This window comes from Silene latifolia, chromosome 11 (assembly GCF_048544455.1).
Source record: "Silene latifolia isolate original U9 population chromosome 11, ASM4854445v1, whole genome shotgun sequence".
Classification (NCBI taxonomy): Eukaryota; Viridiplantae; Streptophyta; class Magnoliopsida; order Caryophyllales; family Caryophyllaceae; genus Silene; species Silene latifolia.
This window is the reverse complement of record NC_133536.1, coordinates 107,172,604-107,244,692: the sequence shown is the minus strand read 5'-3', so window position 1 is coordinate 107,244,692 and position 72,089 is coordinate 107,172,604. Positions and strand designations below refer to the sequence as shown.

Genomic DNA, 72,089 nt, shown 5'->3' with positions numbered 1-72,089 from the left:
ATCTTTTGCTTTGTCACATGCTTTGGTTAACGCTTTATTTTAGCCACGGTTAGCAGCCGTTCTTTCTTATTAAGCCCTTGATTTGATTGCAGATGGATACTAGTTCTCTGCCTTCTACTAGTACCACTTCCAGTCCATCCGTGAGCGCGCGCGATGGTCCCTGTTTGTTGCCACTAGCTCCGCCTTAGTCACCACTGCAGCACCATTCTCCTTGTTTCAGCTGCAGGGACGGTTTACACCTCGGCTAGCTCGGTAGGGAGCTCGGTTCGAGCTACACCAGCCACCACTCCCGCCAGGCCCTTCTCCATGCCGGGACGAGGACTCACTCCTCGCTTCCCGGGGCCGGTATGGTGCCACCTAGGCCGAACCAAAGAGGCTAGCCGATTAGCCATCACTTCCCGGCCCTTCGAGGTGATGTTACGGGAGAGGCACTCTCACCCCTTTACCGCGGATGCCCACGGTACGTTTTACTTCAGCGGACCACCGGACTCGGTTAGCCGCTTTACTTTGTTGCCCCCTCTCCTCCACCCGTTTCCTTGCACGGACTGACCTAGAGACCTTAGGAATTTATGAGGAGGTCTGTAGTTTGTTGAACGGGACGGGTATGTCGGGTCTGATCACCATGCAGGAAGCTGCTATTCGTACCCCTACATACGAGTTTTTCAGCTCCTATTCTTTTGACACCGACTCTTACGATGCTGACCACTCCAGTTCTTGCATTCACTTTCGACTCCGCAATGAGTCGCACCACTGGACTTTGGCCAGGTTTGGGCAGGTTTTAGGCCTAGTTAGTGACGGCCCCGTAGACCCACCTTGGGATCTCCTTCAGCCACTTTGGGCTGCACTTTCTCACACCCCCTTCCCCTCACGGAAGGGAGCTCGCATTCACTTACCTGCCCCCCGTTACTACTTGCGTCTGATAGGAGAGACCATCTTTGGGCGACCTGAGCCCAATAACGTGACTAACACTGAGCTAGCGATTCTCGCGGGGTACCTCAACATTGACTACGGTACCCCATTTGTTCTAAACATTGCCTATCTAGTAGCTCAACATTGGAACGGAATTGGGACTCGGGTCAAGACCGCTGTTGTCTGCGGCGGGCTAGTGACTAGGATTGCCCGCCATCTTTACCCCACTGAGCCTGGACTTACTGCACCTGATAGGATGGCTTACCTAGACCTGGGTGCCATGGCCGACTTCGCCTGGTTCCCAAAGACGAAGGGGAGCGCGAGGACGTGGAAGATTTGTGGTTCCACGTCTGTTACCTTGCCGTGCCCTACCCTTCCTCCACTCTTACCGCTCCCGTCTGTTGCTGAGGGAGCGAGGCCACCTCCACCCACCTACCACCTTACTTTCACCCCTACTTCTTCTTCTAGGAAGAGGAAGCGGGAGGCCGGAGCGACTTCTAGCTCTCAGGCTCAGACTCCAGCCCAGACTCAGACTCCGACTGGACCCACACAGACTCCCACACCTACACCTTCACTCACTCCACCTCCTTCTGATCCGGCCTTTCCGGCCAATTTTGTCTGCCCTCTTGTTTTAGGGGCGCCCGAGGTCATGGACCAAGGGCGTCGTGATGCCTTGCTTTTGGATATGTGCAGGTACATTACTGAGATGAGACGGGATATGGCTTTGGCTGTATTCCCGCTCTACGAGTTCCATATCCGAGCCCGGCGACCGATTCCAGAGGGGTGGCCGCATCCCTCCTTATATCGATACCCAGCGGACGGATACCCTCCACTTCCTTCTGACACAGAGGAGGAGGCGGAGGAGACACCGGTAGCACGAGAGGTGCGGTTGCGGGTTGAGCAGCAAAGACAAAGAGCCGCCAGAGAGAGGCGGCCGACCCTCCGTTCACACCCGGTCCGGAGGATCGGCTGAGAGGACGACTGAGTTTCCACCTTGTTTGTTGCTGGTTTGGGGAGACCGTTTTGTTGAGTCAGGGTACTGGGTGACGGCGGTGCCGACGACGGGTAGCTACTGGTCTACTCACTTCCCCAGTTTTCTGGACTGGTTTGGGGAAGTTCGCTTTTGTATGTACCTTACTCTTTTTATTTTTGTCTCCTTTATTTTTATTTTTGCTGGTTGTATACTCCCATCCCCCATCTTTCTGCTGGTGTATGCTGGAGGACAACGAGGGCGTTGTCCGTTTTGGTTTGGGGAGGGTATTGTATCCTTTTGAGTCTGCATCTGCATTTGTTCTGCATTCACGTTTAATTTCTTGCTTGCATTGTTGTTTAATTTCAAAAAAAAAAAATCCAAAAAAATTAGAAAATTTCAAAAATTTCAAAAACAAATTCACGTTCATTTTTGCATATAGGTTGAGTCGGAACGGTAGATTCCCGTGATGAAATTGCACTATAACTTGTCATATTACTTGAGCCTTGCACTTTTATTGATAGTCTTTAGCCTTGTCATACGCATAATCTACGAATTTCTGTTCAAATATAAGCTGACTATTTAGACTTGACCTATAAACTGGCAAACTACTCAAAAATTCTGAGTTTTAGAGCCATAACTGGTGACATTCATGACCAGTTCATTAGGAATTTTGAGAGTAGTACTCCTTGCTTAGCATGTTTGTCTCATTTGCACATTTATGACATTCAATTTCTCGTCAAATGCACATATTTGGGTTTGTGGTTGGTGTCACATGCAGGGAGGGTCTTGCAAATTCCCCTTTCTTTATATTTTCACCCACTTAGCTCCACATTAGCCAAAACTTGCCTTTTTGACCCATTAGCTACATTCCAAACTAAGCCTGCCTAGTCAAGCTAGTTAGTTTGTCCTTTTATGGTATGTTTTCCACTGCAGTTTGGCCTGTCGTTCTTGTTGGGAGTTGGTGTTTGTATTAAGGAAGGAGGAAAAAGAGAAAAAAAAAGTATTGAAAAAAAAGAAAAAGAAAGAAAACGTGAAAGAAGAAAGAAAAAAGAAAAAAAATATGAAAAAAACAGAAAAAAAAGAGAGCTGAATCGAAAAAGAAAGAAAGAAAAATTGTGAAAAAGTTGTACCCTCTTGTCGAGTTGAGAAGATGTTCAAGATGTACAATCGACAAGAGTTGTTGTTCAGTCACATTTCGAGACGGTGTCTTTAAAAGGGAAGTTTGTAACCGTCTGACTCCTCCGTTCTATCCTATATTTTTTGAGGAGATTGTGCTTTGAGTCTAGTGAGTTTTGTGCCAAGTGAAGGGCACTAGTACTTAGTTTTTCAGTCAGTTTGAGATCCGGATGGTTTCATTATGGTCCTGTTAGGAACTAGCTTGACGCTCTTACCTCCACATTTCCATAACTTGTTTTGCCTTTTCTCACCTGAACCTCACTATTCCCATATTATTTGCATACCCTCGGCTGTGACGGACATTATTGGTTGGAATTTGTGCATTAGTACTTGAATTGTCTTTCATTTTTGTTGCATGCATGCTATGTAGGTCGTAGTTAGGTGAGTGACTGTCCTTTCTCCTCTCTTTCACATATTACATTCTCCCTTTGCTTCATGAGAGAAGAGTGACCACGTGAGAGTCCAGTTTTGTTGGTCTTGCAAGGTCGATAGGTCAGCTTTATTTATGAACAGCTTATAATTCGTTTGCGTACTGACTGCTTGGCTTTAACTGTTGATTTTTGTTGCATTAAATCGGCTCAAGTAGACAAGTTAAGCTAGCTCTGAGTTATCATTTCCGTTCCATTAGTTTAGTTTTGAGTTTACTCGAGGGCGAGTAAAGGTTTGGTTTGGGGAGATTTGATACGTGCCTAATATATAGTCTTTTTGGCCTATTTCAGCACGTATTTCTATGCTTTTCTATACTATTTTTATAGTATTTTGCCCCGAATTGGCTACTTTGGTGTATTTTGTCCTTTTTGTAGGAATGATCGCGAAAGTAGTGGAACCATACTCCTTTTCGTCCTTTTTGCATGCATTTAGAGGAGACGGGATTGTCCCAGAGTGAGTTACTGCATTTGGAAGCGTCGTGGCACGCACTACGAGGCACTTGGGTGAAGACGTGAGCTGAATTGAAGATAAAAGTACTCGATCAAGTTGTTTGTTGGTCGATCCAGTGGTTTCTAGACCCCCTGATGCTCGATCGAGCTATCCCTTAGTCGATCGAGTAAGCTGCACATGACCAAGTCCTCGATCGAGTAAGAAGTCGGTCGATCGAAGGACTTCTGCTGAGATGTTGGTCGATCGAGTGGTTTAATCCACTCGATCGAGAGGTTTTCACGGGCATGGGCTTTTAATTAGTCCGTGTGTTGTTTATTTCCGCAAACTTTAGTTCTTTTTTCTATTTAAACCTAAGTTAATTAGGTTAATGAATCTTCTACACTAGAAAACTACTGCTACCTTTGCTACGTTGCTTTTACTTTCTGCTGCTACTCTTATTTTTTGGGATTGCTTCATTGGATTTCGTGTTCTTTACGCCAGAATTTACCTGGATTGTAATTCCTCCCTTCTCTTTATTAATAAGAATTACTTGTTGCTTTAATTTCTCGTTTATGTTATCATTTCTCCTTGCCCTAATTTTCATTATTACGTTTTATCATTTATTCATTATGTCTTCTGCTGGAAATTTATCTGCTGTTAGTTTAATTACCGACATGAGTAGCTAAACCCCTTTCATGTTGGGATTAGGGGATCTGCGATAGAAAAATGACGACGTAGTGAATGAATTGGACGAATTGGTTAAGAGACCCTGTCACTATAGCAATTTAACTGTAATTCCCGACCTAGTTGAGTGCACGCTTCTATGTCACCCATTAAACTGGCTACAATTAATCCTGGATCGAAAGATTGGACTAAATAGGCCTTCTATAAACAGTAGACTACCCTAATGAGGACGAAAGTTAAGTTAGTGGTATTTTAGGATAGGAAGTGGACCGAAAGGATCTTCTAACATCCGTCTCACATCAGTTCGTCTGAGTCATTTACTGCTGATTTGTTGGACTACCGTAGTGAACCGAAATCCCGACATGTCCCTCTCTTCTTGATAGTTAAATCGTAATTTACCGCTTTTACTGCTCGTAGTTTAGAATCAAATTTAATCAAACCCTCCAATTGTTACCATAGGATTAGAATAGACAGCTATAATTACATTTCCTCCCTGTGGATTCGATACTCGACTGCCTCTGCTACATTTTAGTTGAGACCGTTAGGTTTTATCTTTGATAGGGTTGCGATAGCCGTGTCAGGGTACACCAAATAAATATTGTCTCCAAATTTTCAACGCAAAGACTACAGCAACTAGCTCCAAGTCATGAGTAGGATAGTTTTCCTCGTAAGGTTTCAACTGCCTAGAAGCATAAGCAATTACTCTTCTGTTCTGCATAAGTACACAACCTAACCCATTTTTAGAGGCATCTGTATACACTTCATATTCCTCATTACCATCTGGCAAAGCTAACACGGGAGCAGTGGTCTGCTTCTCCTTTAAAATTTGAAAGGCTTCTTCACACTTCTCATCCCATTGAAACTTTGTTGCTTTCTTCATTAGTGTAGTCATAGGTCTAGCTATTTTAGAAAAGTCTTTCACAAATCTCCTATAATAACCAGCTAAACCCAAAAAGCTACGAATTTCGGTCACAGATTTTGGTCTAGGCCACTCCTTCACAGCCTTAATTTTAGCAGGATCTACAGAAACTCCATTTTTAGATATGATATGACCCAAAAAGGCTACTTGATCGAGCCAAAACTCACACTTAGAAAATTTAGCATATAACTGTTTTTCCCTTAAGATGCGCAAAATAATACGTAAATGCTCCTCATGCTCCTCCTCATTCTTGGAGTAAATCAAAATATCGTCAATGAATACCACAACAAATTTATCAAGATAAGGCCTAAAAGTTCTGTTCATCAAATCCATAAAGACAGCAGGGGCATTGGTTAACCCAAAGGGCATCGCAGTAAACTCATAGTGTCCATATCTAGTGGAGAACGCAGTCTTAGGCACATCTTCAGGCGCTATTTTCAGTTGATGGTATCCAGATCGCAAGTCAATTTTAGAGAAAAAAGAGGCGCCTTTCAATTGATCAAATAAATCATCGATCCTAGGTAAGGGATACCTATTCTTAATGGTCACTTGATTCAATTCCCGATAGTCAATGCATAACCTTAAGGTTCCATCTTTCTTTTTCACAAATAACACAGGAGCACCCTAAGGCGAAACACTAGGCCTAATATACCCCTTTTCCATCAGCTCATCTAATTGCTTCTTAAGTTCTTTCATTTCCAAGGGCGCCATTCTATATGGTGATTTAGCAATTGGACCCGTTCCTGGCACCAAATCTATCTTAAATTCAACTTCTCTATCTGGGGGCATTCCGGGTATGTCCTCAGGAAAAACATCAACAAACTCACTTGCCACATGTACATCACTCAAGTCAGGATATTCGACCCTTAAGTCTCGTATATGACACAATATTAGTTCAGCTCCCCTAGATATATGCTTCTTCAATTTCATCGTAGATATAAGCTTCACCCTAGGACCCTTAACACGACCTTTATAAGATACTCTCACATTTTTAGGCCCTCTCAAGGAAACTTTGCCTTGCCAACAATCTATACTAGCTCTCTGAGTCCCCAACCAGTTCATCCCCAAGATTACATCAAAATAAGGTAGTGAAAATTCTATTAGGTCTGCCTTAAAATCATGATTACCAATGACCACAGATACACCTTTATACACTCTTTCCCAGTTTACTAAGTCTCCGGATGGCATAACAAAATCATAATTTACTATCTCACTAGGCTCTAATTTGAGTTTTTCCACAAACTTAGTTGAAATAAAAGAATGAGATGCACCACAATCAAACAGGACATGAGCTAAAACAGAGTTCACGGAAAAGTTACCCGAAACAATGTCTGCGTTTTCAGCTTCTTCTTTATTAATGACATAGAGCTTTCCGTGGGGTTTCTTGTTGCCTTATGCCACATTCACTTGCCCTGTAGGTTTACTAACTGCTGTCATTTGTTGCACGGCTTGGAGAATAGCACCATTTTGGGCTACCATTTGTGCCATTAAGGGAGCCATATCAACATTGTTTTCAGGTTCTCTTCGAGGAGGCATTGTCAACTATATAAAGAACATTATTTTGTAAGCTCGATTAGTATAGTCTCAGAGTGAACAATAACCAAAACCATATCAAAGTAAACCCATCTCCTCTAAATTATCAAGCGTGACAAGTCTATTAGTTATCCAAAAGGCTCAAAATAAATTAGTAATGACTACTAAAATGGCTCTAAGGCAAAATTAGATGTAACAAATAAATATTCATATGCAATGCACCCATTCTACCCCACTCTTTTTTTTAAAAAAAAAAAAAATCAAATTGTTTTAAATTCTGTAAAACTTATTTTCTTTTCGTAAAACCTGGCTCTGATACCAACTGTAACAACCCCAAATTTTACCGACCAAAACGATAAACTAGAGATGGAAAATTCACGGCTGTCACTCCACACTTAGCTTAAAATGCCAAGTGCAAGGTAAATACAGAGTCAATCTTTTAAAAAAAACAAAATACATATCTCAAAATTTTATCAAATAATCAAAACGTTGCAGCGGAAGACTTAAGTCTCACAAAATCTAAAACAATAAATATAATTCAAATCCAATAATATTATAAAATTATAAATATATTAAAACGGAGTCTTTATTCAAATCCTTCCACGCTCGTACTAATCCCCAGATCCAGTATGCACCCATGCAGCATCTCAAGCATCTCAATTGTACCTATCAACTGTACACAAAACATAAATAGGTACAGTTTCCGGGGGGAACAACCCAAAACAAAAGGACGTCAGCAAAAGCTGAGTTTTGAGAAAATAAGAAGAAATGATAAATTCACAATAGAACAATATTATAAACTTTACAAGCTCCAAAAATAGTTAGAAAGAATTATATTCCAAAACCAACATTATTGTAAATCCAATACCAATTAGTAAATTGTTAAAAGTCCATAACTTTCACCACCTGTGTGCCAAGGTCCTACCCTTGACACGGTCTAGAGGTATCACTTTGTGGACAAGGCCCTCGGGAACTGCGTCCGCGGGATCCACACTAGGCATAATCGACTCGAGGTTCCTTCGAATCGAATTAGGACCAATTAGAGTCGCCACCAAGTTTTTTGGGAACTTGGAACCGTTCAAGTCAACTTTACACCTTTCATCGAAAAGCATAAAGCCCATCGACTACGAGTGATTAAAGATAAAGACTTGTACCCTATATCACTCGATTTGAATGACTCTCGTAATCCAATGGTATTTAGACGGATCCACAAACCATAGATCTTGAGTAAGGGGTGAGGGTACGTGTTGGGAAGCCCATAAGGACACCCAACCCCGCCCGTCGATAACGGCCTCTACTAAGTCAAGTGTCGGATTTCAAACAAGGTCATAGCTACTACGATGTATGATATGCAAACGTTGTTTTAACCCTATCATGTGACAACAATTTCTATGTCGTTTTAGATGCAACTAAACTAACTTTGTCAAAGTTGTAATTTAGCATGTGGGTTGATTGATCTAAGCAACATATAAACGAAAGCAAACAAGGCTTAAGGGGGAATGGGGGAGCCGTTGGGATCTACCTATTACAAACCAGGCATTTCATGCCGACGCAACGATAAATTAAAGATACAACTCGATCTAAATACAACGCTATACACACGACGCAATACACGGCCATTCGGCCTAGAAAACCGTGCACAAAGGGGTGACTCACGGCCTACATGACACACGGCCTTGGGTCACTCCTCGTAATGCGTGCTTTCACTTAATCTTATCGAATTAAACATTGGGTCACGCACCAAAGCATGTATTAGCATAAATCGGGCCATGTTGCTTTAAACAACATGCGATTTACTACGCTCTCACTTGCATTGGGGCACAACCGTTTAACCAAACAAGACTAAGGTTTTTGAAAAAGGTTTTGGACTCGATAAAATAAAACTAATTAGAAAATTACAATTCGATAAACAAATTACAAATTACAAACAACGAAACAACGAAGAACAAAAGGTATAAAAAACGAAGCGAGAAAGACAAAGAAAACGGCCAAGCTCACGGCCCAAACCACGACCACCCTCACGACCAAGACAAGGCCATCCTAGTTCCTAGGTTAGGTTTATTAGTTAGATCGAATGGTTGCGAAACGGATTAGAAAACGAGTTAGAAAACAAGTTATAAAACAGGTTGATCGATTGAGAAGAAACGCGCGAGTGTGTATTCTACACGGCCTAAAGGGTCCAACTAGGTCACAATATCATAAGATTAATGCTTACTCGTCAAGTGTCAATAGGAAGGTGCTAATCACGCACTCCTATGCTAGCGAGAAATCGAGTGAAAAGAAAGATGTATTCAATTAGGTTATAGAATTTGTTAATCGATTTTTAAAGCTACGTCGATGCCACCTAACATGTCTAATTAGGTTATTAAATTGATCGAATGTCGTCTAAATACGTCATATGTTAACAATCAGAGGTTAAACTAACATACAACGGATCCTAGGGTGTGTCGAATTGGCCGAAACAACAAAGGGGTCAAAAGCGAAGAGCGAAGTTAGAAATTCGTTTTATTTATGTCCTACCTTGAACACGAGGATATGTAAATGAGACGGGGGTGTACGACCGACTGAATTAGCGGTTTATTTTCCCATCTCAAGTCAACGCGGGTGTTCATGGTGGTACTTTAACTCATACTCGGACTAAACTAGTTTCATAGTTAATTTAGACGATGAATAAAAGCGATAAACAAACAAAAATAAACTATAAGAAAAACAAGCATAAAAACGAAATAAAAAAGGAGAAAGAGGAGGATTTGATGCACCCTCAACCTACATGTATCGTTGACACCGTCTTGCGTCGTAATCGATGGTAGATTTTATCTCGAGAGGCCGTCGTCGACGAAGAACAAAGCAAACACGCGTTTTTTGGCAAATCTGGACAGCAACTTTCAAACAATGATTTCTCCCTCGTTTCACGATGAAAATTCGATTTAAAAGATGTTTTGAAAACTAGAAAGAGAGGAGAACAGAGATCTTAAAGCAACCCCCGCTCGTTTTGAGTTATTGAGCACGAAAAACGAGCACAAACAGAATCGGACAGAAAAGGAACAAATCACAAACAGAGTGTATAACACTCTGTTTTTCGAGGGATTTCGTGTACTCTCAAGGGCAATTTGGCTCGTAAATCTTTGTCTAATGTGTATATGGATGTTATATGGTTAATTAGGAACAAGAAACTCGAGTTTTGATGGAGGTTTGAAGGAGGAACGAACTGTTTTTCGAAGAGGACACACAAACTGTTTCAGTTTGGATGTCGGTTTTGTGGAGGGTTTTTGAGAGGCAATTAGGGTTTGTTTCTGAGGTTTAAAGCTTGTGAGTGAAGGTAGGATGCATGGAGAACTTAGAGGAATGAATGTATGGTGAAGGGGTGGTATTTATAAGGAGTTAAAGTAGGGTAAAAGGGAGGAGAGGCAGTCGGGCCTGTTTGAACATAGCTGCTGTCCAGCAGCTTTTGGGGGGTTTTCTAGGGTTCGTTTGGGGGTTTTTCTTGGTGATTAAGGTAAGGTAATATGTTTAGGATATTAGGGTATGGGTTAGGGTTAATGGGCACGGGTTTTGGTGGTATTTGGAGCGGGTTTTGGGCTCGGGATTTGAGCTGCAAAACAAAGCTGTTTGTTGCGGGCTGTTTGTGGGGGTGATTTGGGGCATGATTTGGACCGTGGTTAAGGGGGTTCGAACTGGGTTGGATAGGTAGAGGCTTAGGTTGGTTAGTGTACTCGATATTCGTGCCAACTCGTAAAGAAAACGGGCTCAAAAACCGAGCTAAAATCGAGCTCAAAAACGTGTGTTTAAAAACGAGTTTTTCTCGATTTTTAAATCGATTTTTCAAATCAATTAACACATTAAAATAAATGATTTTTCAAACCAAATATACTCATAAAATGATTTTTCAAATCAAATATTTATTTTATTTTCAATAAAATAAACTTGGGAAAATAAATTCAAAGTGAAATAAAATAAATTGAAATCACCTTAAAAAAGGCTTTAATTTAAATATCATTCAAATTAAAATACTCCGTCGACAACGCTCATTCTACATCGTAAAACGAACCCAAATAATGACAATGACAACTAAATAAATACATGTGTCCTATCATCATCGGGTGTTTGTCGGGTTCTCTATAAATTCCAATATCGACGGATACGGGTATCTACAGAGCCCCCACTTTGACTGAGGCTTGGACAAGGCGAAAGTCAAAGTATACCCCAGGTCCCTTTCGACCTGAGGATTCTTCGGGTCGTTTATAGTCCATTAGACTTGCGTATATAAGCTCGCCAGCCATAAGAAGAGATCATACCTGAAACTTCGTTGGGGATTGACTTTTGCTTCTGTTGTGTCAAATTATCGTCGTTGGTCGTCGACCCATAAAATTGCATATATGGTGAGTTGAGCCTTATCCTTAGGCGCCTACGTATCCGTTTCTGTCGGAATCAAACCCGCGTCGTAGTTCGGCAACTGCTGCTGACACATGCCCAAAGTTTATCATCTGCTGGCATTTGTCCAAAATTCATCATCTGTTGACACTTGCCCAAAACTTATCATCTGCTGGCACTTGTCCGAATGGGACGGGACTTTCCAAGGAGGTTTCCGCCGCTTTCATCATTTGCTTTCAGCTACGGAATTCTTCCATTTCATACTCTTGTATTGAATTGAATTCTGAGTGGATGTCATCCTTTGCATCTTGATAATGGTCTCTGAAGCCAACGGCTTCAGAGCCCCCAGTTTGCAATGGCTCTAAAGTCGAAGACTTTAGAGCCCCCAGTTGAAGCATATCCTGCTATAGTTGGAACACAAAAACGTACTAGCAATAATCATCACATAAGCACATTTGGATCATCGATCTTGAAATTGGGTCATTTGAAAGATTGGGTCATCGACCCGAAAATTGAATTTGAAAATTTTGAATAATTGGGTCACTGACCCGAATTTTGAATTTGACATCACTTGGAATGTAGGGTCATCGACCCGAAATTTGAGTTTGAAAGACTGGGTCATCGACCCGAAATTTGAACATGTTGAAAATTTTGAATAATTGGGCTATCGACCCAAATTTTGAATTTGAAATGAATCACTTGGATGTTGGGTCGTCGACCCAAAATTTGATTTTGAACTTTGAGATTTGAACCTTGACTTGAAATGTACCACTACTTGGATCATCTATCTCATAATTCGCAAAAAGTTTTTGAAATTTCGGAATTCTGAAATCTTTGGCATTTTGAAATCGAACCTTGACAGGTGAGCAGGAAATACGACTCAGACACTCTGTATGACTCGTAAACCACGTGGGCGTAGCCCGCTACCGTAAAACAAAAAGGAAAATAAAACCGTAAGTGTGCACGGGTTTTAATTCAAATATTGACTTGTTGGAGGTAGAAATGTAAATTGGCCGTTCCGGCGCCAAAAGATGGCTAATGGGAATCACAAGGCCATCGGACTTGAGACAGAGATATCGTATGGCATGGGCGTGCTCCCGAGGGCACATGGGAATCAAGATCACTTGGCATTGACAAGGTGGATTAAACTCACGGAGCAACAACGTTGGCTTCGCCCAGACACTAAACACAGACTGATTTTATGAGAACACTTAGACATCACACATGACTTTTGTTGGGAACATTCTGTCACTCTTCTCCTCGCCTCCTTTCTTTTCAGCGAGTTTCATCATTTCTTGCCACCGCCTTCTTTCTTTTCAGCGGGCTTTTACTATTTTTTCTTCCACGCCTTCTTTCTTTTCAGCGGGTTTTTCATATTTTCTATTCCCAACACAAACCCACATCTATGTGACTCAGCATCTCTGCCTAAACCGTTAGATAAAGCTCATTATGAGACTCGATACTATTCATCCGAACCTATATCCTCATCATAGCCTACATCGAGTGCTAAGACCGACTCAAACAAAGGTGGCTTCATTTGGACTTGGTTAAGACCCGTAAGAAACCGACAAGATGACAACTTGGTTGATGAGTGGATTGAATCCCTTATTCTGAAGGACTGCCTACGTATTTGCGTGGAGCGAAATCAAATCCGACGTAGTTCGATCAAGGTGCATAAACATGGCATTGTGATTGTGTGTACACACTCGAAGGTTTCACCTAAGGTATCATGTCATATCCCATTCTAGCCTGTAAAGTACCGTTAAATCCCGTGTTTGGGGTTAGGTGTAAAAGGCTTGTATCTTTTGGGATGTGGAGCTTGGTAATAACAAGTTGGAATGGTTAACCATCATTCTGAAGGTTTGTTTTGTGGTGCTGAGGCCAAGGGCTATGGCTGCTGATGTGGTTGGAATGGGTGTCTCGGTTTTGATGAAATCCGAGTGCAAATGGGTTGGAAAACAATGTGGGTTCAAATCTCCATATCTGGACCCTAAAGGTCAGGGTGTAACAAAGACAAGCGGAATGATTCTCAAAATTCCTGACTATCCCCTTGTAACCGTCTCAGGAAGGACTTAGAGGGTAAAGAGGTTACTACTTACGCTTTTGGGCTTCGCCCATTGAACTTCAACTATGGGTATTTGACTTGAATTCTGGCTTCCGTAACTTCGACATTCAACCAAAAAGCATTCCGCAATAACTTCAACATCTTTTTTTCTTTTTTTCTTTTTTTTTCTTTTTCTTTCATCACGTTTCTTTTTTCATTTTTCTTTTCTTTCATCGTCTCTTTTTTTTTTCATCTTTTCATCTTTTCATTCTTTTTCATCTTTTTTCTCTCTTTGAAAATGATGTTCTATTCATTCTCTTAGTCATAAATGGATACACCTTGAAAACTGGGCTTCGCCAACTAATTTGGGTAAGAACTAACAATTCCTTGTTAGAACGGGTTGATATCTTCTCTCTTCGAGATGGGATGATTTTGTTGGGGAAAAAGGCTTGCCTTCCGTCATCGATATGGAAAACAAGGAGCTAGTCTGGGTTCGTCCTAGAATCATCTAAAAGCTTGTCAAAAGCACTGGTTCTGATGGAGGTTTTCTACCGCCAGACATGGAATAGGTAAAGGAATCAAACACGGGATCCTAGTGTACCTTACATTTTGAAACAGGACATATTTCTACCCCAGGGATTCCTTTGAGTGTGTTGTGCGTTTTATCATGTTTCGGAATGATTGAGGATTGGAAACAAGACATATTTGTAAACGAAACTGCAACTTTTTTATTGGAATGAGAAATGCTTAACAGACTCGAAGGAACGATTCCTAGGACACACCCTAGGTCATCGTGGAACAAACGACTCAACTTCAAGAAAAGAAAGTCCTAGACTCGACTCGACTAAGATAAGAAAACAGATCCCGACTCATAATTTTCAAATCTGGTCTTGAGCTTTCCCTTGTTCAGTTGTCAACTTAGATGCTCGGCTCTTGTCCTTGATCCCTTTGATGATCTGCCTCCATCCCGAGGTAGTCCTCTGAGGATCTACGCCAGTGATGAAGGTTGGTGAATCAAATTGTCTTTTATTAACTTCGTTAACGAGAGGAGTACATTCTAGAACAAGACTCCCGACTTGAATTTCATTCTTCGGGTTTGGCAAGAATTCAAAGCAATCCACAAATATTTTCCCGATAAACACCCCTTTCAAGTGACATGGGCGGATAAGATGGGAATAATCGACATTGTATTCAACAGAAACAAAGTTGGCGTGATCGCCAAATGGATTGGTGATGTTATTGGGTTTAACAGTTGGGATCGGGAGTGTTCCATTCTCGATCATGTCTTGAATTTCGTGCTTCAGTCGATAGCACCTTTCAGTATCATGGCCTTTCCCTTGATGAAAGGCACAGTAGGCATTTGGTTTATACCATTTACCTTGTTGATCAGCGGGAGGGTCCGGAGTTGGACCAATAGGCTTCAGCTTTCCTTGGGCTATGAGCCTTTGGAGAGCGTATGTATAAGTGCATCCGATATCGGTGAATGCCCTAGGTGTTTGGCGCTGCGACTTCTTCGATTGCCCTTCTAAGAGATTGATGGCTTCATCAATATGGGTCGTTGCTGGGGCCTTGCCCTTAGACGATGAGGCCCCTTGGTACCCTTTTGGCTTCTCAGCTTCAGCCATTCGGACATCGTCCTCTACCTTTATCCCGATTCTTATCAATTCTTTGAAAGAACCAAAATTCTGGTATTTCAGAGCATTACGGTAAACAGGTCGTAAATTCTTCACGAACTTATCTACCATTTCAACTTCATCAGGCTTCTTAGCTAGTTTCACGCTTTCAGCGCGCCATCTTGCGAGGAATTCAGTAAAGCCCTCTTTTTCCTTTTGTGTCATAACCTCCAAAGTTCTTATGTTGGTTTGAATCTCGACGTTGTCATCATAGTGCTTACAGAACTCCACCGTAATATCTTCGAAAGTGGGGAAGTTCTTAAGGTCAAGATTATAGAACCACGCCTTCGGGTGTTCACCCAGAGATTGGGCAAAAATTTCAGAGAGCATATCAGCAGGTACTCCCTTCAGTGCTAGGTACCCTTTATAGGCCTTAACATGGTGGACTGGATCTTCGGTGCCCTTGAATTTTGGGATGTCAGTGAGTACCATGTTCGTGGGCAACTTATCCTGAACTGGGGCATAGGCCCTAGCATTCTCATAGTGGATGTTCTTCCCCTGGGAGAGTTTCAAACGGTCTTCGATGAACTTGAACCGTTTCTCTAGATCAGTCAGAGGTGGGGTAGATAGAGGGGAATCTTCACCCAGCTTAGATTCGATTGCATCCATTCGGGTCATCATGAGGTTCACGGCCTCAGTGAGCTTGTTAACAGCATCTTCCATTGCTAGACGTCGGGTTTTTGGCGGCCTTTCTACAAGAAAACCCCGTACTGAGTCAATATTTAAAGTAAGAGCCCCTGCACACTTAAGGACACGACCCCAACTTGACTCAAACAAAGACTCGACTTGAGATTGACTAACCAGAGGTTCGACTCACGGTTGGATCTAGACCTTGGTTCATTTTAGACTCGACAAAACGACATGACTCATACTGTCATAAATCGGTTATAAACCGGACTCGGTGTGGCCAAACCCGTGATTGGACTAACATAGCCCATAGGTTCGGGTGAAACGCCCTAAATGGCCTAGCTTGGGCGTTTTTGTGGACTATCCTAGACCAAAAGGTCGACCAACATGACTCAAGGCCCAAGAGGTGAGCTTGGGTGACCCAACAAGGTCGTGTTCTAGACTCTTAGAACGAAACACACCCGGCCTAACATGGCCATGACCTGGACACGACTTGACGCATTTCATGCTTGGTTGAGGTTCGAAAGGCATATTGGATTGGTTTTGAAAAAAATGAAAGATTGATTCGAAAATGAGATTTAAAATGGGCAGCATGCCGGCTATAAAAGCTCATTTTGGGCCGAAAATTCTAGTCCTATTTGGGCAGCATTCCGCGTTTTTAAAACCATGCTATTTTGAAAGTAAGTTGTTCAAAAGTTCGGTTTTGAATGGGAAATTTCGAAAAGACTCGGGAAAACAATTTGCACATTGTCATTCTCATGTTACAAGGATGTATGCTCCTAGACATCTCTAAGTCTCGGCAAGTCTTCTACAAGAAGGTCTATGCCCTCCATCCTTTTGCGGTCTTATAGAGCAAGGTGTCTTAAGGTAGAGTACCTAGAAGATCGTCCCCACCATCAAGAACCACGCGAGGTGAAGTGGAAGCGAGCAATGTGCAGCTTCCTAGCATAGTGGGATGTCGCCCCCACGCATCACGAAGAAACGCATTGGGACGGCCCGGCAAGTCCTTAAGGGTTTATGCATGAATCGTAGAACTATGAGTAATGTTTTACTTTCCAACACTTTCTTTTCAAGTTTCACCTCGGAGGAAAAGACCCTAGAAACAAAGTGTAACTAGTCCTCTTTTCCCCAGTGAGTCGCCAAATCGTGGACAAGGCCCTCGGGAATCTGCGTCCCGCGGGATCCACACTAGGCATAATCGACTCGAGGTTCCTTCGAATCGAATTAGGACCAATTAGAGTCGCCACCAAGTTTTTTGGGAACTTGGAACCGTTCAAGTCAACTTTACACCTTTCATCGAAAAGCATAAAGCCCATCGACTACGAGTGATTAAAGATAAAGACTTGTACCCTATATCACTCGATTTGAATGACTCTCGTAATCCAATGGTATTTAGACGGATCCACAAACCATAGATCTTGAGTAAGGGGTGAGGGTACGTGTTGGGAAGCCCATAAGGACACCCAACCCCGCCCGTCGATAACGGCCTCTACTAAGTCAAGTGTCGGATTTCAAACAAGGTCATAGCTACTACGATGTATGATATGCAAACGTTGTTTTAACCCTATCATGTGACAACAATTTCTATGTCGTTTTAGATGCAACTAAACTAACTTTGTCAAAGTTGTAATTTAGCATGTGGGTTGATTGATCTAAGCAACATATAAACGAAAGCAAACAAGGCTTAAGGGGGAATGGGGGAGCCGTTGGGATCTACCTATTACAAACCAGGCATTTCATGCCGACGCAACGATAAATTAAAGATACAACTCGATCTAAATACAACGCTATACACACGACGCAATACACGGCCATTCGGTCTAGAAAACCGTGCACAAAGGGGTGACTCACGGCCTACATGACACACGGCCTTGGGTCACTCCTCGTAATGCGTGCTTTCACTTAATCTTATCGAATTAAACATTGGGTCACGCACCAAAGCATGTATTAGCATAAATCGGGCCATGTTGCTTTAAACAACATGCGATTTACTACGCTCTCACTTGCATTGGGGCACAACCGTTTAACCAAACAAGACTAAGGTTTTTGAAAAAGGTTTTGGAATCGATAAAATAAAACTAATTAGAAAATTACATTTCGATAAACAAATTACAAATTACAAACAACGAAACAACGAAGAACAAAAGGTATAAAAAACGAAGCGAGAAAGACAAAGAAAACGGCCAAGCTCACGGCCCAAACCACGACCACCCTCACGGCCAAGACAAGGCCATCCTAGTTCCTAGGTTAGGTTCATTAGTTAGATCGAATGGTTGCGAAATGGATTAGAAAACGAGTTAGAAAACAAGTTATAAAACAGGTTGATCGATTGAGAAGAAACGCGCGAGTGTGTATTCTACACGGCCTAAAGGGTCCAACTAGGTCACAATATCATAAGATTAATGCTTACTCGTCAAGTGTCAATAGGAAGGTGCTAATCACGCACTCCTATGCTAGCGAGAAATCGAGTGAAAAGAAAGATGTATTCAATTAGGTTATAGAATTTGTTAATCGATTTTTAAAGCTATGTCGATGCCACCTAACATGTCTAATTAGGTTATTAAATTGATCGAATGTCGTCTAAATACGTCATATGTTAACAATCAGAGGTTAAACTAACATACAACGGATCCTAGGGTGTGTCGAATTGGCCGAAACAACAAAGGGGTCAAAAGCGAAGAGCGAAGTTAGAAATTCGTTTTATTTATGTCCTACCTTGAACACGAGGATATGTAAATGAGACGGGGGTGTACGACCGACTGAAGTAGCGGTTTATTTTCCCATCTCAAGTCAACGAGGGTGTTCATGGTGGTACTTTAACTCATACTCGGACTAAACTAGTTTCATAGTTAATTTAGACGATGAATAAAAGCGATAAACAAACAAAAATAAACTATAAGAAAAACAAGCATAAAAACGAAATAAAAAAGGAGAAAGAGGAGGATTTGATGCACCCTCAACCTACATGTATCGTTGACACCGTCTTGGGTCGTAATCTATGGTAGATTTTATCTCGAGAGGCCGTCGTCGACGAAGAACAAAGCAAACACGCGTTTTTTGGCAAATCTGGACAGCAACTTTCAAACAATGATTTCTCCCTCGTTTCACGATGAAAATTCGATTTAAAAGATGTTTTGAAAACTAGAAAGAGAGTAGAACAGAGATCTTAAAGCAACCCCCGCTCGTTTTGAGTTATTGAGCACGAAAAACGAGCACAAACAGAACTGGACAGAAAGGAACAAACCGCGAAAACAGAGTGTATAACACTCTGTTTTTCGAGGGATTTCGTGTACTCTCAAGGGCAATTTGGCTCGTAAATCTTTGTCTAATATGTAGATGGATGTTATATGGTTAATTAGGAACAAGAAACTCGAGTTTTGATGGAGGTTTGAAGGAGGAACGAACTGTTTTTCGAAGAGGACACACAAACTGTTTCAGTTTGGATGTCGGTTTTGTGGAGGGTTTTTGAGAGGCAATTAGGGTTTGTTTCTGAGGTTTAAAGCTTGTGAGTGAAGGTAGGATGCATGGAGAACTTAGAGGAATGAATGTATGGTGAAGGGGTGGTATTTATAAGGAGTTAAAGTAGGGTAAAAGGGAGGAGAGGCAGTCGGGCCTGTTTGAACATAGCTGCTGTCCAGCAGCTTTTGGGGGGTTTTCTAGGGTTCGTTTGGGGGTTTTTCTTGGTGATTAAGGTAAGGTAATATGGTTAGGATATTAGGGTATGGGTTAGGGTTAATGGGCACGGGTTTTGGTGGTATTTGGAGCGGGTTTTGGGCTCGGGATTTGAGCTGCAAAACAGGGGGGGCTGTTTGTTGCGGGCTGTTTGTGGGGGTGATTTGCGGCATGATTTGGGCCGTGGTTAAGGGGGTTCGAACTGGGTTGGATGGGTAGAGGCTTAGGTTGGTTAGTGTACTCGATATTCGTGCCAACTCGTAAAGAAAACGGGCTCAAAAACCGAGCTAAAATCGAGCTCAAAAACGTGTGTTTAAAAACGAGTTTTTCTCGATTTTTAAATCGATTTTTCAAATCAATTAACACATTAAAATAAATGATTTTTCAAACCAAATATACTCATAAAATGATTTTTCAAATCAAATATTTATTTTATTTTCAATAAAATAAACTTGGGAAAATAAATTCAAAGTGAAATAAAATAAATTGAAATCACCTTAAAAAAGGCTTTAATTTAAATATCATTCAAATTAAAATACTCCGTCGACAACGCTCATTCTACATCGTAAAACGAACCCAAATAATGACAATGACAACTAAATAAATACATGTGTCCTATCATCATCGGGTGTTTGTCGGGTTCTCTATAAATTCCAATATCGACGGATACGGGTATCTACACACTTGTACTTGGTCAGACTTATAAGAATGCGCATCTCTCACATTTGGGCAGTCAGTAGGATGAGGCTGCCAAAGGAGAAAGTCTAACCCCCTAGCGACCGGTCAAACCCCACCCAAATGGAACTCGGGCCAAGAGTTCAGATTTTGGGACGTAATCCCAGGGACGTCTTAGACGCACCTTAAAACCTGCTAGACCAACAGAACTCCCAGAGTCTGCTACATAATCACCAAGACGGCTTGCGCCAGATAATTTAAATTTCCAACCGGTGACCCATGGTCACATAGAACAATATTTAAAAATTCAGAAAAGCTAATATAAATTCATCGTTACCAAAAGTACGTAAAAAAAAAACTCTTTAAATGTTAAACCGAACATGCTCTTAATTTTAAAATGCGTAAAAGTCCTTACCTCCCAAGACGATCAACCACGGCTAAGCTTAGTTCAAAAATTCTCTCTCTTCAAATCCGTAAGCTACAAGTATACAAGTTATCCGATTATTACTCCATTCAAAACGAAGATAACCCCAACTCGTTACACAGACTCACTAGTATGTAAATTTGATTCACAGACTCACAGTCCACCATGAAATAACTCAAACTGTTCTTATTGAAACACTCGAACACCGAGCAAACTCCTTACTCATTATTCAAGTCATAAACTTAGGCAACCCAAATGCCAAACCATACACAAAAGCATGTCAATGTAGTTGACTAAAGGGGTAAGGCATCAGTAGCTCAGCATAATAAAGTCAGTGTGGCCTATATTGTTTGATTCAATTTCAACTCAACAACAAATGGACTCAAATGCTAGAAGTCGTCCCTAAAGTTCATGCCTTTACCACTCCTCCCTGTATATGAACCACACTCTCATACACTCAAATTTTCCAAACTAACAGACCTCGCCACAATTAATCATCATTACTCCATATATAAAATGATATATACTACACCCCACAAGATTGTACGTGTGACAATAAATAATGATCGGATCAATTTAACAGTAGCCTAAACAAAAATCCCCAACGACTCAGCAACAGTACACACCGCTTTCGAACAATCTCGACAATCCGCTAACTACGATCAGTGACATAGTTACCTAAACACAATGATATATCCCGATAATAAAACCGAACAAATAAACTCTAATCCTCACAAGTACTCCTCATGTCTTATATAAAATTAATTATAATATCATCTTAATTCTCATAAAATTTACCCAATTCCTATATAAACTCGTACCAAACATTAACAACACGAAGCCCATAATAATCTCGACATTAATTTAACAAAAGAAGGACAATAGAAGAAAACTTACAATTCACCAAAGGAGAAAAATAAGAAGAATGATCAGGAATGTGTAGAAATCGTGGTATCCGCTAACCTAGGTGTGCTGTCAGCCGAATTGGAAGGGATGAAGGGAGGAGAAAGTGTCGCCAGATACTCAGATGGCCAAGGATTGTAATTAGGGGAAAAAAAAATTGATGAAAAGGGTTTGGTTTAGGTTTATAAGAGGATATATATATTTTTTTTCTCTTTCTTTTGTATACTAGGTTGGGTCAAGGTATGACTTAAAACAAAGTCGGGTTTTTAAAAAAAATTATTCACTCCCGAATAATCCATAACTTATTATATCTCGAGAAGTTCGCATAAGTTTTGTTTCCTATAACGATATGTAAATTTCAAAATCTCCAACCTAAATTCCCAATAGTAATTAATTACAATAAGAAGAATAATCTCTCATAAACAATTCAGAAAATAACGGGGTGTTACAATATGCATAAGGAAGCTCATGAGGATCGGGTCAATGCTTACCGAGCTCAATATCCGCCCCTCCTTCATTTAGCTAGGCAAGGACTACTTGATCCTACATGTCCTTTGCCTAGTTGGGAGGATAGGGAGGTATTCTTCCCAAATGCTTCTAAAGATGCCAACATGGGTAGTGAAGTTGCTAAGGTGAAGGAGATTGTTGTTGATTGATAGGGGCAAAGTCGTCTTCCCTAAATCAAAGTAAAACCTATGATACTACTAACAATAGCTAGTGGCAAGAAAAGGTATCGAATCCACAGGGAGGCTGTAAAGTCTAGTTTGCTTACTAATTAAGTCCGTCTGAAAAGTAACAGTTTCTTGGAGATTTTGATTGTTTGTATCTAAGTGACTAATTGAGCAAATAAATAAAGTTGTAAACAATAGAGATTAAAAGTCTAGGGAATCGGGTTCGCTGAGTTGATTATCCGGGGATGCAATTTAGTGAATTAGAAGGTCAACCAAGTTATCTAAGGTCACAAGATCTATCGATTCAATTATGCCCTTTAGATTCAGATTAACATGCGATCGCTATAATTAACCTTTACCTATCTGATTATCGTAGCCTTTATTGAATATAACCCGGTCGGTGAAATATCAATTCGCTTTACTAATTAGAGATTCAGGCCTAAATCAAATAATTAGAAGAAGACAATAATCAAACGATAACTTAAGCGGTCTTACTACTAATTAGTTCATTATTCCCCTTTTAATCAACCTAGATCCCTCTTCTCCCTAGATGAAGGATTTAGCTACGCATACTAATTAAAACAACGACAATAATAATTATAGAAAACATGATTGAAAACAACAAAGAAAATAGTAGATACTAATAATTGAACATAAAACTAAATTGATTGATAGTAAATAAAGATAAACAAAGTACCGTAAATTCGGACGCAAAGGATTCTAGATCTGAATGCTAAGACAGTTTTCTTAATGCTAAAAAGTTCTTCTAAGAGTTTCTCTCGTATGAAAAGCGTAACCTAAAATAATTCGTCCGAGTACATATTATAGAAATTAGGTAAAATAGAATATCCGGAAATAAAAGACACGTCAGCCGGTTCAGGTAGAAACTCGATCGAGTTTAGTGAAACTCGGTCGAGTTTTGCATCCGGTCCTCGGTTCTTCGAACAAGTCCATGTCAAATCTTGTCTTTATCTTCCTAGAAATCCGTGCCATGCAGCGTGTGTCCTATATGCCAGCTCCGCGGTGCTCATTCGCTCCACAAGTGCATGATATCTGCATTTAAACACCAAAACGCGGTAGTAACTAGATTCTAACTTAATAAGCATGTAAATGGCATAAAATAGCACGAAAATCGTCTCAAATAATACAAAGGGGAGGCATAAAAGTGTATACAAAAGTGACTCATCAAACTTCCCCAAACCATCTTTTTGCTTGTCCTCAAGCAAATTATCAGAAATTGCGGATTGCAAACACACAAATGGTAGAAAGGAACAACTCAGAGCTAATGCTAAAGCACATACAAATCCCAAGCTATCCACATCTGGAACGAAGTAATGACCAAAGTGTACCAGTGAAACAAATTCAAAGGCACGGGAAAATAGAAAATGCAGCTCAAGTCACAAGGTTTACATGACAGTGTATTGTAGACAAAATCCAATTACCGTTCAATCTTGCTAGACAAAAATATAGTCGGATTCTCGCGGATTCACTCATGCACTCATAAGTATATGTAAAGGTGAGTTTATGTGAGATAGAAAGAAATAGTACACTCACTCAACTTATGAAACATGCATGCAATCGAATGTGATAAAAATTTCCACAACTAAAACGCATTCATATATAGACAAAAGTACATGTATCTAGGACAACAAGGGTGGTAAATGGGTTAGGTAGAAAAGGCTTGTGCCGAAGCACGTTATGGACATGTGAGGCTAAGACGGTAGTCGCAGCTACAATAACCAAGACCAATTCTAACAATACATATAGAAACATAAACAATCCCAACTAGAGAAATAATCTCAACTTCGACAACATATGGGAGGCAATGAGCCACTCCCCAAATATGCATTAGACTCTAGTAAAACCCATATAGTCTCTTAACAAATATGATGAAGCAATTCTTTCAATTTTTTCTCTTCTCTTTTTTTTTTCTCGTTTCTTTTTTTTCTTTTTTTTTCTTTTTTTTTTCTTCTTCTTCTTTCTTTTTTTTTTTCATTTCATTTTTTTTCTTTGCTTCATAACCTTTTTTTATCGACATAAGAGACTAACACAATTGCAACAAAAATAGTAGCTATACCCACAAAGACATCATGTCCCAACCCAACCATAATAGCTAACATAGGCATGATAAAAACAACTGCGACTGTCCCGAAGGGTAGGCAAATTCTAGGATTGTAGCTAAAGATAAGGCATAAAAACAGGCTACAAGGGTTCAAAAAGGCTAAACATAGGGTAATGTAAGGCTTATATGAACGGGTAGAATTACCTATCACATGTACTTAGTCAATGAAATTGTAAAAGCATCAAGAAACTAGTTTCACATTTATGCAGTTTGATATTACATATTCCACAAGGAGGACCACACTCAAGCCTAATTATCAAGGGGACCAGTTTATAAATGTTCCTGGCCTAGGAAGCTCTAAAGACCTCAGAAATTAAGTGGTTTACCAACTAATTTTGTCAAATCTACTAAGTAAGAGGCATGACAAATACGGTCAAACTTGTTCATTGAGCTTTATTTCCTTAATCTAACGGGTCAAAACAAAGTACATGGAAAGCTTAGCTGGGATTCAAATGCAGAAGCAATGCAAATTATCATCATAGTGATCCAATTTACCAAAAATCTACCTAAAACACACAAAGAAATAACAAAAGAAACATATTTTTTTTGAAATTTTCTAAATTTTTAATTTTTTTTTTTTTTTTTAATTTTTTTTTTTTTATAAAAGGCACACAACGTAAATAAATACCCTTCCCCAAACCTAAATTTCACAGTGTCCTCAGTGTGAGACGCTAATGACAGAAAGCAATCACATAAATCCAACAACAACAAAGACCTAAAGGACACTACTAACAAATAAAGAAAGGAGAAAAGCAACTAACTAAGTACAATAGAAGAAAGTACAAGGAAAGATAGCACCACTTTGTATGTATAAGAGCTTCCCCAAACCAAACCGAGAAAAGGGAGAAGTAGTGACCACCGTCACTCTCGAACGGCTTCATCATCACCATCACCTCTAGAATAGGAAGGTCCAGCACCTCCATATCCACCACGGCTACGACCACGGCCACAGCCACGACCACAACCACGGCCACGTCCAGTAGTAGGCACACCAACAAAGGGAGCACCAGTGGGCCCTCCAAAACCGCCTACCGGCAAATCTGGCCTAATTGGTGTGTAGAAAGGTCGTGCCAAAGCACCAAACTCGTGTCTTGTAAGGACTAGCTTCAAAGGCAAAGACGGGTAGTACCGTAGAGATGGAACACTCTACTATCATCACCAGTGTGGTATAATAAGGGGCCATGCCCCGAGAATAAGGTGGTCATGGCTTTGAATTTAGGCTCATAGCCTCCATATTCTCCCATAAACGCCTAGTAACCAGAGCGGTATAATACCCTCATGGACTCGTACATCCCGGTCAGACGCATCAAAAGAGTAGCCGGGATATAAAGAAGAACTAGGAGGCGGAGGAAAAAAAAGCAGGGGGAACATGCATGGGATCACGGCGGCGGTGGCGTCTTATGCCACTAGCGATACCAAAGAACAAAGAGAGAGGTAAAGGAGCCAAGATATCATCGTAAAGCAAGTAAGTGAGAGCAAAGTAACGAGCGAAAACGGGACTTCATCCAAAGGAATAAGAGGAGGCAAGTCATCAGAAGGGAGCCGCAGATAAAGTTCACCCCTAACTCGCCAGTAATACTCATTGCCATGCAACACTGTCATAAACTGAACACCGTATCTCAAATAGTCCTCATCAAAGAGAGGAGGATGCATCTCAGTCATAGGTTCATAGGGCGCCCGCCCATTAAAACCAGCAAGCCTCCGGGCCAAACGTGTAACAAGGGCCCCACATTCCAAAACAGCGCGGCTTTTGGTCATGCGTTTCAGAGTATCACAAATAACAGCAGGAGGGCTAAAGACAAAGGGTGCTTCCTGATAAGGGTTTAAATAACTAGCACAAAGGAGAACCTCTATAGACTGTAATTTGCTCATATCCTTCCGAGCAAATAACAAGTGACCCAACATTCTCAAAAACAGCTTCAAACACACATGTTGAACATCACTCAAAGGCATAGCACTAGTATCCACATCGGTATGCCCCGTAAGGAGGGGAAGGAATCGAGCATGATAAACATCATCAGGAATCTCAATTATATTACCCTCTTCATGAGGGTCACAGCCTAAGTGTTGAGCTAGTTCATCACAAGATAACTCAAAATTTTGGTTAAGCAACCGAAAACGAACTCTACATCATGAATCATAATAAAAAGAACTCAGAAATTCCAAAGTCAGGGGACGATAGGAAAGCTCACAAAGGTTAAATAACCCAACTAACCCAATTTCATTGAATAAATCTTCCATGGCAGTTTCAATTCTCAAGGTGCGTAAAATAGAACGGTCAACGCACCGAGTGGGTTTCATTGGGCGCTGTGCTAAACGAAGAAACTTGAGCCGCTGTGTTGCATCTCGGAATTCAATAAATGGATACTCAATCTCATCATCCTCCTCCTCTTCTTCTTCCATAGATTCATCTTCCTCATCAACTGCAATTGGTGGGGAAGTGGGTGCTTGCCTCTGTCTAAGTCTCCGATTGCTGGATTCGGGGTTTGTCATACCTACAATTTCAAGAAAAGCAATCACAATCCAATTTAATAGCAAAATATGGGTCTCGTTTTTCAGCAGGAGATCGTCTGAAAATTCGATTTTTAGTCGAAAAATCGCACATAAACCATGCTCAAGCTAGGGAATTTGCAATTATAACATTCACATTGAAGATTTCCAGCAAATAAACCCACAAATCCCCCAATTTAATGCTTAAATAAATCCCGAAAATAAGAACCCTAATTCTGAAATTTTCAGTTTTTGGGCTTAAATTCAACAATAAAGGGTAAAATAAGCAAGGGAATAGCAGTTAGAATGAACTTAGAACAATTAGAAAGCAAGAAACACCATGAATAAGCATATACAACAAATCTGAAAAATAACAATTTACCTCAAGATGCAAGAGTATTAGCAAAGTTGAAGATAAAGGAGAGAATGAATTAGCAAGCAATCAACTTTCGAACAATTAAACACAAGGTAAATGATGATTTGAAGCAATTAGAGTGAAGGAGTAGAGAGATTTAGAGAGATAAGAAGTTTAGGGAAAACGAAATAGCAAGTAGAAGAAGAAGATGGCTTTCGCGTTAGAAGCTTTGAACGGAAACGCGGAACCCGGTTCAGTACGCAACTCGATCGAGTTTATTAAAACTCGGTCGAGTTTTACTTTGACGAACTTCTTTTGCTACGGCGTAAACTCTTTTTAATTTCCCATTTGAAATTCGATCGAGTTCGACTAAAACTAGATCGAATTTTGGAATATGACGTCTTCCAAGTGCCCAACGTCTCCTTACGTCAAATTTCTCAACTAATCTGCAAAAGCACTTAACAGGCAAAAACATGAAATTCTCTCCCTCACTTCACTCTAAGTCAATTAAATACTTAGCTAAAATACAACTAAAATCCAAAATTACAAAAATTATACAATAAAATCCGGGCTGCCTCCCGGTAGCGCTGGTTTAAGCGGTCCCGCACGACCGGATTACCTCATCAGCAAGAGGAATCAATAGTGAAGAGGTCGACAACCTCTATCACTCCAACGAATGCACCATCATAATAGATCTTCAATCTTTGCCCATTCACTTTAAAAGTCTCTCCTTTGTCGGTTTTCAGCGTAACCGACCCAAATTTGTTTACTTCAGCAACAGTAAACGGTCCTGACCACCTAGAACGGAGCTTACCTGGAAACAATCGTAGACGAGAGTTAAATAACAATACCTTGTCTCCAACATGGAATTCCCGCTGCAAAATGTGCTTGTCATGCCACTTCTTGGTTCGTTCTTTGTAAACTCGAGCAGTATCATAAGCATGCAGTCGAAACTCATCCAGCTCATTCAACTGCATCAATCTTTTCTCACCCGCCAGTGAGGGATCCATATTCAGCTCTTTAATGGCCCACATAGCTCGGTACTCAAGTTCTACTGGAAGGTGACACGACTTCCCGTAAACCAGACGGTAAGGAGATGTACCAATTGGAGTTTTAAATGCCGTTCGGTAAGCCCACAGAGTATCGTCAAGCTTACGACTCCAATCCTTTCTATTCTTGCTAACTACTTTCTCCAAAATAGATTTCAGCTCTCGATTAGAAACCTCCACTTGCCCACTTGTTTGGGGATGATAACCCAATCCTCTACGGTGTGTAACGCCATATTTCTTCAACAAAGAATTCAGATGACGTTCATTAAAATGCTTCCCTCCATCACTAATCACAGCGCGAGGGACTCCAAACCGAGGGAATATAATCTTCTGAAACAGTTTTACAACTGCTTTAGCATCACAAGTAGGGGTGGCAACAGCTTCCACCCATTTGGATACATAATCCACGGCTACCAAGATATACTGATTCCCATGAGATGACGGGAAAGGCCCTTGATAGTCTATACCCCAAACATCAAAAATCTCAACTTCCAAGATCCCAGTTTGAGGCATTTCATGCTTCTGCGTAATATTACCCGTCCTTTGACATGCATCACAAGAACGGACGAAAGTAGTAGCATCCTTCAGAATAGTTGGCCAAAAGAACCTCGACTGCATTACTTTAGCAAAGGTCCTAGACGGACCGTGATGACCACCGTAAGAAGAAGAATGACAATGAGATAAAATAGCATATACCTCACTCTCCGGGATACACCGTCTATAAATACCATCAGCACATTCACGAAACAGATACGGGTCATCCCAAAAATACCGCTTCACATCATGCAAAAATTTCTTCTTCTGTTGATACGACAAGTCAGGAGGAAGAATGCCTCCCACTAAGTAGTTGGCAAAATCAGCAAACCATGGAGTATTTGCGGTGATAGCCAATAGATGGTCATCTGGAAAGGAGTCATCAATCACATCTCCTCCGTCAAATCTCAGCCGAGATAAATGGTCAGCAACAACATTCTCGACGCCAGACTTATCCCTAATTGACAAGTCGAATTATTGCAGCAATAGAATCCAACGAATAAGCCTCGGTTTAGCCTCCTTCTTGACTAGCAAATGCTTCAAAGCGAAATGATCAGTATACACAGTCACCTTAGAGCCCACAAGATAGGCTCTGAATTTGTCTAAAGCATAGACAACCGCAAGCAACTCTTTCTCTGTAGTAGCATAATTGATCTGTGCATCATCAAGTGTCTTACTAGCATAGTAAATAGCATTAAGCACTTTATCTTTCCGCTGCCCGAAAACAGCTCCAAGGGCATAATCACTGGCGTCGCACATAACTTCAAACGGTAGATCCCAATCAGGAGACTGGATAATAGGAGCTGAAATAAGAGCTTGTTTAATCCTATCAAAAGACTTAACACACTCATCAGTAAACACAAACGGGGCATCCTTATGAAGGAGCCTCGTTAAAGGTTGAGCAATTTTAGAAAAATCTTTAATAAAGCGGCGATAAAATCCTGCATGACCAAGAAAACTACGCACACTTTTAACATTAACCGGGTACGGAAGTTTTTCTATTACCTCAACCTTAGCCTTATCTACCTCAATACCACGTCCGGACACCAAGTGACCGAGTACCACTCCTTCAGTCACCATAAAGTGGCACTTCTCCCGATTCGACAAGATGAGCCTCCTCACAAATGACTGCAAAACCTTAGACAAGTTTCTCAAGCAAACATCAAAATCGTACCATAAACACCGAAATCATCCATAAAGACTTCCATGATAGACTCTATGTAATCGTAAAAATATGGCCATCATACAACGCCGAAAAGTAGTCAGGGGCATTACATAAGCCGAAAGGCATCCTCCTATAAGCAAATACACCATATGGACATGTGAATGTGGTCTTTTCCTGATCATCAGGGTGTATGGGTATCTGAAAGAAACCGGAGTAGCCATCTAGATAACAGAAATAACTATGACACGCAAGTCTTTCTAACATCTGATCAATATAAGGTAAGGGAAAATGGTCTTTTCTAGTAGCTGAATTCAGCTTCCTGTAATCTATACACATCCTCCATCCCGTCACAAGTCTAGTAGCGATTAATTCATTTTTATCATTAGCAACTACTGTAGTACCTCCCTTCTTAGGTACAACCTGGACTGGACTAACCCATTTTGAATCAGATATAGAATATATAATGCCAGCATCAAGTAATTTCTGTACCTCTTTCCTGACCACCTCCTGCATAGGAGGATTTAGCCGTCTCTGACCTTGCACACTAGGCCTTTGACCTTCTTCCAAATAAATACGGTGCATACAAAAATCAGGACTAATACCCTGTAAATCGTCAATGTTATACCCAATAGCTTTCTTATGAGTTCTCAAAACAACCAACAAAGCAGATAGTTGGTTTTCTGTTAGGCTAGCATTGACAATTACAGGATTCATCTCACAAGTGTCCAGAAATACATACTTAAGATGAGAGGGAAGGGGTTTAAGTTCAGGTTTCTGTACCTTGGTAGCCTTTGAGGGGCTACCTAAGCTCAAAACCTTATTTTCTTTGCATTCCTCTCCAGTCAGCAACTTCTCTATTGCGAAAACTTCTGGACTCCATGAGCTCCTCTCAATAGCTGGATCAGTCAGCAGGGCAATCTCCAGAGGATCCCTATCCAAGTTTAAAGAAAAAGAGTCATCAACAGTCAAATCAATAATATCAATTCTATTACAAGTTTCCTCAATCATGGGTTGTTTTAATGATTTTTCTAAATCAAAAGTGATCCTATCATCTCCTAAAGCTAATGTCAGTTGGCCTCTCCCCAGATCTATAATGGCCCCTGCGGTATGAAGGAATGGTCTGCCGAGAATGATGGGGATGTGGACATCTTCAGCCATATCAAGAATAACGAAGTCAACTGGAATGAAATATTTCCCTATTCTAACTGGCACGTCTTCTAAAACACCTAGAGGGCGTTGTAGAGAACGGTCACCATCTCAGAGAGTCATATTAGTGATATTAAGTTGACCCATATTAAGCTTTTTACATATTGAATACGGCATAACATTGACACTAGCTCCGAATCAAAGAGCTTTACTAATAGCTAAATGACCTATATGACAAGGGATAGAAAAACTCCCTGGATCCTTTAGCTTTGGTGGAATGGTAGCGTGCATCGCAGCTGTGCACTTCTGAGTGAATGCAACCGTCTCTACTTCATCAAAGGATCTCTTTCTGGTTAATATGTCTTTCAAAAACTTCGCATAAGCCGGCACTTGAGTGATCAAATCAGTAAAGGGAACACTCACTTGCAGGTTCTTCACTACTTCCATGAATCGCTTCAGTTGCGTATCAAGTTTTGACTTCTGTTGTCGATGCGGAAAAGGTAGTGGAATAGTAATTGGCACGGCTTCCTTTGCAGAACTTGACAAAACAGGCACATCAGGAGCTACAGGAGACAAAACTCGATCGAGTTTTTGTAAAATCGGTCGAGTTTCATATGAAACTCCAGTATCATGACCCACAACACTTCCAGTAGCATCAGTGACAATTTGTGAAGAAACTCGATCGAGTTTGTTGGAACTCTGTCGAGTTTTAGATAAATTAGCTTCTGCCTCGTCTTTCTTTTTCGTAGGAAGTGCTGTATCATCACTGGCATCTTTCTCATCGTCGCTCAGTTCCAAATTCCCTAATCCCTTAGGATGCATAAATGGATGCTTTTCTTCCTCAACGGGCATTTTCGGACCTTCATAGGTAGTGCCACTCCTCAAATGAATCACATTTGCATGCTCATGAGCTTGCTTCCCTTGTGGAGGAAGGGTAAAGGGCTGTTTAGAGTGATTTTGGGTAGCCATCTGAGCAACTTGGGTATCTAGAATCTTGTTGTGTGCTATGAGCTCGTTAATTTGAGATGCTTGCTTCTGCTGATTCTGTAAACTTTGTTGCAACAGAGCTTTCAACTCGGCCATATCATTATTAGGAGCTAGGGGAGGAGGTTGCAACGGCTGAAACTGTTGTTGACGTTGATTATTGAATTGATTACCCCCTTGATTGAACTGATTTCCCCCTTGATTTGGCCTTGGATTCCCACGGTTTTGAGGAATAATATATGTTGGATTTTGTTGTTGTGGTTGCGGGTTCTGCACATTTTGGCTTGACCACTGGAGGTTCGGATGCTCTCTAGTCCTTTCATTATAGAAATTAGAGAAAGGATTACCTTGCTTATAAGATTGGAAGGCATTGACTTGCTCAATTGTGCTCATACAATCAGCTGCACCATGACCGTCTAAACCACATCTAGCACAAGACTCCGCTACTTGCTGACTCATGGCATGAACTCTCTCCGTACTACCCAATGATTGGGTAGTCTTTATCTCAGCAATCTGGGCAGAAATAGTCTCCAGCTGTGCCGCCAAAGCACTATCAACTCCAGTACCGCGCGTGCTTCCCCTAGGATTTCCATACCTCGCGGTATGGGTAGCAATCTGATCAATCAACTTCCACGCGTCACCATCAAGTATGTTATCTTGAAACCTCCCATTAGCAGATGAATCCAAAAGGGCACGATGATCGTCAAACAACCCGTTATAAAACTGGTTGCAAAGGAACCACTTTGGGAAACCATGATGGGGAACTGATCGAACTAAACGCTTGAAGCGAGTCCAAGCTTCATTCAAATCTTCGATGTCGCTTGCTTGAAACTAGTAATTTGATTCCTCAAAGCATTAGTCTTCTGAGGTGGGAAGTACCTCTTGTAGAAAGCAAGAGCCAAGGAATTCCACTCTGTAACTCCTTCAGGATATCCATATCCATATCCCTCAACCACTCAAAGCACTCCATCTTTCAGAGAGAAAGGAAAGAGCACCTGCGTAACTTGATCTTGTGTCACTCCAGCTGTTAAGGGAATAGAACAGCAGTAAGTGACAAATTTTTCCATATGCGTCGCAGGGTCCTCAGTAGCTGTCCCTCCAAACATGTTTCGTTCCACCAAATTGATGTAAGATGGCCGAATCTCGAATGTTCCATTGGCAGTAGTGGGCAGCTTGAATCCTTGTGGAATAGAAGCCAAGGTTGGCTCAGAGTGACTGGCTAGAGTAGACATGATGATAGTTTCGGGAATATCATTTGTGACTGGAATTTCAGGAATAGGAATTTCTTCATCCTCCTCTTCGTAAGACCGACCGGCTGACTCTGTGGAGCTCGCCGTTTCGACGTCAAGTATACTCAAGTCTTCTACTTGACCCACTTCTTGATTAAATTTCCGTCTGTAGCGAAAAGTCTTCTCAGGCTCAGGATCAAAAGGAATAATCTCGGACCTATTAGATCTGGGCATAAACGGAACTAACAAGAGAAGTGTAAGAACGGTCTCAAGGAACTGGATTCCCTGAGACAAAAGACAAACTAAATAATAAAACAAACAGGAAATTGTTGCCTCCCCGGCAACGGCGCCAAATTTGATAGGGGCAAAGTCGTCTTCCCTAAATCAAAGTAAAACCTATGATACTACTAACAATAGCTAGTGGCAAGAAAAGGTATCGAATCCACAGGGAGGCTGTAAAGTCTAGTTTGCTTACTAATTAAGTCCGTCTGAAAAGTAACAGTTTCTTGGAGATTTTGATTGTTTGTATCTAAGTGACTAATTGAGCAAATAAATAAAGTTGTAAAGAATAGAGATTAAAAGTCTAGGGAATCGGGTTCGCTGAGTTGATTATCCGGGGATGCAATTTAGTGAATTAGAAGGTCAACCAAGTTATCTAAGGTCACAAGATCTATCGATTCAATTATGCCCTTTAGATTCAGATTAACATGCGATCGCTATAATTAACCTTTACCTATCTGATTATCGTAGCCTTTATTGAATATAACCCGGTCGGTGAAATATCAATTCGCTATACTAATTAGAGATTCAGGCCTAAATCAAATAATTAGAAGAAGACAATAATCAAACGATAACTTAAGCGGTCTTACTACTAATTAGTTCATTATTCCCCTTTTAATCAACCTAGATCCCCCTTCTCCCTAGATGAAGGATTTAGCTACGCATACTAATTAAAACAACGACAATAATAATTATAGAAAACATGATTGAAAACAACAAAGAAAATAGTAGATACTAATAATTGAACAGAAAACTAAATTGATTGATAGTAAATAAAGATAAACAAAGTACCGTAAATTCGGACGCAAAGGATTCTAGATCTGAATGCTAAGACAGTTTTCTTAATGCTAAAAAGTTCTTCTAAGAGTTTCTCTCGTATGAAAAGCGTAACCTAAAATAATTCGTCCGAGTACATATTATAGAAATTAGGTAAAATAGAATATCCGGAAATAAAAGACACGTCAGCCGGTACAGGTAGAAACTCGATCGAGTTTAGTGAAACTCGGTCGAGTTTGGCATCCGGTCCTCGGTTCTTCGAACAAGTCCATGTCAAATCTTGTCTTTAACTTCCTAGAAATCCGTGCCATGCAGCGTGTGTCCTATATGCCAGCTCCGCGGTGCTCATTCGCTCCACAAGTGCATGATATCTGCATTTAAACACCAAAACGCGGTAGTAACTAGATTCTAACTTAATAAGCATGTAAATGGCATAAAATAGCACGAAAATCGTCTCAAATAATACAAAAGGGAGGCATAAAAGTGTATACAAAAGTGACTCATCATTGATGACGGGGGAGGTAGTGACTCTTTCCATGAGGAAGAAGAGGAAGAAGTGCAAAGTTCAAGTGATGATGAAGATGGTGAAGCCTCCGGGTCCATGGAGGTAGATGATGATGATGATAATGAGGAAGTTGATGATGATAGCAATGATAGTGATGAGGATAACGCAATGAGCGACAATTGAGGATTGACAAGCTTTTGGAGGATGCCACAACCCATTGTGAGTTTCCTACACCTCCTCTAGCTTTGTTTATGTCTCTTGTTTACAATTTTTAATCTTAATAATTGGTTTTGAGTCCTAGCAACACCTAGAGGACTCCCACCTCGGTCTCATTGAGGTGTCTCATATTGTTCCCACTTTTGAAAATCCAAAATGACAAATTAGTTTCATGCATTGCATACTTGTGCATGAACTCCCCCATTTTTACACTAGAAATAGTGTGTTATTTGGTTTGGGGAAGTTCAAACACAAGCATTGGGAGTTAATATAAATTAGCTCTCCAACCAATTAATTCATGCATCATATAGTGTAGCTTAGAATGCATCACTTGTGTATATGTCATATAGTTTGCATATTAGTGTAGAAATCATGCATTCTCATTTAGCTTGCATAATTTCCTATCGTTTTGGCCATTGAGGACAATGCCCATACTAGTGTGAGGATGGGAAATTCTAACTTGACTTCTAAATAAATAAAAAATGATAAAAATTGAATTTTTTTGAAAAATACAAAAACATGTTCTTTTATTTCACAAAAATAAAAACCATAAAAATTTGAAAAATTTGAAAAACCCAAAAACATGTTCATTCCATTATAGTGTAGAATTGTATATTTTGTATATACTTGTTTGTTTATCCTTCTTTCACATTGATCGACTACGCCACATCCGAGGCATGAGGATTATGAAGACCTCATGGTATGATCTTTCCAATCTCCTTTTTCCTCTCTATGTTAATGACTATGTGGCTTTATTTTGATTGATGCGGTATACACCAATGTGATTTTAGGAGTTGTATTTAGCTAATATGGCATACTAGTTGATAAGAGCATTTAAATTAGGTTGTATAAATGTTAGTTGCATCATGGCATGTAGTTGCATTTTAGAAAAAATTTGTGAAAGCATCTATTTGGGAAACTTGACAAGTGTATATAAGGCCCTTGTGGATACTTTTTCTTCTTAAGACTTTGCTCATTAGAATGCTTCTAAAACACCCTAGGATGTGTCATGCTAGTATCCTTTGACCCATGGATTAAGGCCTAGTCAAGAGTACCTTGTGGTGTGATAACTCCTTGGCTACCGTTTATTCCAAGGTGACCCTTGAAACCATGCAACCATCTTCCACATCCATCACATGTTGTCCACAAAAAGGGAATGGGCACAAAAATTATCAAAATTTGAGTTCAAGCATTGAAATGAAAGCCAAGAAGTTTGAAATTTGCATCAAAGAAAAGAGGAGTACAAAAATAAGAACTCCTATGCTTCAAATAAAAGGCACCCTCGTTACTAATTGGGGTGACTTTGAAAATGTTCAAAAGAAAATGCAAAAAGTTGAAAGTTGTCAAGTATTAAAATGCCAAACATCAAGAAATGGCAAAAAGAAGTTGTTCTCAAAAATGTCAAATGCCACAAGAAATTGGGGGGAATAACAACAACATCAAAAGCAAACTCCCATATGAAACTCAAAACACATTGATCCCTTTATCCATCGAATCCACTTTTGTGCATGGTAGAGAGGGGATGACCCTTCTTCTTGTCTAGGCAAGAAGGGGAATTCCGCGATCCTCCAGTGTTTCTAACACCATAGGGTGACTACTCTTGATAAAACCATTTAACGATTGAGGACAAAGGTACCCTAGCTTGACACAACTTGGAGGTGATTTATTGGTATCCTTCTATGCTTAGTAGTTTGAAGAAACCGTATCTATGATGGAGTGTGTACCCTTGGATTGCTTCCCTTTTAGATAATGTCCGCCACTTAGATGAGAAAAGTGGCTATTCATGTTTGTAGATGCATCCATTACTTGATTTTCTGTGCTTAATGCTCGGATGTATCGCCATTTTGGCAAGCCTCACCTTGCCTTGCAAGAAGGCATCCTACCTCATGGTTGTCTTGTTGTGAGTTGAAGGGGCAGAGTGAAACCCGCTAATTGTCTCATATCGGCTATATAGTAGGTTAGTTTAAATAAAGGTCCTAGTTTTAGTCACCTCTTTACTCGGGACGAGCAAAGATTCGGTTTGGGCATGTTTGATGTGACTCATATTTGAGCACATTTAGTCCCCGAATTAACTTCGTTCCTATGCTTTATAGCACTTAATTGGGTCATTTACTATCTTTAGTTTCCCATTTTGCATATTCTTTGAGGTTTTGTCTCCTTGGTAGGAAATGATTGCTAACCTTGCATTTACGAGGCGAAATAGAGCTAAATTGATCGCACCTAATAACCAAGCATCAAAGAGAAGACCAACACTAGAGGCCTAAGTAGATAATAAAGTGAAATGGTCAATGATGAAAGGATCCTTGCATCCCCGACATGATCCTTGCGGATTATTAAGGAGGAAAAGAAGATAAGCTCTCTGCCCAGGAAACCGAGCGGATCAAGCACGATCCGAGCGTCCCAGAACACCAGGATCCGGGCATCTTGTTCCCAGGACGAGCGGCTTGAGAAGCCAGAACCCGAGCGTCTTCCCCAGGATTCGAGCGGATATCAAGGCAGAAGAGCCCGTGCCTTACCACGGGACGAGCGGGCCGAGGCAGGACTAGCAAGGAAGATCCGCTCATTTCCCTTGGGAGTAGCATTTCCTCAACTTTTTTTAGGGTCTTAATAGTCATTTAAGCCCTTAGTAACCCTAATTCTTGTACCTAATCTTTAGTATAAATACCCCCTTGTACTACCTAGATTAGCATCACCTCTTAATCATCCCTTAATCAAGTTATAATTTAAATTAGTCTTAATTTAGTTGTAATACAATTTCTCAATATTAATCACATCTTAATCTTTTCTTAATTTCTCTATTGTTCTTCCTTTATTTTGGGTAATTAGAAGATTATTTGGGTTTATTTGTAGGATTGACAACCTTCCATCAATCATCAAGTACTTCTATTATTCTTTGCTTTATTATTTGGAATCATCTTCATAGGTATAATCTCTCTTAACCTTGTTTAATTATTGTTAATCACTTTCATTTATTCATCATGTTTTGCCTTGTTAGTATGATTGACAACCTTATTAGCATGCTAAACTTAATCATGAGTGAGTAGTTTCCTTAGCTAGGGTTAGTGGGGAATTAGGGGAAACAAACATGGGAAATGATTCATGCTTAATCTAATATGTTCTCATAATTAAATTGCTTGCCTGTTGTGATTTCAACTTATGCACATGTTATGTTTGATGAAATGCGAGCCTATGAATCCTTGCATTTTTTACCCATCCCCTATCTCTTCAATGAGGCCTGTAAGCTTATACACCAACTCGAGCCTCATTAGACCATGCATATAGTTGGATAGGAAGGATTAAGTCGACTTGTAGGTGTTGTACAATCTAATCGATTCGGCTCCGGGACCCAAACCTTCTTAGGGATTGTAAGATATACACTAACTCGATCCCATCACAATAATAAGTGCTTGCTATATAATTGAGAACATGTTTGTATGATCAACTCCCATGAATCCCCTATGAACCCATGACACCCTAGTGCCTTTAACCAATTGTTTACAACCTCTTTACTTGCTTTACTTTGTTCATCTTGTTGATTAGTTTAGTTTATCTCCTACCTCAACCCAAATTGTGACACCCTTTGACATAGCTACTTGCAATTGAGAATCCTACATCAATACCCGTCCCTTGGGATCCGACCATTACTTACCTCTTTACTAAGAGTAGTTTGTGAAGTTATAAATATTGTTTTGGTTGGTAGCTTTTGACGACGAGTTTGAAACCACACCAACCTCTTTTTCTACCGTGATCGGCTGATGTGTGGAAACACAATCACAATATAATCAATCTTTTAACCCTAGAATAATCTTTTCATTTTACCGATAAAAATTGAAAGTATTACTCTCCCAATTTCATCGCCTCTCTAGTCTCTTCAAATCTAAGATCAATTCTTTACTCTGTAAGTTCTACAATACAATTACTCATTCCAAGTAATTTATTTTCTCATTCTTGTGTAATTGTCCGTACATGCATTCAACTTGATTTTGTTTTTATTGGTTTGCTTTTTTTCATCATAATTTTTTATTATTAATGTAATTGATTTGTCATGGATTTCGATCAGTAACGATTGCGTCTTTTCCTTGTGATTTGCATGATCACTTGTTTATATGATTTGTATTGGTCACTTGGTCAGTTCTTCGATTCGTGATTCATCACTTTATTGATTTTTTTTTAATTCCTAAATCTGAATACGAATTTATGAACTTTTACCCTCTGTTTATGCCTTTTTATTAATTATTTTCCAAATTGTTTAATCATTTTTTTATTCGCTTAGTTAATTCTCTTTTTATTTGTTAATAAGATGGACGGTTCAATGAAAAATGCTTCGAACCCTATCAAGGTTCCCTCTTGTGATGAGATGGATGAGGCGACAATAAAAAAGCAGAAATGTACAGAATTCATAAACCCAAGGTATCTGGTAAAAATTTTAAGCGTCAAAGAAGACTCGCTTCTCCTGTGTGGAATCAGTTTTGAAATAATTGATGAACCTGATGTTAGTGGTAATCTTATTTGTAAGTGTAAATCATGTGCTAAAACCTTTATTGCAAAGTAAGAATGAAACTAGAAATTTGATAAGACATTTGAAGTCATGCAAAGGGAAATCATATAGAGATATTGGGCGGTTTATTTTACAAAACAATTCTGGCTATTTGGCCGCTAGGACTCCTAAATTTAATTCTGATGAATTTTGTGAGTTGTTGGCTGTTGCCATTGCTAAGCATAATTTACCTCTTCAACTTGTAGAGTATGAAGGCATAAGAAACTGTTTTTCTTATCTGAACCCAGATGTTAAGTTTTTTGTTAGGAATACAATAAAGTCTGACATCTTAAGGATGTATAGAATTAAGAAAGAGAAACTTATTGGGTTGTTAAAAAGCACAAAGGGAAGAATTTCCCTTACTTCTGATTGCTGGAGTTCTGTCACCACTGATGGCTATATGACCCTCACTGCCCATTTTATTGATGAGCATTGGCAACATCAAAGTGTGTTCTGAACTTCAGTTTCTTACCCCCTCCCCATAGTGGTGCTGCTATGTCTGTTAAGATCACTTCTTTACTAATCTAATGGGGTATCGAAGATATAATAATGTCCATAACTTTGGATAATGCATCTTCTAATGATTCTATGGTGGATTTCTTAAAACCTGATTTGAATTTGATGTGTAATGGCGAATATTTTCATATTCGTTGTTGTGCTCACATATTAAATGTAATTGTCCAAGAGGGATCAAAAGATATGGACGATGCAATTTTTAAAGTTAGGGAGAGTGTCAAATATAGAAAAGTATCCCAATCTAGAAAACATAGGTTTTCGTCTTGTGTCCAACACGTTAATCTAGAGTCGGTTCGGGGATTAAGGCAAGATGTTCCAACACGTTGGAATTCCATATTTCACATGCTTGAGAATGCACTATACTATCGGAGAGCTTTCAATAATCTTGCCAAAACGGACTTGAACTACTTGCATTATCCAACCGAAGTTGAGTGGGAGAAGATTGGTAAAATTTGCAAGTTCTTGAAAGTTTTCTATGATGTAAGTTGTGTTTTTTCTGGCACCAAGTTTCCTACTGCAAATTTGTATTTCACTCATGTGCTGAGAGTGGGATTGTTACTTAAAGAAGAAATGGGAAGTAAAGATGCGTTCATAAGAGGCATAGCTACTAAGATGTTTGTCAAACTTGACAAATACTGGTCAACTTTTAGTACAATTATGGCAATAGCCGTGGTCTTTGATCCTAGATATAAATTTAACGTTGTTGATTAGGCTTACAAAAAAAAATTGTGAGTCACATAATCTTGAGTTGGAGTTGTTTAAGGACAAACTGTTTGAGTTGTACAACCAATATGTTTCCTTTGCAAGCGACTACACTCCATCAGTTTCTAATGGTGTTAATGGTAATGCTACCAATGTTCATGGGGATTCATCTTCAGACATCTTTATGATGGTAAGTTTGGTATAAATCTGATATTTTTTTTCTAGCTGTGTAGTCTTTAGCCTCTCCAAGTTACATCATTGTTCAAGTTTGGACTATATACTCTTACATATTCCATATTTAATGTATACAAGATTACGATTGTTACGCGAGCAACGCTTTTAACTCTGCTGGAAAAACTGAGTTAGAGCTATACTTGGAAGAACCTATATTGCCTCGTAGTGCTGATGTCAATGAGCTTGAGTATTGGAGGACACATTGTGTGAGATATCCCGTTCTTGCTCAGATGTTTCAGGATATTTTGGCTATTCCTATATCCACAGTAGCGTCCGAATCAAGTTTTAGCATTGGAGTTAGAATTCTTGATCCATATAGAAACTCTTTAAAGCCTTCTACTGTTGAAGCTCTTGTATGCCTTAGGTGTAATACCCCCATATACCAAGGTGCCTTACCAGGGACCACCTTAGAATATGAAAATACTACCATCTCGGTTACCCGAGGTAAGTATATCAAAAGTAATCATTCAAGACCAATTATTAAAGTATAAAGTTTAGTGGATACATCGTCTCAACTGAAAACCAAAGTAAAAGTATATAAATCTCAATACATCAAAACAAGGTATCTAAACTCGTGACAGCAGAAGCTGGACTCAAAGTGATGACATCCCATCCACGTCCCCGCAGCTAAATGTAATCATCACCTTTCACAATCTGCTCATCATTCCCGAATGGATCACCACAGTTTTATAATACACAACGGGGTCAGTTCACTGAATAATCAAGATAAGCTAATCGCAAAGAAACAACCAAGGCAAACAACTGTACAACCATTCTCCAACTCCAATCATATCACATATCCGGCTACACACTTAAGTGTGTAGCCCTACCAGATTACCCATCCCAACAGGTAATCCTTACCGCCAGTAGGGGACCGCAACTTTGCCCACCTAAGCCCCGCTCATTGCTGTAACACCCCGTAATTTCGGACCGTTATTATATTGCGAAAGTAATTTATTAATCAAGTTGAATTTAAAATTAATGTACTTGAAGTAATAATAATTCAATGAAATGTAATTCTATTATATTTTGAAGTAAATTATTTAATTTGATAGTTTCGAAATGTTTAAAAATAGTTTAAACCATGTAAAAACCTTTTTTATCGAAATAAGGGCATATCGGGAAAAATGGCGATTCTTTTGAAAATTGGGCAAACGATTTTGGAAATGGGTCATATGAGTACTCAATCTTCTTGTAAACTCGTGTTTAAGAATTTTGGCAATGTCGGAATTTGCGTTTGACAAACGGTTTTAATTATTGTCGAAACGAGCCAAAACCGACTAATAAAATCCCGCCAAATTCCCGCTCTCCTCCCTTTCTCACGCCACACCTCCCTCTTCCTCCTTCCCATTTCTTCCTAGGACTTCTTTTGTTCTTGTTTTGTTCATCTTGACCGAAATCCACAAAGAAAAATAATCAAATAATCTTACAATCGTAATTTCATCATAACTTCTTCGTTTCTAGTCCGATTTTCGCAAAATTTATATTTTCGGAATCCTCTCTTCAAGATCTACATCCTAGTATGTTTTAATTTCAGTTTTCATTATGTTGATTTAAGATGATTTTGGGGCATAATTTCGGTTTTAGTGATTATTGTTGTGTTTTTGTTGTTTTTAATAGGTGAAGATTATGAGGATGATATAGGGGACTCCTATATAGTAGAGGATGATGGGTAGCTACTGTTTTTAGGGTTTTTTCAAGGGTTATTTGCCTTTTTCTAGCTTAAGGTAACATATTTCGAGTTACTCGACGAATTAATGTCACATTCTTTGCTTTTTGTGTGATTTTGTGTATGTTATTTGAGTGGTTTATTTCACATGTTAAAATGGGTTAAATTCATGTCTAATTCATGTCTTTTGTTAGTTTAAGTTCACATATTAGTATGGGAATGAATTGGGAATACTAATTGATGCTTCGACGATGTTAAACTGAACAAAAATGGAGAAATGGAGGGTTTGGGGTGGCGGCCCACTAGGCCCAAGAGTTCCGACAGCCCCCACGGCTGCCTTGGGGTTGGCCCGGGTCGGCCCGTTGCTTGTTTCGTGGTTTTTCATGCGTTGTTTGTCATTTCGGGTGCATTAATGTTATATTTAGTATAAGTAACATATGGGTAATCTTTTGAAATGGATTATGTTAGTAGTAAATATATTGTTAATGGTAAAATTATGCTTATTTGGTAGTTGGCACATGTTAGGATAGGTTATAAAATGAAATTGTAATGACTAGGCTTAAAATGAATTTTATAGCGATAATTGTAATGTTTGGATGATTATGCCGAAAACTGAGCCTTGGTCCCTTTGATCAATCGATGTCACAATTGTGTGATTGGTCACCACGATTGAACCCGCACTGTCGCAGGGTCAGGGGTTGCGGGTAAAAATTCGGTTGGATGAAATTATTGTGTGAATTGGATAATTGGCCTTATTCTTGTTTTAGGCCATTTACTATGTTTTTATTTCACATATGTTGTTGGTTGATTTGAATGGTTTCTTATGTTGTAGAAACGGCCCTAGATTCCTTGGAAACTATAATATTGTCAAGTTTGGACTCTTTGCCTCTCTTTTGGTTAATTGGGTGTCCTACTTGTCTTGTGTGGTGCGGGCTAAAGTATTCAAGCTGGGACCTAGATTGGTTTTATTTAGGTCCTAGGTGAGTGTTACGGCCTTCATCATAGATAGGCCATTATAGTCTTTGACGAGTGTATGTTCACTGCTTGATAACCTCTGTGTTCCTGACTTGGTGGGATTATATCCAAGTTGGGGCATGACCTCGTTACTTATTTTGGATAGTAAGTGGTCAGCTTAAGTACTAGCCAACCCTTTGGTGGACTCCTTAAGGTACTCACTTTGTTTTAGAAAAATTGTGGGTCTTGGGTGCGGTGGTGTGTATCCGCATGTCTAGGTCTGCGCAGATTTTAGGCTAGGGTTGTGTTGTGTCTTGGCCATGTTTTGATAGAACCTCTGAGCCAAGATACCGGTTCGATTACCTTCCCTACCTCGTGGTATAGACTCGAGTTACATAGTGACTATTGACCGTACTAAGAACTTATGTCTGTCTTTGATATATTGTCCTTTCTTGTATGGTGATTTTATGAATTGTAATAGGTGAGATGCAAGCCGGTTACAATTGATAAAGTTTGGATTACTGCTTGTTATATGTTTCACATGATAGTTTAATTTGGTCAGTTTAGAGTTCACTTGTTAGAATATTTGATATCTAGATTATTTGTGATGTGGTTTACATGTTACGTTACATGTTACATTAAGTATGACATTTCGTGGTCGGGAGGACTCGGTTACTCCCCACCGAATTGTGGCTTTCGTGTTTGTATAAAATGCGATTGACAGGTTGATGATGATTAGATGGGGTCACAGATGAGCTAGTGAGCAAAAGAACCTTGGACTTAGTTTGGTTATTTTGTAGTAAACCTTTAAACATTTGGTTGTGTTTATATTTTGAAGGGACATATGTCTCCCTCTCTTACTTTGGTTTGTATCACTTTATTCTCGCGACTTTAGCATGTTATGTAAATTAAGGTGTTAGTATTTGCAGGTTTTGGCACTCTTCATTTGGAAGTGTTTGTGGTTGGTTTAGAAAAGTTTTTAACATTACAGGTTTTATCTGGTTGAACCAATTACAAACATATCCTGTCAGTTTTTCTGTAAAATTTTACGTGTTTATTTTACGCTAAAATTGAGGGTGTCACAGTTGGTATCATTGCATATTTGGTCCCGACGCACGTTTGTGCACCCCAATATAAATCACTTGACCTTTAAATAATAAACTTGAGAGATGGGTAGGATGGGTAGATTTAGGATTTTATGTGGTAGTCTGTTTGTGATTGCTAATTGTTAGGTTCTAACCAATATTCTCTTTTGCAAGATGGCTCTCCAAGAAATGCAGATAATGTAATCTTACAAGCTAGGTTTGTTGATTGTTAGTTATTAATTTTGGTGCTGTTAAAGATTGGTTATGCCAAATGAAGAATGCTTCCACTTTCTCGATATTTCTTTCCGTATTCAGTGTATCTTACCTTAATCTTCCAATCTCGTTGTTTATTCGTCTTTCAAATTCCTCTTCTCTCGCCTTGGTAACTACACTTCAATTCTTTCTCCCGATTCATCCTTGGTTCGTTTTCTTCTTATAATAAGAGTCCTTGCGGACACCTTCCTTTTATTCCGCGGGATAGTCCCCTTGTTCCAGAGGACTCGGTTTTGAGGAAATGTATCATTGGAGGGCGTGAAAGAGTTGAGAAATTGATTGTTTAAGGTTTGAGTTGTATATGAGAAGATAACTTGGGATCCTTTGGTTAGTCTTGTTAGTTGTGCTTGATGTGAGAGCCTAGTGAGTTGAGAAACACCTTGGGAGTTATGTCTATTGAGAGCTTGTTTGTTATAGGTGATTGAGCATGAGTACTACCTTAGCACATAAGTTGGAATGAACCTAAGCTACTTCATTTGAGAGTCTCGATGTTTCTTGTGGAGAATTAAAGGAATGATAGTTAGCCCAATCTTTGTAGGCCTTGAAAGGAATACAATAGGACTTTGACGTTGCTTAATGGATTGGTATCGTACCTTGGAATTAGTTAGTTTGTTAAACCTTTAGAGTTGACCAAATCTAGTATAGAGTAGCCCTTGTTGACCTTTTGAAATTTGAGAACTCGTGGTTGACCTTTTTAATCATATCTGAATTTGGGAATTTTGGTGGAAAGTTGTTTGATGTAGTTCGTGAGTTCAAAGATGCGATTCTAATTTATGGTATTGGAGACTAGAAGTACGAAGTGGTGAGATGATAGAGTAAACAAGCCATGGTACTTGGGGATGACATAGGAAGTGGAGTTCGATGACGAGAATTGTAAAGGAGATACTTTGGGACTTGGATGGTAACAAATGAATTTGTGTGGTGAGTTGATTTTGGCTCTTGAAACCAATTGAGTTGAGGAAAACCTACCATTGTGGAGTCCTTGTTAGTCCTATGCTTTGGTAGACCTTTGAGTCTTTGTTGAGCACCTTAGTGATGTAACCTTATCATAGCAATCATAAGCTTTAAGGAGTGTTTGGTTAAGCGGCAACCCTTTCATTATGCCGCTTCTGTTCTCCTTTCCTTATCTTTAACGTTCGTTGAACCCTGTTCTTATGCCAAAGTTTACGTATCTTCTTCTTGCCTGAGATATCTTCTTAACTCGAATACCTCTTATTTTTGTCAACCGTTATCTTTACGGTCCGACTCCTTATTTCCTAACATGTCATTTGTTCCTTGCTTATCCTTCCTTAACGCCTTTTTATAATACTCTCTCTTTTGAGAAATGTTGGCCTTGGTTGGACATCATGACCTTTGAAGGGATTGTTGTGTTTGACCCTTTCCTGGTTTTGAGAGGATTTGATATTGGAAAGACTTAGGTAGTGTGATGAGACATACTTGATGGTTCTTATACCTATAGATCCTTGATAAAGTGAGTATGTGGATTGATGAATTTGGTGTGTCTAGTGTGAGTTTCATTGGTTACTAAGGTTATGGAACATGACATTGTTGTTTATGTTTGGGATACTAGTGTTTAGTACTCGACTTAAAATGAATGAAACTGAATGGTGGATTTGAGGATATAGGATTGACTGAGTAGTCGAGTTTGTGGTTGGCTTCCATAATCACTTTGGATATGAGGGTTTGATAATGTATAAGTTACCATGGGAGAAATGTTAAATGTGGGATTATTAGTTGGTTTTAGCGAGTGGTATTGATTACTACTTGAGGTATGGTGTGAGAGTGAGAGTAAGCTACATTATTGGGAAGTTTTAGCACTTGTTTTAATAACTAGAAAGAGTAACGGTATGGTTGACACCAATTATTAGGTTAAAGAACATAGTTTCAATTTATGGTTTTAGGAACTCTGAGGTGATAAAGTGTTGTTACAATTAAGACCTTGTTTCTTGGGAATTTGATGGTAAGTAAGTTTTAGGATGTCAAATTTGAAAGAATACTCCTTGGGATGTTGATGACCATAATGGATTGGTGATGTGATTTGATATTAGTTGGCTCTTGAGAGTTCTTGAGTTGAGAGAGACTTAGTGTCGAGAAGAATTTGTTAACCCTATAGACTTATAGACCTTGAGGTCGCATTGAGTACTTGAGATGATGAGAATCTTGTGGTATATTTGAGGAACTTTCTCTTGGAGTTTATAGCTTTGTTGGAAGCCTTGACCTTAGACTTGTGAAAGTTGTTTCTGGATATTTGAGGATTTGGAGCGATGAGATCACTTATAGTGGAGTACCTTGTTTCAGGGAACAGATTAGGATGAGGTAACATAAGCGATTGAGGAAACCCTTGGGAGTGATGTGGTTATGAGTTTTGTTGTTAGGAAGTTTTTGGAACCGTTTTGAGTGTTGTTGTTTGTGATAAAAGTGTCTGGCGTTTCCTTGTTGACTAATTTCCCTTCTTCCTTGATCATGAGCGTTATCGTTCATACCTCTCTTCCTTACTTCATCATACTCCTCTTATAAGTTTGATGTTGGTAACCTATGAAACTCCATCTTTGACACCCTTTTAGGTTCGACTTCAATTCTTACCCCATGAAATTCATACAGCTCTTTTGATTATTTAAGCTTGAATCCGCTTGGCATTCTTGCTCCTATGATGTCTAAGTTACTTTTCACTCCGAGGAATTTCTAAATATTTCAAGCTACCAGTTTCGTTTCATTCTTGAAAGTTTATGTCACTTCTGCAAACCTAACCTATTTTTGAAGACTTGAAAATGAAAATTTGATTTAGTTCCCCATTCCTTTCTTGAATATAAACTCATTTATCGTAATTTTAATTTCTAGACCCGAGTTTTCGTTAAGATTTGTCCAATTTCTGTTAATTTTGATCAATTTATGACTTCTTTGTCAAGGTTTAATGTTACATTTTTAGGGATTTGACCCCAATTGGGTTTAAAAGTGAAACCTTCATTATTATTTTGGCTTTTTGCAAAAGAAAATTTGAGTAGACTACCTTTCTCTTACTTTGATTTTAGCGTTGAACGGATGTTAGAACTAGTTATTGGAGACATTTGATAACTTGTTCTACCGCTTATCGGCGAATAGTTTTTGTTTAAAATTTGTCTCTGATTTGGAAAGATAGCGTTCTTGTGTGCACGACAAGAGCAATTCCATTCCATGAATGAGATTTACATTCTTGAAAACTCTTCATTAATGTTTTGAAGGTATTTTGGTTTTCGAATTTTACAAATGATTTGCCTTTTTACCTTATCTTTGATATGAAATGTGGATGTTCCTGCCTGATCAACAAGAGTATCACCGTTTCATTGAAAAGATACCTATATTTTCTTATGATGATATTATTAAGATGTTGTTTACTATAATTTCTCCTTCTAAGTTTCGAGGACGAAACTTTTTAAAAGGAGGGGTGATTGTAACACCCCGTAATTTTAATCGTTATTATATTGCGAAAGTAATTTATTAATCAAGTTGAATTTAAAATTAATGTACTTGAAGTAATAATAATTCAATGAAATGTAATTCTATTATATTTTGAAGTAAATTATTTAATTTGATAGTTTCGAAATGTTTAAAAATAGTTTAAACCATGTAAAAACCTTTTTTTTATCAAAATAAGGGCATATCGGGAAAAATGGCGATTCTTTTGAAAATTGGGCAAACGATTTTGGAAATGGGTCATATGAGTACTCAATCTTCTTGTAAACTCGTGTTTAAGAATTTTGGCAATGTCGGAATTTGCGTTTGACAAACGGTTTTAATTATTGTCGAAACGAGCCAAAACCGACTAATAAAATCCCGCCAAATTCCCGCTCTCCTCCCCTTCTCACGCCACACCTCCCTCTTCCTCCTTCCCATTTCTTCCTAGGACTTCTTTTGTTCTTGTTTTGTTCATCTTGACCGAAATCCACAAAGAAAAATAATCAAATAATCTTACAATCGTAATTTCATCATAACTTCTTCGTTTCTAGTCCGATTTTCGCAAAATTTATATTTTCGGAATCCTCTCTTCAAGATCTACATCCTAGTATGTTTTAATTTCAGTTTTCATTATGTTGATTTAAGATGATTTTGGGGCATAATTTCGGTTTTAGTGATTATTGTTGTGTTTTTGTTGTTTTTAATAGGTGAAGATTATGAGGATGATGTAGGGGACTCCTATATAGTAGAGGATGATCGGTAGCTACTGTTTTTAGGGTTTTCTCAAGGGTTATTTGCCTTTTTCTAGCTTAAGGTAACATATTTCGAGTTACTCGACGAATTAATGTCACATTCTTTGCTTTTTGTGTGATTTTGTGTATGTTATTTGAGTGGTTTATTTCACATGTTAAAATGGGTTAAATTCATGTCTAATTCATGTCTTTTGTTAGTTTAAGTTCACATATTAGTATGGGAATGAATTGGGAATGACTAATTGATGCTTCGACGATGTTAAACTGAACAAAAATGGAGAAATGGAGGGTTTGGGGTGGCGGCCCACTAGGCCCAAAGAGGGCCCGGCAGGCTGTGCAGGCCCATGGCTGCCTTGGGGTTGGCCCGGGTCGGCCCGTTGCTTGTTTCGTGGTTTTTCATGCGTTGTTGTCATTTCGGGTGCATTAATGTAATATTTAGTATAAGTAACATATGGGTAATCTTTTGAAATGGATTATGTTAGTAGTAAATATATTGTTAATGGTAAAATTATGCTTATTTGGTAGTTGGCACATGTTAGGATAGGTTATAAAATGAAATTGTAATGACTAGGCTTAAAATGAATTTTATAGCGATAATTGTAATGTTTGGATGATTATGCCGAAAACTGAGCCTTGGTCCCTTTGACTGAATCGATGTCAGTCAATTGTGTGATTGGTCAGCCGCGATTGAACCCGTACCTGTCGCAGGGCTGGGGTTGCGGGTAAAAATTTGGTTGGATGAAATTATTGTGTGAATTGGATAATTGGCCTTATTCTTGTTTTAGGCCATTTACTATGTTTTTATTTCACATATGTTGTTGGTTGATTTGAATGGTTTCTTATGTTGTAGAAACGGCCCTAGATTCCCTGGAAACTATAATATTGTCAAGTTTGGACTCTTTGCCTCTCTTTTGGTTAATTGGGTGTCCTACTTGTCTTGTGTGGTGCGGGCTAAAGTATTCAAGCTGGGACCTAGATTGGTTTTATTTAGGTCCTAGGTGAGTGTTACGGCCTTCATCATAGATAGGCCATTATAGTCTTTGACGAGTGTATGTTCACTGCTTGATAGCCTCTGTGTTCCTGACTTGGTGGGATTATATCCAAGTTGGGGCATGACCTCGTTACTTAATTTGGATAGTAAGTGGTCAGCTTAAGTACTAGCCAACCCTTTGGTGGACTCCTTAGGGTACTCACTTTGTTTTAGAAAAATTGTGGGTCTTGGGTGCGGTGGTGTGTATCCGCATGTCTAGGTCTGCGCAGATTTTAGGCTAGGGTTGTGTTGTGTCTTGGCCATGTTTTGATAGAACCTATGAGCTAAGATACCGGTTCGATTACCTTCCCTACCTCGTGGTATAGACTCGAGTTACAGAGTGACTATTGACCGTACTAAGAACTTATGCATGTCTTTGATATATTGTCCTTTCTTGTATGGTGATTTTATGAATTGTAATAGGTGAGATGCAAGCCGGTTACAATTGATAAAGTTTGGATTACTGCTTGTTATATGTTTCACATGATAGTTTAATTTGGTCAGTTTAGAGTTCACTTGTTAGAATATTTGATATCTAGATTATTTGTGATGTGGTTTACATGTTACGTTACATGTTACATTAAGTATGACATTTCGTGGCTGGGAGGACTCGAAGTTACTCCCCACTGAATTGTGGCTTTCGTGTTTGTATAAAATGCGATTGATAGGTTGATGATGATTAGATGGGGTCACAGACGAGCTAGTGAGCAAAAGAACCTTGGACTTAGTTTGGTTATTTTGTAGTAAACCTTTAAAAATTTGGTTGTGTTTATATTTTGAAGGGACATATGTCTCCCTCTCTTACTTTGGTTTGTATCACTTTATTCTCGCGACTTTAGCATGTTATGTAAATTAGGGTGTTAGTATTTGCAGGTTTTGGCACTCTTCATTTGGAAGTGTTTGTGGTTGGTTTAGAAAAGTTTTTAACATTACAGGTTTTATCTGGTTGAACCAATTACAAACATATCCTGTCAGTTTTTCTGTAAAATTTTACGTGTTTATTTTACGCTAAAATTGAGGGTGTCACAATTGCAACGAGCAAGAACCCATGTCCATTAATGTGCACATCCCCCTTTGTGATGGGAATCACAAGAGGCAAATCAAGGGTGTGAAGCCTTTCCCGAAAATGACCCCACTCAGTCGAGGACGCACCTCACAAACATAGACAAACAACAACAATTCGAAAAACCAAAAACGCCAATGCCAACAAAGATATTAATCATGCCAATTCTACAATAAATCATCTTAAATTAATTAGACAGGCAACTGAGTAGGAAAACCTTACCTTATCACTGATCCGATTCACGAGTATACAGCGGAAGCTAGAAACGTTCCTCTACGAATCCTTCACTTAACAATAATCACAACAATTCTAATCACAATCACACCAATCTACCTTTCCCCCAAATCTAATCATTAAGGCAAAACCCTAAAATCTAAATCTAATCAAATGACAAAGTACTAGTGACTTACCAACGAAACTAATGTGAAAGAGATGAACGAAAGACTCACGAACGATCAATTGCCTTGAGAGTGATTTTGTAATACCCGGATATTTTGGGACCCGCAAAGGAACCTTGGGATGTGTGATAAGACCTTGTGCTAGACGAGAAGTTACATGGGAGTGAAGTATAACTATAAAGTGGACCGAGTATAATCTATACTAGATTTAGTGGAGTTGTTATAATGTTCGTATATAGAAGAGTCGTCTTAAATTTGTCATAACTTGAGATCTAAGAATTATATTGATGTGATTCCAATCGGAGGTGATATATTGTTCTCTTACTATTCCAACGGTAGGTCACACGCCCAAAATGACCAAGAAACAAGTGAGATATGACTATTTTACTAAAACTGGTCATTGCTGAGAACTGTGTCGCACTCGACCGAGTGAGGTTCACTCGACCGAGTGGACTCGGCACTAGATCGATTGAGTGGCACTCGACCGAGTGAGTGACACTCGATCGAGTAGACTCGCCACTCGCCACTCGACCGAGTGGCGATGAATCAGAACACGGGATAAGGTAATCCTATCCCCTTCTTCCCATTCATTTTATCTTCTTCCTTATCTCTCCAAACTCTCTCCCTTATCTCTAAAACGCTCGCAAACACCATTTATATGGGATTAAAGCTTGCTCTAGGGGTTTGTTCACCTTATTCTCATTCTTCCACCATTGTAAGTCAAGATCTATCCTTTCTTATTTTATATTAAACCCTAACTTTTGGGGGAAATTTATTTGGGTAATTAATTAGTAGTTATTGTGGGTATTATGGGTAATTAGTGAGTATAATAAGGGGGTTTGTATTATATAATAGCATAGGATCTATTTGTGATGGTATTACATGATTTATATAAGATTATGACGGTCTTGCGAGATGAAATTGTAGGGGATTCGAGTAGCTCACGAAGAATGTTAAAAGTTAGGTTTATCCTATTCGGTTTCAATATTTTGTGTGCATATTTGTGTCTTGCATCATCATTTTCATGTATGAGTCGATTGGAATAACATGTTGGTATTTGAGGAAGTTTTATCCATGATATGTTGGGATTGAGTTCATGATGAGTCATATAATTGGTGTTATGTTGCATTTTTTATGTATGGTCATTGTTATGTTATGTTGAAGATAATTGGTGGTGTTACTTGGTTATTGAGGAGACGTAAGACGGTTGAGAGACCGTCTTACGCTTGAGTCGCCTCTTGGAGCTTCCAACTCCAAGAGGGATGTGCACATTAATGGCTTGAGTTACGGAGGGACTCGTGTGGTTGAGGCACGACGTCTGGCACGGGATCCGGTTTGCTTCTGGACCCGGTACGTCTGGGCGTGTCCCGGTACCTGTTTGTGGTTGTTGGTATGTCCGGGCGTGTCTCGGTACCAATGTGGTTATCAGGTATGTGAAGAGTCTATCGATCCGAAATACTCAAGAGGGGGGGGGGGGGGTGAATTGAGGATTAAAAACTTTTACCTACTTTTTCGATTGTATATGTATAATTAATTATTTAAAGTTTATTGATTAAACTTTAACTAATTAACTAATTAACGAACAAGAACGAAATAAACAAACGAAAGAAAGAGAGAGACGCACGGTTTTTGAAGTGGTTCAGTTTCACAAATCGAAACCTACGTCCACTATTCTCGATTAATAAATTTAGTACCTTTCTACGGATTACAAATTTACTAACCCAACTCGTACAACTAACCCTAGTTATAACTCAAGCGAGTACCGTTAAATACTCAAGTGACTAACTTACGCTAATAAGAAAGCACTGTTGATTCTTCTAAAAGTTCACGTTAATGAACGAGTAAGAAATCAATTAAGCACTATTATCTTATAACGATAACGAAAGAAAGAATGCACAAGTTTATAAACACACGACCTTTTTTGAAAATTGCAAAACGGTTTTCTTAGTCGAAATACACGGTTTTTGCGCTTAAAAATAAAATCAATTTATGCTTTAAGGTCTTACTTTCAAATGTTGCAAAGTGTAAAGTATTTATACTAAAGGAAGGAGCATGACACTCGGTTTTCCCAAAACCCTAATGGCCGAAATATTAGATATGTAAACAAATCATATCTTTGTTATTTCTTTCCTTAAAACCCTAAGAGATAATAGAGAATATTCCAAAAGATAATTTATAAATTATTCTCCTATTATTCTTTCCTTAAATCTTAAGATATGATAAGATTTTCCATAACAAGAATATCCTTATCATAAATAACCATATCAAGCTAAATATAAAAGATATGTTAAGATAATTCTAGAGAATAAAATCTTAACACTAACACTCTTTTATTCCTTAAGTTTACACGAGATAAACACGACACATATGCCTCGTTTTTCGTGAAAACCCTAGCTTGAGATTAGGTTAGATTTTAGGGTTCAATAGTATACTTTGTTAAAACCCTAATTAGTAATATGACTCAACTCATAAGTTGATCCAACATAATTACTAATTATAAGTTTAAAATAAAACCACACCCTATATGAATATGGGCTTCCTTATTAAATAAATACTTTTGCTAAAACATTTAAAAGAAACAAAAATATTTTCCAAAACAATTTGAAAACTTCTTGAGTCGTGTGTAATATGAACTCAACATCTCAATGTTATAGTAGAAGAGCTATAACATTGAGCTCTTACACAAGCAATGTTATAGCTGTCAAGCCATAACCTTACCAATATAGGAAATTCATTCTTATGTTACCACTACGAGATAATCACCTATACTATTCTAATCTTCTTAGGAGATCTTCGAGTATAGGCTACTTCATCATTCAAGCTTGATTAATCTTTAGACGAGCTTTGTCTTCTCATGATGGTTGAATAATTCTTCCACTATCTTGATCCATAATTGAGGGCTTGATCATAATGTAGTCTTGTATGCTTTCATCACAATACTTTAAGCTTGACAAATAGTAAGTCTAATCTGAAGGGACTAAACAAACAATTACGCGCAACGAGTATATAAAAAGTAAAGCACTCTTGACATCATCAAAACATAAACATATATTCTATATGGTTCAACAAATTCCCCCTTTTGATGATGGCAAGTCTCCTAAATATTGTGACTAAGTATGTAGTACCCCCTCAATATAATACCGTCATCTTGATAATAAAGATCAACGTAAGATCAAGACGATTAACACAAAACTGAAACTTAAAAGGACTTTAAGAGACGATTGGTCTTGACAAGGAGCAAGCTTAGGTAAATGCTTACCATGGTCGTTCTTTCCCCCTCTTGACATCATCGAAAAGATAAGAACAAATATAAAATGACTAGAATAATACAAGACGAGACAAGAGATAAGAACGATATAAGAAACTAATAAACCATAGATAAACATAAGTACCTACGAATTAAAGTAGCATACAAAACAAGGAAAACATGTCTTATTCCAAAAGGGCCGAATAAACAACATGTTTAGAACTACTTGGGCCATAACCACAAGTAGCATGCCAAAATGGGCCGAATGGTAGAAAGTTTAGAGTGCAAAATATACCATTAGAAGACAAATGAAATTAAGGCTAAGAAAAGAAAAGGCTTAAAACATGGAAAAGATAAGGAAGGGCTAAGTTTAACGGGTCTTATATGGGTTAACGTAATCGGGACGAGTACGATGTTCCAAGGCATCAAGACGATCAAATGAGCTCCTCACAAGTGTAGTCTGAGCTTGAAGGCTCCTTTCAAAGTTGAGGACCTTCAAAGACAAAGCTTTTGTCGCCTCCAAAGTAAGATATTGATCGGCCTTCATTGCTTTCCCGTCCATAACCAATGCACCTCCTTGACTAGTAAGGTAAGAAAGATGATGACCGTGTTGGAACACTTCCTCACGAATTGCCACCAAATCCCTCTCAAAACCCATAGGCCTCTTATCAACCCCTTCCATCCACGCATAAATACTAGCACTATCCAATCCACCATCCGAGGACCGTGAAGGTCCAACCCGAGACATGGCCGTGGCTAATGCCGTGGTTTGCTCCTCAAATTTGGCCATCAATGAACCCATAAAAATATCCAATTTGGATTCCATAGCCACTAGACCAACATCACTAGAATTCTTTTCAACATTCTTAGCAAAGATCAATTCGGGTCCATCAAAACTGAGACCTATCAACTTGATCACACGGTCACACATACCGTCTTTCGCACTCACACGATAACTATCCCGTCCCACAACTTGCTTAATCTCCAATAATCTCGATATCCACATCCCATATGGAAGATCAAGAGTGGTACAAAATTTCTCCTTGGTGACGGTTAGAATCGTTTGAACAATACGGTTAAGAACAAGACTAGCCAAATTGATTTTTCGACCCTCCAACCAAGAATACACAATAATAGCCTCATAACTCGACACTTTATCCCGTCCACCCCTTCTCGGCACAACCGTATTCCACAAAAAGTTCAAAAGGAACTTGATTTTTGCCGAGAGAGGACGGACCACAATATTGCTACCTTCGGAACCAACCTCATCAAAGTACCTTTTAATGACAAATTGCTTGTCATCATCAACATTAGACCACTCCAAACTAGGATCAATATCAATTCCATCATGAGGAATCTTAAAAGCCGAACAGAAATCGTCAATAGTGACGGTGACATCGACACTGTTCACAACCGCATGCAACACACCATTCTTTATTTTGACCGAAGCAAAGAATTGGACAACCTAAACCGGGTAAGTAGGTGTGACACCCCCGCACACCAGAACGCCTTACCAAGGACCATCCCAGTGTATGACGGTGTCACCATCTCGGTCTCCCGAGAAAGTAGATCAAATTAGACAATGAAAGAACTATTAGAAATGTTTATATACATATATTATACAAAACGACTCGATACAACGTCTTTATAATCAAGATACAACCATAACACTCATGACACTGCTTCTCTAGACTGGTAGCGTGATGACTCGATCCCTCCAAGCCTAGCCGCTATCATCAACAAAACCTGCTAAGCCAACTGCTCACCATCCCCGAATGAATCACCGCAGGTTTCACAAAACAACAACAATGGGGTCGATCGACTAATCAAATGTAAGACAAGAATAATATAAACAAATTTGGTCATCCTCTATCCCGCCTCATGACCGACATACACGATTCACTACACCCCGAAGGGTATAGCCCTGAAAGATTACCAATCGCAACAGGTAATCCTCGCCGCCAGTGGGTGACCGCAGCCCATCCCACCTAGTCCAGCTCATCACACGAGCGACTAATAATCCCTGTCCCTTAATGTGCACATCCCCTCCCGTGGCGGGTTCCACGGAGGGCGAACTAGGGCGTGAAGCCACTCCCGCAAGTGACTCCACCACCATCACAACACAACCACATCCACACCGTCACCACAACACCCAACCTCCGATGATCAGCAGCTAACAATCATACACAGTACAATCACAATCCTAAATCGATTAACAGTAAACTGAGTAGGAAAACCCTACCTCATCGCAAAGCATGCAAGACTCCCATTTACAGCCACGCACGACTCCAATAAGCATCCTAACAATGATAATCATCTCCTATTACACAATTATACTCAAAGTATTACTCAAAAGAACATAAGACAGAAACTCACCTAACATCACACATCGATGATGACATAGACGGCCACCACCCACGTCATCCTTCCTTTGCGAATCCTGACATTCCCATGGTGGAGGTTTAAGCTAACTCCATTAGAGTGTGAGGATATGGGGTTATGGGGGAAAGAGATAGGCTAAGGTTAGAGAAGGAGGAACTGTCGAATAAATGAGAAATGAAATGAATCTCGCAAACTTGCGTTTATAATAACGTGTCAACAACAGCCATACTCGGTCGAGTACAAGAGTACTCGGCCGAGTAGGCTCTACTCGGTCGAGTATGGTGATACTCGACCGAGTAGCCTCAGCTAGCCTCAGCTAGGTCGAGTAAGCAACCCTATAACCTCATGATACAAGTCTGAACCCTCACCCATTCATCCCTAAGGTCTGTTTGGTCAACATTAACGGTCAACAATGCTCCTAAATATCCCGGGTGTTACAATCTTCCCCTCTTAAAAAGGAACTTCGTCCACGAAGTTCAGCCCACACGACTCCCTCTTCAGGTTTACGTACCGTGCCATTGACCACCCGCACCAAGGTGCACAAATTTACACCATCCTAACATTACCATCACACCGTCTTACTCAAACAATAATCACCTATCACCAATTTTCACATACCCTTACCGAAATTAATGAACTCACATACATTCTTTTGCCAAATGCGTCACAACTATTATCAACTACAACTCACATGCATTCTTACAATCATAGCAATATAAAAATGTAAACCATATATAAACGTGAACCACCACTATCAATTATCATAAAAAATTGAGTTGAGACATCCGTGCACAGTATAACCTTCATATTACTTGAGACATCCGTGCACAGTATAACCTTCATATTACCCGAATACAACATAGCTACAGCTTCACGGAAACATGAACATAAATTCCGAATGTTAACGTACATACATGTGATTCCAAAGTCATAGGTATAACTAAACACATATTTCACATAATTAAATACTTAATTCCGCGACATTACTCTTCCCCCCTTAAAGGAACTTCGTCCCCGAAGTTCACTACCAACCAAAACTAATACGTACCTCATAACGTTGACATTACTCATAGACTCTTATAGCATATCTCACTTTATGACATCGCACACTTATGACTTATAAAGACCGAGACATTTCAGCAACCCAGTAATGTATAACGACTCAATATAATTAATGAGGAATAATAGTCTTATGCGTAACTCGTTGAGGCAATTATCACTGCAATCAAACATATACCCATATAAAACTTATTACAATTACTACACTGGCTGCGTATGGTGCTACCTTTCGCATAATTTAATGATTCGAGTCTTCCTCCCCTAAACCACTTAAGTTCCTGACAACCAAGCAATGTTATAAAACGAAACATTCTCAATTACGTATCCGTGATACAATTATAATTCATTTGTGCGGCATGTTATAGTATAAAATAACAAAATAAAATACGAACCACTCTCTCATACAGTTATCATATAGCCTTCACCTGTACTTTCTGTTATATCAACATTCGGCCGAGTATGAAAGGCTATTCGGTCGAGTAAGCGATACTCGGTCGAGTATATTTTTATACTCGGCCGAGTGAGCTCTACTCGGTCGAGTACTGATTATACTCGGTCGAGTTATCATAACCAGAGGGCGTTTTAACGACATTACTTAAGAGTATTCACAATCAACCTGCATAAAATTCTTCGCAGCAATATCAAGCACAACAAATTCCTACCATAGTCGACAATCAACACATCGCCCTACGATAATTAAGTAACTAACTGCCTTATGGCCAAATACAGTCATCCAACGGGAGATACCAAATTCCGAAAGCAACATCCAGAGAAGAAGTAATAAATCCGACACAACAAAACAAATCCATCACCACTAAATAAGTCTAACATCCAAGAAATCAAACTAAATAGTCTAACAACCTAAGATCAATAACGAGGACCCTCCTCCATGTCATCACCACCACCACACGCGCCAAGTACCGCACCAACTCCCCGCTACTAGAAAGCTCTGCTGCTGAGTAGTCCCCTCCTAATCGGGCGCGCAGTTGGCTCCCCACGGTCCCGCGAGGTAGCCAAACTCAGTCTCCTCTGGAGGTCTCCAGTAACTCGGGTCAACCCCATAGCTGTGAAATACTCCCGTATCCACCCCCGGTCCCCTCCACCAGACAGGCTGTGCCAACTGTGTCCCTATGCCCTGGTTAAGGGTCATCTCATGTAGGTTGCGGAGCACCAAAGTAGAGGAAATCCGCCCGGCCAACTCATGCGGCTGCATCCTGGGATCATGCACGGTAGGGTAGGGCGAATACTGGTAAGGGTAGCAAGGATAGGAGTCAGGGGTAGAGTAAGAGGGCTCAGGTACAACCGGGTCTGCTCTAGACTGCCTCAATCCGCGACGCTCACGAGGTGGGGGAGGTATCTGCGGCTGTCCCTCAGGTACGGTGACAGGCTCAGGTAAGTCCAGGAGGATCCGCGGGTCAATGAGGTAGGACTGGGGCTCAGGTCTAGGAATGGCACAAGGCTCCCACTCAGCCAAATGATCAACGACAGGAAGATGGGCTGGGCCCGGAAGCACTATCCACATAGATCCCCTCACCCTCTAGGCATAAGACCCATCATCCATCTTCCTCAACCATCTGTTCTGACGCCAGTACTGAGCGTCCATGGTGGGTACAATCTCTACATACTCATTCCCCTCAGGAGGTGGGGCCTCAAAATCTGTCAACCGCTGAGCTAAGAGGGTCACTATGGCCCCGCAGGCAATATGTCGGGTCTCAGACTGTGCCATGCGCTCAAAACTAGAGCACACTACACCAGGGGCACTGTAGTAGAACGGTTTCTGACGGTGCAGGTTAAGGTAAGACATAAGAAGCATAACCTCATGAGAATTGAGCTTACTCACGTCATCCCTCGAGTACAGCAAACAAGTCAACATCCTCTAAAACATACGTAAAGAAACGTGCTGCACATCATTAATCAGCATGGCGCTAGCACTAGGAGCAGGTCTATCGGTCAAATAGGGAAGATACTGAGGTGCACCACTATTCTTGGCCACATCACTAATGTACCCACTCCCCTCAGCCTCTAAACCCAAATGATCAGCTAACTCGTCAAGGGTAAGCTCATGATCCTCATTCATGAGATGAAAAGAATCAGTCTTTCCCTTCTTATCATAAACAAAAGAGCTCAAAAACTCTAAGGTCAAGTGGGGGTAGGATTTCTTTCTCAGATGGTACAACCCCTCCATACCCAAAATCTGAAAGATGTGAAATATGTCCTCCTTGATCCCCAAAGTCTCAAGAATACCAGGGTTAACACAGCGGGTGGGGCGAAATGGACGACGCATAAGAGCCACAAAAGCCTTACGCTGATTGAAGTCAGAGAATATTACCGAAGGATGTGCCTCTACCGGCGGAACTACCGGTTCAGTGCTTGACTGACCGGTCTCAAGCTGGACATTAGCACGAGTTCTTTTGTTGGGTAAGCCCCTAGTTTTCACCATACTGCAAGAGAACAATTCTTTAACAGGGGAAAGACACAAAATTCCTAGCACAAAAGACGAACTGTTTTCAATTGTAAAACGATTTTAGAACCATCCTTTCAAGACAAATAATCAGAGAATCACCAATTACCTTACAAGTTATATGATTACAAGCTTTAATTTGTTTCAAATTAGGGAATAATCATCAACAACCAGAAAATTTGAGAAACAACTCGTTTTTACTAACCCTAGATTTCAGAAATTGAGTTTTAAACCATAAACTTAATCAATTAAGGCATACAGAAGATTAGTATACAATTGAATCCAAGAATCAACAAATTAAAGACTCAATATACATTGTTTTAGCAAAGAAACGAGATTTAGCATGCTATTATACCAAGATTTGAAAACAAGGGAGAAAATTGAGTTTAAACATTACCTTACACTGGTTTGAGGTAAGCAAGAACAAGTGGAATACCCAAATTTTACCCAAAAGCTTGAGGATGGTAAGATATGGAGTTTTTAGAGAGAAGGAGAAGAGGATGGGAGGCGGAAATAAGAAAGAAAGGAACGAAAATAGGGTTTTTGTATAACCCGTATAAGTCCTGCTACAGCAATACTCGGTCGAGTATTGGGCATACTCGGCCGAGTGTCGAGTACTCGGTCGAGTATTTAAGATACTCGGCCGAGTGTTCACTACTCGGTCGAGTACCTTTCTTGCTCGGTCGAGTTTTGAAGACCAGAAGCGATTATTATTCTTACAAAATGGGCACTCGGTTGTGTAGCTTGATACTCGGCCGAGTACGGTCTACTCGGTCGAGTACACGCATCTACTCGGTCGAGTTTTCCGGAATAAAGAAGAAGTCGCAACTTTTCACTGTTCCTGCAAAATCAAATAATATCGTTCGGAGTTCCGGGCTTCCGGCTCGTCACTATTAAAGCTGATTTCTACCACATAAACACATAACAACACGTATATCTGTACATCCATTTCCAAACAATCATCGCTTCTACCTTTATTCCTCAACGTGCCAAGAAACTATTATTCGGTACCCATATGGCATATGTCACAATCTAATTACGGTACCTACAAGTATTAGCTCTATATCACATCATTTATACTTCTGCTAATCACCAGACATACACCTTATTCACATTTACAATGCAGCATTTCAACACACACACTTTCATCGTGAATCAAATAGGTTAACATATCACCGATCTCACATTGCAACAATTCCATTGCTCACTTCAACTTTCCTACACATACATCAAAACACGTATCACCCTAATAATAGGTACACACAACAATCATCACCCAGCAATCAACGACTCTCACTGACTACCCTTTTTCCGTGTCTGGCTTAAGTCCGATGGGGCCATGATTTTGGAATGAGGGCGCCTACTCACCCAAAATCTAGCATCGGCTGGGGCTCCCAACGTACATACACCAGGTTCATTTTAATTGACACCCTATGTTCATTAGATTCATTGGTTCAGGTTCCAAAATCGTCGGCTCTGATACCACTTTGTGACACCCCCGCACACCAGAACGCCTTACCAAGGACCATCCCAGTGTATGATGGTGTCACCATCTCGGTCTCCCGAGGAAGTAGATCAAATTAGACAATGAAAGAACTATTAGAAATGTTTATATACATATATTATACAAAACGTCTCGATACAACGTCTTTATAATCAAGATACAACCATAACACTCATGACACTACTTCTCTAGACTGGTAGCGTGATGACTCGATCCCTCCAAGCCTAGCCGCTATCATAAAAAAAACCTGCTAAGCCAACTGCTCACCATCCCCGAATGGATCACCGCAGGTTTCACAAAACAACAACAATGGGGTCAGTACTGACTAATCACATGTAAGACGGGAACAATATAAACAGCTGATCATCCTCTATCCCAGTCTCATGACCGTATACACGATTCTACTACACCCCGAAGGGTATAGCCTGCCATTACCCATCGCAACAGGTAATCCTCGCCGCCAGTGGGTGACCTCAGCCCATCCCACCTAGTCCAGCTCATCACACGAGCGACTAATAATCCCTGTCCCTTAATGTGCACATCCCCTTCCGTGGCGGGTTCCACGGAGGGCGAACTAGGGCGTGAAGCCACTCCCGTAAGTGACTCCACCACCATCACAACACAACCACATCCACACCGTCACCACAACACCCAACCTCCGATGATCAGCAGCTAACAATCATACACAGTACAATCACAATCCTAAATCGATTAACAGTAAACTGAGTAGGAAAACCCTACCTCATCGCAAAGCATGCAAGACTCCCATTTACAGCCACGCACGACTCCAATAAGCATCCTAACAATGATAATCATCTCCTATTACACAATTATACTCAAAGTATTACTCAAAAGAACATAAGACAGAAACTCACCTAACATCACACATCGATGATGACATAGACGGCCACCACCCACGTCATCCTTCCTTTGCGAATCCCGACATTCCCATGGTGGAGGTTTAAGCTAACTCCATTAGAGTGTGAGGATATGGGGTTATGGGGGAAAGAGATAGGCTAGGGTTAGAGAAGGAGGAACTGTCGAATAAATGAGAAATGAAATGAATCTCGAGAACTTGCGTTTATAATAACGTGTCAACAGCAGCCATACTCGGTTGAGTACAAGAGTACTTGGCCGAGTAGGCTCTACTCGGTCGAGTATGGTGATACTCGGCCGAGTAGCCTCATCTAGCCTCAGCTAGGTCGAGTAAGCAACCCTATAACCTCATGATACAAGTCTGAACCCTCACCCATTCATCCTTAAGGTCTGTTTGGTCAACATTAACGGTCAACAATGCTCCTAAATATCCCGGGTGTTACAGTAGGACCCGAAAACCGACTCACATCACCCCATCCTTGAAAATCAAGAAAATCGACAAAAAACTTAAGAGATGGAATTTGAGACAACCAAGATTTAGGGAAATACCTTCCTCCATGATTTGAGTATTACAAAACCCGAGAAACAAGAATACTTTCTTCTTTGGTCATTCGAACTCAGTTCAAACCAGCCTTTGTCGCGCTTTTCGAAGCCTCCCGAAACAGAGTTCTCGAAATCCTGTTCCTAACAATTATTTCGGGTTCACTAGCTTCCTCAACTTCATCTACTATCACCTTATTCTTACCCTTGATAAGCCGACGCCTTTTACCTTCCGAAACCGCATCATCCCGATCACGAAATGGGGGAGGTGATGATTGTGGGTTTGTTGAAGTAAAAGTGGAGGAATTAGGATGATGAGATGGTTGTTGTTGTGGTTGATTACACGAATTTTGGTGGTGTTGGTTGCGGGTTGAAGACCGGGTGAATGCATGTGGAGGAGTCATGGTGAAAGGTTGAAGATGATTATGATGATGGTGATGGTGTAGATTGTGTAAGATATTGGTAAAGTAAAAAGTGAAGACAAGTGGGGGTCTTAGTCAATAGTGCACGATACATAGGGTAATTATAGGGAGTAGTTTGAGGAATCTAGGTTAGGTTGGGGAGGTGGTAGTGTACATAAGGTAATTAGTATATGATAGGATATGTATAGATATGGCAATAAATTGGACGAGATTGACTTGTGAGATTTTGGAAAGATTTGTGATGGAAATTTTAGTTAATAAGAAAATATGGTATATCTTAATTATGGTAAAATATATAGTTTGTATGCCACACAAATTCTTAAATACAAAATAGAGTATATATGATAAATAAGTTTCTATAAACGTAATTATTAATGCAACGTAATATATGGACACAGTCATATAATCTTATATTTACTAATCAATCATTAAGAGATTAAACTTATATGAAAGCTTAGGTACCACCGATTAAACCAATTTCCAACCGTAAAGTCTCAAAACGTTCTCTAGCTAAATATTTTGTTAGAATGTCTGCCCATTGTTTTTCAGTACTACAAAATTCAAGTTTTATATTCCCTTTTTCAACACGGTCTCTTATAAAATGGTGTCTGATTTCAATGTGTTTGGTACGCGAGTGCTGCGTGGGGTTTTTGGAAATAATAATAGCACTCGTATTATCACATAAAATAGGAATACAACCAACGTCAACACCATAATCACGTAATTGTTGCTTAAGCCATAATAATTGAGTACATACAAGTCCTGCTGTAATGTATCCGGCTTCTACTATTGAAAGAGCAACTGAATTCTGCTTCTTTGACACTACTACAGATACAGCCTATAACAACGGGTAAAAACCGTTGTAAAATAAAAAAAGCGGACGTTGTTAAAGCGGCCGTTGTAGAAGGTATTTACAACGGTTTGCTTATTTAGTGGAACCGTTGTCTAAATTATTCACAACGGTTAAAAGCCGTTGTTATTGGATGCTCTCCGTTGTGGAAAGTGTTTCAAAATTTTGGAGGGAATTATATAACAACGGTTGTCGTATGTATAACCGTTGTTGTAACTTTCCCTCCAAAATTATGAAGTCTTTTGACAACGGGTTTATGTTACATACCCGTTGTTGAAATTATTAGTAACAACGGTTCTTTGTTTAATACCCGTTGTTGTAATTTTACCTCCAAAATTGTGAATACTTTTAACAACGGTTCTTTGATTAAAACCTGTTGTTGAATATTATGCGCGGGTATTTGTAAATGTCATTCACAACGGTGTTAGTTTTATTAACCGTTGTGAAAGGTATTCACAACGGTTTTTTTTTAGTAACCGTTTTTATTACGTACACCTAATGTTCTGAAAAATTAAATTTGTTTCATGCCATTCAAAACCTCGCATATATCAAAGAAGACCATATACCAAAGACCAAGATAAATCATAGCCGGGTTCATCGAACTCAATAGATTCAATTCAACCACATACAACAAAAAGATCATATATATATATATATATATATATATATATATATATATATATATATATATATATATATATATATATATATATATATATATAATTACAAGGAGTTGAATTTACATGAACTAATTAATCATTCCCTAACTTCAACAAAAAAATTACTAATAAGCCGATCTAAATCGTGAGTATAGTATCATGCATTTCTATCTATATATATATTCTAAGACGTAGTTGCCCCACATGTCTCTTACCTCGTCTATATCTATACTTGAGTATTGCTCAATCTGTTGTAAATCGGTTGATTACATACTCCGGAAAAAACAAAGAGAATACATTATGGTATATATAGCAGAAAGCAAGACAACATTAGCAACATCATGGTATATATAGCAAAGAATTGCAAGACAACATTAGCTCTAATTTAAAAAAAAGTAATAAACACATGTTTAAATTATTACTAACCCTTTCTGGAATAACGAGATATCTTCGCCTAATAATCTCCAACATGAACCGACAAGCGTAGTATCCACATTGTATGCTATCCGGCAAGGCGAGGGCCTATTATTACATAAAAAAAACAGACGAGAGAAGGCTCACATCTGAATCTTGAACTTTAGGTATTGTATTAGTATTAAACACAGATTTTGCACTTAATGTTATTGTATTTGAGCACGTACCCCTTTATCGTAATAAAATCGGGCCAACATCGAATCGTTCGTGGGTTGATCCTCCTCATTTGCTCTTTTCTTCTTAAAGGCCTTTTTTTTAAAAAATAAAAAAGGAGGCGGAAACTAATTTTTTTAGGGGCAAAAATATGAACGAGCTTTTTTCTATAAATAAAAATTGAAAATGTTATTATAAATAAATCAGTATTATAAACTTACATTTTAATCAAGTGCTTAAAAGTCTCGCTTGGTTGATGATGTAAAGAGTCCAACCGGAAAACTTTTTTCTTTGTCGGCATGATGGCCGCTAGCACCCAATGAGTCCTACATCAAGAGACATCATCATTATTAACAAGTACATATATTAGTTATGAAAATGCAATTGTAGGGGAAAACGTAATATTAATTTGTTTATTACCCTTTTTCATTATAAACGCCAAAAATCGCTTCTTGGTTGTCGCCAATTCTTTGAGCAATATAATCTACCCGTTGTTCGAACGAGAAATCCGGAATAAATAAAGATAAAACATAGGGGCACAGAATCTGTATTGATCGATGGAATATTCTTCTCAGGGATCACTCTCAATTGCAATATCCTACATTATTACGGTATTAATTCCGGTATTTAAAACACTATCTACCTAGTAGTCGAATATTAGACTATGAAATTATTTATTAAGAAACTTACTTCATCCAAACAAATATGTGTGCTATATCAATCTGGTCTAGTCCAAATTATACGGCTAGCGGATCCCATGATATAAGCGCTTGGCGCTCAGCCCTAGAATATCCTCCTCGAGCGGAATAATTATCGGTTGCTCGGAGGCTATGCGATGGCCACCTCTCCTCATACAGTCTCATCATCGTCCCCGTTCTTACTTTTTGCATGTTATCCTTCCCTTTATATTTTGTGGAGTTTATACTCCTAACTTTCACTACGGGAAAGAATGAGTCTTTGATGTGGTGCTACTACCACCAGCCTACACATGTAGTATAGATAATTAAAATAAATAAAAATCCAAAGGTAACATATCCTAGTTGGAGTAATAAAAATAAAAGCGTACTTAATTAAATACCTCGTCAACCTGCTCTTTCAATGATGAGGTAGTAGTAGCAGGTAAGACTGGGGACTTAGGCTTATCAGTCTTTTTTGTCCCCTACACAAAATTACCATGCTTTTTATAAATACAGACAAAATATAAATAAAGGGGCGAGGTTAATTTTTAAAAAAATGGAGAAGTTAATTAAATACATACCTCATCAAGTTGTTGTGAAGTCGAGGTTGTTGGCATGTCTGTGGCCTTAGGCTTATCCGCCAAAGCCGCCTTTTTTGTTCCCTACAAAAAAAAAAAACATATAAATTTAACATATAAAAACATTCAACAATTAAAAATGTAACACATATATATATATAAAGGTATTTCTTCTAACCCCAACTCGCTTTCATTTGCTCGGGTGAGGCGGCGAGATATCTTCGCCAAGTAGATGTGAGTATTAGGCCATTGGATGAAACTTCCAAGCGCATCTCCCGAGAATGGTAATGTCGTCACGAACTGGGACAGCGTGGAAAGTTTTCATGGCCTGGAAAGACTGTAGTTATCTCTACTATTGTATGATTCGGCAAAAGTTTTTCGCCATGAATAACTACGCTTTCATTCTGATTTGTTTTCTACGAGACCCCCGCCAACACGCACATGTGGCTTTTCGATTCTATTAGGGTCGCAAGAAATAATGGCCTATTGTTTACGGTCTGAAGAATATACACATACATACATTATTATATCTTTGCAAAAACGCTTCAAAGATTCAAAAGATTTTGCAAAACGCTTTCGTCTCGGCCGATTTTTGCACAAACTTCAAAGATTCATATAAATTTAACTAATTAAAAACTTCATGCATACCTTACTCGAAAACAGGAACCGACTTGAAGGGGATGTATCTTTGTTTTCCATCAGCCGTCTTCTCATCAAGTTGCATCTCCTTTTCAGACCCATTATTTACCTAATAAAATTAACCAATTCAATGGCACCATGTCAGAAGTTGGCAGTGAACACACCCCCTGATCTTACCCAAAAAAAAAAAAAAAGAAAAATAAGGAAGTATATTAGGTACCTGATCGACTTTAGTTGTTACAACTTCAGAAGCATTATTAGGTACCTGATCTTTCTGAATCTCGTTGACCGATACTTCCTTCTCATGTATTGCCAAGGTAGTAGCGGCCTCTTCACCAATCTGTTGTACCTTATTATTACCCCTTTAGAAATGACATCCTCCATCATCTTCACTTCTTCTTCGGAAAGCTTACCTCCAAAGATTCACTTTAGTAGTACGGATGCCATTAATCAAGTCGCTTGCCAAGAATGTAATGTGTAAGCAATTTTTATCCCAACAATAACATGTGAATTGAACTTAAATGAAAATAATAGAATAAATGTTACCATGTCAGCGTTCTCAGACTTAGTCTTCCTTTTCTTCTTTATCTGGGCAGTTTTCCCATAATATTTCGTTACTCCAACCTGTAACGGGACACCCCTCAAACGACCTGGATGTTATCCTATAATATATTAAATAAACTTCAAATTATATTTGTGACTAAAATAATAAAGTTAGTAATGAACTCGTCTTAATAAAATAATGCTTACTATGTTGGCCAAAACTTCCTCATCGTATTTGTCATGCGACGACCGGGATCCTTTAGGCGTGTGCCCATGTTTATAAGTTACATGCCGATCCACCTCTTTCACTCCCTTTGCCACCTACACATTAACATGGTAACATTTATACACGTAAATGTGTATCAATGCAAGTCCAAGTGTGATTAAAAAAATAAAGTCTCACAGGGCAATAATGCATGCTACTTACGAGGTCCTCTTCTATCTTTCTCAGAATCGCCTCGAGAACCATAGAATTTCCCCTTCTTGCATGAAATGTTAGCACGATTTCTTTTGCTAACGGCCTTCAAATAATTCTATAAAAGCGCAAGTAGATGAGATAATAAAAAGATTATATAAAGGACTCATTAATTAAAAAAATGATAGGTAAATCGTTAAAAGGCGAGGATATTTAACCTGAAACTTCTCAGTAGTTCTCATCTTTTTGAAAAGATCCCATTCTTCCTGCTTGATGGTGGGACACTTGTTTTCCGGTGGGCTCTTACGCATCTCCCCGTTGCCTTGTCCACATACAACCAATCCCTAGCAACGCCACACTTCCACCGCCCGTGGGACATCACCGCCTTATGCATTAAATACTCATCATGACTTTCATCGGGTATAATAAAGCCTTCCTTTATACGAGCCAAGTATAACTCCGCCAATTTTGGATTCAAACTTTTAACATCCTCTAAATGGATAGGCACAAACTGTCTTGTGCAAGCACCAATCCAACGGAGAAAAGACCCGCATTTGGACCAAAGAGGGAAACCCTTCTCACTCCATGTTATTTCGAACTACTGTTTAGCGGCTATAGTCGCAAGGACTTTCTTGCACTTCGTAGCATCCCTCTCACCAGGCTTATTATCACCAGGCTCATTATTCTTTTGACTTCTTTTACGTTTTTCACCCATGATAATCCTAAAAACCAAATATGAATGATATAGCTGGATATGAACAACTTAACAACGTACATGCAGAGTATTATCTAAAACCCTAAACCCTAATAGGAATGAAAACTTAAAACAACAGATTGAGCTTCTAAAATCCTAAACCCTGATAAGAGGAGTAAAGTAGATGATGCGGGATGATAAAGATAACAAAGAAGACGAAAAACAAACAGATGCATGAAAAAAGAAACAAGATGATCGTCTTAAAACCCTAATGACGAAACACAAAATTAAAGTGAACATACCTGTTGATGATGATGATAAAGAGAACGAGCAGGATGATAAGGGAAGGCAACGGAATCTGGGCTTTGGAAACTGGGCGACGGCCGGCGACGAGAATGTAAAAAGCGAGGAAGAGAGAAGGATTAACACAGGATACCAACGGTTGGAGTAATAATGTTGTGTGTGTTTGTGTATGGCATGCTGGATGGGTTTCTATATTAGTTTTTTATTAAGACAAACTATTAACAACGGGTGCTCAAAGCAGAACCGTTGTTATATGTTAATAACAACGGGTCAATAAAAGTCAACCGTTGTCAAAACTTTATTACAACGGTTAAAATATACCCGTTGTAATATAGTTTCACCAAATTTGCGCCAAAATGAAATATGTCAAAAAAAATAATTGACAACGGGTAGAGGTACTACACCCGTTGTTGAAAGTATTAACAACGGGTAATTTAAATATAACCGTTGTTATTGTTGAACCTCTTTTTTTAAAAAATTATCAGAATTCCATTACGGTCCAAACCTCAGTAACAATACATACTACGCAACATTATTCAAAGAATTTCAACACCAAAGATCCACATCTAATAATAAGATCAAGAAAATAAGACAACTTACACCAAAGATGCATGCATACCGTGTCCCGATGAACTATCTCGGGATCGGGGGCGTTTCTTGGATGTCATAGTTTCTTCGTTAACCCAAATACCTTCACCATGGTCATCACGCATATAGATGCTTTCAGTGTCCTCATGATCAGTGTCAACATCGTCGAAATAAGATACAGTGGTAGACTGATCCATTCCCTCAAAAACGACATCCCGATCATCATCATCATTATCGGATGGACTACTCCTTCTTTTCCTTATAGACAAGACAACGCACCACTTCTTATCCATAGGATCGGTGACATAGAACACTTGTTTAGCTTGGGATGCCATTATGAAAGGATCATCCTTATTATTGCCAACCTTACCCAGATTGACCAACGTAAATCCCATCTTATCCTTTCGGACACAATGGATGTTGTTATCAACCCAGTTACATCGAAACAAAGGCATTGTGAAATCAATGTAATCTAGTACCAATATTTCTTGAATAACACCATAATAAAGGCATTTTCCCCAAATAGGCTTTTTATCTTTTGAAGTAGCAAAGTGCATTGCCTCAAATTCAGAACTCACACCACTATTTTGCATTGTGCTCACCTCATCTTGCTCGCGGGTGTAAAAAGTATATCCATTAATGGCAAAACTATTGTAAAAGGTGACCCTGGCATTTGGACCTAAACCAAGACGTAGTAACCTAGGAGAGATGTCATCACCTGTTTGATCAGTACACTGTAAGACAATATTCCTAAACCACTCTGGAAACGTCTTCGTATGCTCGTTCGCAATCCACTTCTCGGTCTTGTTTTGGTGATCGTATTTGAGCTCATCTTTGTGTTGTTGAATATAAGGTTGCACCTCATCTTCGTTGTTTAGCACATACATGTGTGCTAAATGCAACATTTCACGTGTCACAATTTTTTCAACCCGGCCCCTAATACCTTTTCCGGTCATCCAGTCACTATGACGATTCTTAGGAACGCCAATCAACTCCTCAGGGGAGAGATGAGCGTAACAATATGAAACAGCTTCGTCTAAAATAGCGCGTTCAGCAATACAACCTTCCGGACGATACCAATTAGATGTATAGTCCTTGTAGACTTTCATCAATCTTTCGAAAGGATACTGGTATCTCAAGTACACGGGCCCAAGGTACAAAATCTCCCTAATCAAGTGAATGGTCAGATGAATCATGATAGTGAAGAAAGAGGGTGGAAAATACATTTCCAACTGACAAAGAGAGGTTACAACGAGGTCCTGCAATGAATCCGCGTCATCGGGATCGATGACTTTCTCGCATATGGACTGGAAGAAGAGACAGAATCTAGTTATAGCATATCTTACCTTTTCAGGTAAAATGGAACGAATAGCCACAGGTAGTAATTGTTGCATCAAAGTGTGACAATCATGTGACT

General features: G+C 39.4%; 1 protein-coding gene across 1 annotated transcript; it reads left to right on the top strand.

The window, feature by feature from the left end:
• Positions 1-40,049: 40,049 nt before the first annotated feature.
• On the top strand, positions 40,050-41,443 carry LOC141613775 (zinc finger BED domain-containing protein RICESLEEPER 2-like). Its single transcript, XM_074432517.1, has 3 exons — positions 40,050-40,630; positions 40,728-40,858; positions 41,031-41,443. Exons 1-3 carry the CDS (start codon positions 40,050-40,052, stop codon positions 41,441-41,443), a joined length of 1,125 nt encoding a protein of 374 aa, XP_074288618.1.
• Positions 41,444-72,089: the final 30,646 nt, after the last annotated feature.

Coding starts and splice junctions, on each gene's coding strand:
- LOC141613775 (XM_074432517.1), top strand. CDS start 40,050: ATGTCCATAACTTTGGATAATGCATCTTCTAATGATTCTATGGTGGAT. Junction 40,631..40,727: donor AGAGGCATAGCTACTAAGAT/GTTTGTCAAACT, acceptor GTTGTTGATTAG/GCTTACAAAAAAAAATTGTG. Junction 40,859..41,030: donor AGTTTCTAATGGTGTTAATG/GTAATGCTACCA, acceptor AATGTATACAAG/ATTACGATTGTTACGCGAGC.